The sequence below is a fragment of the Camellia sinensis genome, chromosome 5 (assembly GCF_055761805.1).
Source record: "Camellia sinensis isolate YWXY chromosome 5, ASM5576180v1, whole genome shotgun sequence".
In the NCBI taxonomy this organism is placed as follows: domain Eukaryota; kingdom Viridiplantae; phylum Streptophyta; class Magnoliopsida; order Ericales; family Theaceae; genus Camellia; species Camellia sinensis.
Genome location: NC_138965.1, coordinates 35,870,905 through 35,942,993, shown reverse-complemented (window position 1 = coordinate 35,942,993; position 72,089 = coordinate 35,870,905). Strand labels below are relative to the sequence as shown.

General features: G+C 35.6%; 2 protein-coding genes across 3 annotated transcripts; one reads left to right on the top strand and one right to left on the bottom strand.

Moving 5' to 3' along the window:
* Positions 1-17,027: 17,027 nt before the first annotated feature.
* LOC114277885 (leucine-rich repeat receptor protein kinase HPCA1) lies at positions 17,028-30,005 on the bottom strand. Of its 2 annotated transcripts, none has more exons than XM_028219837.2 (19): positions 29,225-30,005; positions 27,561-27,681; positions 27,392-27,463; positions 26,843-26,917; positions 26,679-26,750; positions 25,794-25,955; positions 25,622-25,696; positions 24,766-24,837; positions 24,604-24,675; positions 24,413-24,481; positions 24,131-24,214; positions 21,988-22,059; positions 21,668-21,802; positions 20,928-21,409; positions 20,676-20,834; positions 20,275-20,411; positions 19,777-19,996; positions 18,338-18,579; positions 17,028-17,743 (listed from the first exon to the last, which is right to left on the bottom strand). In XM_028219837.2, exons 1-19 carry the CDS (start codon positions 29,304-29,306, stop codon positions 17,273-17,275), a joined length of 2,874 nt encoding a protein of 957 aa, XP_028075638.2. In that variant the 5' UTR covers positions 29,307-30,005; the 3' UTR covers positions 17,028-17,272. The 2 variants fall into 2 exon arrangements, with proteins under 2 accessions (XP_028075638.2, XP_082724764.1); XM_082868638.1 differs by having other exon boundaries at positions 26,661-26,750; positions 29,225-29,523.
* Positions 30,006-36,501: 6,496 nt separating this feature from the next.
* LOC114295020 (L10-interacting MYB domain-containing protein-like) lies at positions 36,502-37,654 on the top strand. Its single transcript, XM_082871683.1, has 2 exons — positions 36,502-36,894; positions 36,992-37,654. The coding sequence occupies exons 1-2, from the start codon at positions 36,502-36,504 to the stop codon at positions 37,652-37,654; spliced, it is 1,056 nt and encodes a 351-aa protein (XP_082727809.1).
* The last annotated feature ends 34,435 nt before the right edge of the window (positions 37,655-72,089 follow it).

Genomic DNA, 72,089 nt, shown 5'->3' with positions numbered 1-72,089 from the left:
CTCTATGCGTGTCAGGTGGTGATCGCTTCCAAAATTTGTTTTGGAAAGTTTTAATAAAATTTGATTTTGTTCAAAATTTTACCCTTTTACAACTTGGACCATTTTTGGGACCAAAAGGAAAATTTTCAATACTCGCAACTTTAATTTTATTGATTTCAACATACGTACAGTCTCCAAACTCTTTGATTCAGATCAAAGTTACATCTTAAACTTGAAAAAAAAAATGATCAAAGCAGTAAAACTTGCGTTACAGTTGAGTCAGGTGGCTCTATGCCAAAGATGGTCCAACCTCTGCCTCCTCTTCAAGCCAAGCCAAACACTCCTCAGACAGGGTGTAACTGAAACTAATGGCAGGGGCCTGAATCTCTCTTGTCCTCCAAGCCACGAGATATCGGGGTAGGTGTGAGGCACGAACTAGAAATGAAGTTGTGTATTCCACTCCCTCATCTGGACGTATTTGATCATGCCCAAACTGGCGTCGAAACCGAAAAGGAAAATAAAACACGCAATGTATAATGCCAATTAACTCTGCACCCGATTGTCAGGACATGCTGTAGCTCATCCCAGCCAAATTAAACCAGGGGCAATGCCAAGATATATCAGTTGCGGATCGACTACACATCCAACCACACCATAAACCCTCTGAAGGGAAATCTATTAGCCGTTGGCGAAGGAAGTAAGCCCTGGCCGAGTATTCAGGAGAAGGGCCCACTACGTGCAGTTTATCCATCAACCATACCTGGGGAGGGACAAAAAATAAGAGAGATTAAAGAATAGAGAGGTGTGCGCAGAGAAAAGTAAGAAAGGGTTTTGAGAGAAAAATAGAGAATGAGTGATGTAAGAATTATAAACTAGAAGGGTGGAAAATAATACCTGGAGAAGTAGTGCGCTCCCTACAAAACGGGTAGTCTCTCCCCGACGGAAAGCATCCAAACCCATCAAAGTTTCGGCTAGTGCTAAACCTATGTAGCTCTTGCCCTCCTTCAAGCCTTGGGCCACTTCAATCAACCGGATGTTAGCTCCGCCAAAACTAAGGGCAAGGAGGAATTGTGCGAGAAGGCATAAACAAAGAGCATGTTGCCGGTGGCTTCGCCAAAGAAGGTCACTCCTGTCTCCAATAACAAAAAATAGATGAACTAAATTGGGGATGTCCAGCTCCCTGTCATGAGCCACAGACCGAGCCTCGTGCAACGATAATCCACACATCTGACCCAAAGCCTGCGCATGGCTAAAACAGGGCTGAGGCATGATTTTTTTGTCGCGCCGAGATTCCATCAGTGCTTGAAATTCTTTGAATGTTGGACACAATTCTTGAGATCCAAATTGAAATACATGTGTTACCGGGTTCCAACATTGAACCGCGGCATCTAGGAATGGAAAGCAAAGAGGAGTGCAACTCAAAGCAAAAAGGGCGTTTAGGCCAAAATCGCGAAAATTCACATTTTTCGAGCCATCTAAAGTGGCAATCCAGTCTCGAAGCCTATCGACAAGTAAAATCTCCATTTTGAGAGCAAAATATCAAATACTTGTGATTCTACTAGAAAAACAGCATAAGAGCACTATTTATAGAGTTTGAGAAGTTGTGCATGACAGCTGGACAGCACTGACCGACATCACACTGATGGTCGGCCGTGCATCAGTGAAGCCCGGCCGTGTCTTAATGCTGGTCTAGTTCAGTGCAGCTGCAGCAAAAGCTGGCCTTTATTCGAGTGGACCACCACTGTACTTTTGAGTCTTGTTTTGTTTGTACCAAGTGTTTTTTTAGCTTTTTCAAGTTGTTTTCATTTCATTTTTTTGTTATCAAGTTGTATTTTACATTTTTACCGGTTGTAAGTAGTTATCCGATTTATGAATCAATTCAAAAACAAACATTCACAGTTCTAAGGGTTACAAATGCAAGAGTTACATCGTTCATCACATGCAAACGTTGTTCATCATATTGTGCAAGGAAATCATTCAACAAAAACTTGTCTTTTATAAACTGGCGGGTCCAACCCCGGCCATTGTTTTACAAAGAAAAAACAAAAGAAAAGTCTTCAAAAACAAAAGGGTCTATCCAGAGCTAGTTTTTTTTTTTTTTGCTTTTTTTTATATATTTTTTTTAACTACATAGCGAAATGAAAGCAGGAAAAAAAAAAGGAGCAAAATCATCGTTGTCATCAGTAGTCCATCCTAGCTCTCTTCCTCCTCTACTGTGGAGGAGGTGCATCACTGTCGTTGCTAGGGCTTCTGGACTACAAGTCAATCTATTCTCTCTCATCCTCGGGGGTCATGGAGCTATCAAAAGACTCCTCCAAGGGCGAGCGCTGCCTCACTCGACCTCTCCCTCGATCTGCTCCTCTGCGGTCCCTCCCTCAGCCCCACCTCTGTCTTCTGGCTGCGGAAGGTCCCGTAGGCACTGCTGGCTCCGACTTAAGCTGAAAAGAGGATAGATATCAGTATGAATTAACAAAAGTGTACAGCATAGCAACAACAGCAAACCGCAGATAAAATGTACCTTGATCCCATAGGTGACTAAGGCAGTCTGTCTCCTCCGTACCATGAGGGACAGTCGATCAATCGTACGAAAAAGGTCATTACCGTACGCCTGGGAGATCTGCAAAAGAACAAAATCTAAGAAAAGCAGCCAGCAGTAATAGCAGACAATGAATAGAAATGGCAGAAAACAAGCTAAAGTGCAATATGGACTAGCATAAATGAATTTGTACCTGTTTGACACAAGGAACAAACACTAGCCTACAGTCATTTTCTTCAATGTGCTCCAGTGGGATCTACTCGATCACTCTATCTGGATGCATGTACATGATCTCAGTGGGGATCACAAGAAATCTAGGAATGGAAGCAACAGCAGGGACACCTCCAGTAGGCACAACGACAGGTGCATCACTAGCAGCAGCAACCTCCGGTACAGCTCGAGCCACGCCTGGGGTAAGAGGCGCCATCACCCGAATGTGTAAGAAGGTAGTGAAGTCGCTTGGCTCATGATGAGGAGGTCGATCTCAGGACCGTCCTGTAACTCATCCACTACCCTCATAGCCAGGGGAGGTGGGAGTGGAATGTCGGGAGCAGCAACACCCCACGTTTGGCAGATGAACCTCTCTCCCAGGTAGTACGCCCGGCCAAAGGGGCCCTCGAACAAAATCCTTATTGTAGAGGCATGCCAGGCAACGACATAGGTCATCCTTGACACCTGGGGAATGCCCACCCAAGGGTGCCAGTCAACCTATGAAATTAGTGTAGTGTGAGAAAATCAGTGCAATGCCAAATGGCAGTGTAGTGTCAGATAAGATTGGCAGTGCGGTGTCAGAAATCAGTGCAATGTCAAAAGTCAGTACAATATGAGAATGGCAGTATGGTATAGATGCAATAGCATAAGAGTGACCATGTAGTGTGGGAAACTGTGCAATATGCTTACCTGGTCCGCCGTGATCGTGTCAAAGAAGCGACGGAAGTATGGGAAGGTTCGATCTACAAGGTAGCGTCGCTCGAACCGCAAGTTGTAGTACCGGGAGTGGAGTACTGAGAACTAGATCGGCCTCACTGGGACTGGAGCCAGGAAGTGAAACATGTGTAGACCCAAAGCTACAAACAAAAGGTAGACAGAAGACATGAGAAAATAGATCAGATAAACAAGCGATGCAACAGTGAATAGAATGAAAGGCATATTAGAAAAGTGAGTGTAGGGTATACCTCCCAAACCCTCCAGTAGCCATCGAGTGAATCCGCCTTGCGGTGGGAGACGGAGCTCATGTAACAATATAAGATGGCCAGGCTGACACCACCCCAGTCGTACTCCACCACCCAAGGAAGGTGTACCAGTGCCCCTAGAATGTATAACCCCATGGTATTTTCCCTATTCACAAATAGGGTAGTACCAAGAAGATATATGAGGAAGTCGTGGGTGTTCTGGGCAACCTCGTCTGCAGTAGCTGACTGAGTGCTAGAAAAGTGCTCCAAAATCCAACTATAGCACACTATCCCGTGACTAGTAGTGTCTGGGATCACCCCCAAGAAGCTGGAGCTATGTAGCTCTCCACTAGGTCATATCCGGATCAAAGGGGACTGGGCCGCCGACTCCAACCTGCAAACTGGTCAGTATCGAGAAGTCGTATGGGGTCAGCGTCATCTGCCCGGTCGAAAAGAAATGGAATGAGTAGGTGGTATCCCATCATCTCATTACTAAGGCCCCATAAAGCCAAGACTCGGCCCTCATCTGTATGAGTTCGGAGCAAAAGGGCCCAAAGCCAGTAACATCAACTAAAGTATGGACCTCTACAGGAAGCCGCTCTTACCAACACCGGGGGCCAGATATGGAGCCATAGTCACCTATCCTCCTGGATATCACCTATCAATTGGAAGTTTTATTAGTATATGTATAGCAGAGACGAGTGGTTTGTTCATCAGTTTCAACATTTCAACATGTGTGCAAAGTAAAATAAGGAAAAAGTTGCGTATCGTAGAGGGCTCTCGCAGTGGAGTGTCCTCATCTAGCCCTGGGATGAAGCCCTCAAATCTCAAGATGCCACCTGGGGGTGGCACATGTGTACGCGGCTGGTATGTAGCCGCATAAAAGGGCCTCTCGGCAAAGGGAGGCAATGCAGCAGCCTCCTCCGCCTCCATGTTTGCACCAAGGGCGGCACCTATACCTGCGGCGAGGTTGGGAATAGGTACTTTGTCACTATCCATAGAGAGGAGATGGAAAAGTTAAAAAAAGTGAGTGGATGAGTGATTTTAGGGGTGGAAATCACAAAACCAAAACCCTAGGAGAGAGAAAATAAAGAGGAGATAAAAAAAATCAAAGGAAAAATGGGAAAAAGGTTTGGGAAAATGTGTGAGGATCTAAAAAAACACAAGAGAAAACTCAAAACCTCACCAAACCAAAATCCAATTAGTTCAAAAGGTGGAGGATCAAGAGGGTTTTAAGGAAAAATTTTGCAAAAGTTGTTGGGTAACTTAAGAGGAATGGAAATCTAGAGAGAGAGGAAGGTTAGAGAGAGAGGAGGAGGTGTTTTCGGATGGGGGAATGTGAGGAAAGGAGGGTTGCTCTATGTTTTAAACAGCCACGGGTTGTGGTTGTCCCAAAATTGCCCTTGCCGTTGTTGAAGGCTGGTCGGCTATGTCGAGGCCTAGCTGTGCATCAGCAAGGCCTGGCCGGCACTTGGTGAATTTAGTTTTGTTTTTTCTTTGTGTTGTTTGTTATTATTATTTTATTTTAGTTTATTTTATTATTATTTTACTTCAGGTATTGTTTGAGTTATAATTTGGGTGTATAATAATAATAATGAGTAGAAAAAAAAAACAGAAAACAAAAGAAGAAAAAGTTTAGGAAAAGTGAAAACAAACAAAAGATAACACATTTATTTTTATTTTTCTTTGATTTAATTTGTTTAGGTTTGTTTCTTTTAAACTTTTTTTTTGTAAATTGGTTAAAAACATATGGGTGCGCCCGGTGTTCACACCACCCTTCCTCCATTCGTGCGTGATGCGTTAGGATTGCAAATCAGTTAAAAACATTGGGGTGCACCCAGTGTTCACACCGCCCTTCCTTCTCTTGCGTGTGACGCGTTAGGATTGCAAATTGATTAAAAACATCGGGTGCGCCCGGTGTTCACACCACCATTTCTCCTCTCGCATGTAACGCATTAGGATTGAAAATCTGTTAAAAACATCGGGTGCACCCGATGTTCACACCACCTTTCCTCCTCTCGCGTGCAATGTGTTAGGATCTCGGTTGAAACCTTGGGTGCGCTCGATGGTTACGTCGCCCTTCGCCTTTCCTGCGCGACGTGTAGTTAGGCTTGCATAATTTTCTTACATCATTTCTATATGAAATGTAGTTTGGCTCGTCTTTCCCACGTGAGGCGTGGTTATTTACTTACTTCTTTTCATGGTTGGAATTGTTGTACCTTGTTTCAGTTTGTTTAAATGAGGCATTTTCTTTGCATTGTATTTGAATTCAAGTGTTTCATTGCGTGATCTCATTGCATGATCGTAAGTTATGTTCTTGCATCTTGTGTTTGCATTGTTACCCTGAACTACGCTGGTTTGATTCCTTACAAAGGGATACGTAGGCATCTTGTGAGTGCAACCAATTTAATTTATGTCTTGCTTTCTTGCCCAAGTCTTGCGGCCTTGTCAAATGGGTCGTCTCTAGGCTTTGACATTCATTCACTTCATTTCATGACTGCTCAAGCTCTGTCAAAGAGGGGCAACTATAGACACCCCATTTTGACCACCCACAAGACTTAGGCGTTTGGTTTGATACACTCGATGATGAAAGCTGAATTGTGTGCTTTGAATTTACAGCGATTTGGATTCAGTCAGGCTCTCAAAATAACCTTAAATCTTCAACATTTACCTTGTTTGAACCTGTGAGTCTCATTTTTGGGCCTTTTGCCACCCTGAGCTAATTTTGAACCAAAAAATAAGGGAGGGCATCAAAGCCCAGCCAGGCATCAGTGATGGACGACCGTGGCTATGAATGGCCGATCGGCCCTTGGTGGCGAAAAACACTGTTTCTGGCGGGAGGCCGCCAGTTGTCCATTTTTGAAGATATTTATCACCTTTTTTGTTTAATATTTTCTTTATCATTTCATAAAATTTTGAAAATAGTTTGGTTTTCTTTTGGTAAATATATTATTTATTGCTTGATTTTCCTTTGTCTTTTGGTTTGTTTGTTTGCCAGAAAATTGTAAGAAAAGAGTTCGCAACTTTTGGATCAAAAGAACAAACCAAAACTTGTTAACTAAAGTGGTTAATAACTTGATACCATCAAAATACAGAATAATAAACATTATAATTAGTTTTGCTATTGATTTCAGCCAAAACCCATTCTTTTGATGCATAAAAAGAAGGTTCCACTATAAGTAACTCCCCTTATAATCAAGTTTGCAAAATCAAAACCAATGGGTTCAAAGATTCTAAAATCTTCATTATTCAAAGTTTGAAGATATAATGCACCCAACTAATATACTTCATCTATTATTGGTATCTCATTATTTGTATCTAAAATTATTGATCCAATGAACGATTTGCTTAAAAACTGCAACTTTTACCACTTTACCATTTGATTTAGATTTAACTCCACTCTTCCACATTGCCAATCAACTCTTTACTGATTAAAGTTGGCTAGTTCCTCACTATCGCCAGTCCCTCCCACCCCATTATTTGTGCCGCAAACAAAGATTATAAGATTTATCAAAATCTTCACTTCCCACCACACATTCAGGTGAGTAACATGTTCAACATTGTACTAGTTTCCAACTACAACAACTAGAGCTTTTGCAGTCCTATTCCCCCATGCCATCACAAAACAAAATCCATCAAGTTTAACATTGTTGACACAGTTATCAACCATGGTTAAATCTCCAACCTCTTCACTTCAATTATATTTATCACGGTAGACATAAGATTTTTTTTTTCTAAAAAAAAAAAAAAAAACTCATCCAAATTCTTCTAATAAGCCTTATCATAGTCACCCATAGCCAAAAATTCCGACGCCCTTGATTCTACAAACAAACAAATTCCTTATATGAAATTAAAAACAAAAACAAATGACATAGATCATGTGGAATTTAATCATAATTATCTATACCTGCAACATTGCCTTCAATTTTCTCATGTGAACTTAATTGTTGTAGATTAGCAACTTAGACTATTTAAAAAACTTTCAAAGAATATTGTTGGCCACACAAATGTGTGAGCTAATTCCTTTTTGTTTGGTCCTTAGTTTCATTGTTACAAGGTGGATTTTTACTGCAAGTTTGTAGACCCTTGTCTATTGTCTCATGCCAAAACTTATTGTTGCATTAAACTGTTTATTACTACAACAGTTTATTAACCAATGAACAACTTGCAGTAGTTTACTACTATAGAAATTTATTAACTTACTATAGCATTTTATTAACCTTTTTAACTTTCTACTTCTCCCTTTTTGCTGATGTCAAGTTCAAGTGTCAATGGTAATAGCTCAGATCGGTTGACATACATCAACAAATATTGTCGTAGATGTAATAAAAAGACCACTATTCGAATTTCTGAGACCGATCGAAACAAAAACAAGTTATTCTACTTTTGTGATAATTATGGTAACTTTGTTGGATGGTGCTTGCCTATGAATTTAGAATATAGAGGTCATGAAATTCCAAGAGAAGAAGTGCCAACTATCGGCGAACAAGTTCGATGTATGACCAAACAACTTTGAATTCAAAGCGCAAAGATGCAAAAGTTGATATACATATTGTCCGTGTTGCTTGTAATTGGTGCCTTAACACTTATGAAGATGTAATAATATATATATATATATATACATATATGCAAGTTAGAAGTAGAAGTAGAAGTAGACGTAAATGTACAAGTAGAAGTACATTGAATACTCTTGTATGGTACTGTGATATTTTAGAGGAAGTTATGTTTTGTTGTGTATTGAAACTTAATTATTGTACTTGTTTTGTTGTGAATGGAATGGAAAATGACTTGTTTAAACTTGTACACTTTTTTTATTACTCATTGAATAGACATTGTTGAATACAGGGAAAATATTGAATATACATGATTAAATACAGGGAAAATATTGAATACACATGGTTGAATATAGGGAAACTATTAAATAGACATTATTGAATACAGGAAAAATATTGAATACACATGGTTGAATATAGGGAAACTATTGAATAGACATTATTGAATACAGGAAAATTGTTGAATACACATGGTTGAATAGAGGGAAAATGTTGAATAGACATGGTTGAATACAGGGAAACTATTGAATAGACATTATTGAATACAGGGAAAATGTTGAATATGCATTGTTGAATACAGGGAAAATGTTGAACACACATGGTTGGATACAGGGAAACTATTGAATAGACATTATTGAATACAAGGAAAATGTTGAATATACATTGTTGAATACAGGGAAAATATTGAATACACATGGTTGAATACAGGGAAACTATTGAATACACATTGAATACACATCGAATACACATTGTTCAATACAGAGAAACTGTTAAATACACTTTGTTTAATATTAGCAAATAAATATTTGTTCACAATCACCATACAACAATAGTAAATATTGCTAAGTTCATTACATAACAAATAATAATAATAACACAACTTCATTGATAATTAATAGACAACATGTTTTACAAATCCAAAGTAAGAACATAATAAGTTGCAATCTCAAAAACAAACTATTCAACTTCAACAAACTAGTCAAACATGTCCCTAATATACAAGCTTTCCGGTGTGCATGCATTAGAAGCCGATGGGGTTAGAGATGCAAAACTATAAATCTAAGTTGGAGCACTCATCAAACTTCCTAGTGTGCCTCTTATAAAGTCAGATTGAGTAAGAGATATGCCTCCAATACCATCGACCACATGTGATAATTTAATTAAATGTACATGTTACAAGAACAAAATTTGTGAAAACAAGCAATTGATGTGAATTCCTCTTTCAAACACATACCGGTACATAATACTATTTTGCATGCCAACCATCTAAGGATAATACGGTGTATATGCTATTGTTGTAGCATGAGATTGAGCTTCAATTTCAGCTCCAAATCAAAGCAACTTAACAGCCTGTATTTGTTCAAGCATGAAACAAGATTGAAATTTATGAATTGCTTTCACATACTTGAATATAGTTTGTAAAAAAATATATATATTAATACACAATTTACCTTTGTTTTTGTTTGTTTTTTTGTCGTTGCCTTGAACTGATTCACTATGTGATCTACTTTGGCAACCCTTCGTTTCGTAACTGGACGGCCTCTTCGCCGAGCAACCAAATGACTAATCACCTTCCTACTAGTAGCTCCTTGGGTAGAACCGATGCGAATCGGACTTTTTCTAGAACGTGGTAAATTACTCCTATCACTCGATTCTTCTTTCATGACTCTCTCCTTGATTTCATCCAACCCATGGTCTATAATTTTAGTTTTTCCTTCAGAGTTACCTGCAAATTGTACAATGGCATCCTCTCATAGCAACTTGCATTGAAATAATTCCCAAAGCCAGTATATGTGGTTTTGATGCATGCATACTCTCTATCCAAATCTTTTCTCCAACATAGTAGAATGTATTTAGTTGGCACCTTATTTATGCACCTTTTGACAAGCACAGCGAATGGGGCACACATAATGCCTCTAAACTCAAACAGCCGACACATACATTGAACTTTACATTTAGTTGAATTAAAATAGACAACAAACTCCACATGCTTCATCTTCTCACAAACTACCATCACTTCTTGGACATTATATGTAGAAATGGACCCCTCATCTTTCAGAAACAACGGTTGACAGTAAACTAATCTCTTCAACTCTCCTTGAACTTCTTTGAATTTTGCATTGGTGCAGGCTTGCTGAAATTGCTTCTCAAAATCATAAATAGTTAGGCAATCAAACAATTTGTGTTGAGACTTGAAGTCTGCTTTTTCTCTTTCTCTGCCTTACTTCTCAAAGCATTGTTATATTGTTCAACAAATTACTTCAATGTAGTCTTTGGGTTTACATATCCATCAAAAAATGCATTCATACTTTCACTTCATTATGTAGTTGACATGCTAGCCCAAAAAAAGTCTTTAACATAGACAGGTACCCATCGATGTCGTTCATCATATAGTACCCTCAACCACTCATTATCATAAATATTAAATGTTGCAAGCATCTCTTCCCACTTATTCTCAAATTTAACTCTTGTCAAACAGCCATAAACTGCATTTTACATAGCCAACTTTATGGCTTCATACTAAGCATATCCTTACAACTTCTCCAGAATTTTCTTCATGATATGCCATAAGCACTATCGATGTCGAGCTTGTGGAAAGACAATTTCTATAGTATTTTGCATAGCTCTGCACTGATCAGTTATAATAGCTTTTGGAGGATGATTTGACATGCAACTTAACCACGACTTGAATAGCCAAACAAATGTGTCAGTGTCTTCACTAGATAACAATCCACAACCAAGCAAAATGGACTGTCCATGGTAATTAACTCCTACAAATGAAGCAAATGGCATGTCATATTTGTTCGTTAGATAAGTTGTGTCAAATGAAACAACATCTTCAAATGCTTCATAAGTCGCCCGACTCCTTGCATCAGCCCAAAACAAATTTCTAATGCGAAACTCCTCATCAACATCAATCATATAAAAGAATCTCTCACTATGTGCTTGCATCCTCATAAAATAACTATGAAGTGATTCGGCATCACCTTCCCCAAGCCTCAATCTTCTAGCTCTCTTAATGTCAAAGAGTCGTATCCCTCCGCTTCAACAACCACTGAATGAAAGTTCCTAGATACCCTAATCCTTGCTTGATCATTAATTTCTAATATTCTCTTCAGAGGAGTAAGAATTTTCTTATTCATTACAAAATGACGTGGGTCGGTGGGAATCAAATCATGATTATGCTCAAGGTTAACTGTGGTTAGTTTATATCTCCCATCCTTCTGAACGCTACCTCGTACCCTTGCTTTACAACCAATTTTTGTGGACAAAGATGGCTTTGGAGGGTTGACTTCTGATTTTTTTTCTCTCTCTCCCGCTCGAGAACATTCAATTGCAAAGTTTTTAATTTCCCATCATCTCCAAAATGTTGTGCTCTATGAGCTATACAAAATCCAACATGCTTAGCATATTTGCCATAAAATGTGTACACTTCTTCCCTTAAGCTAAAAGACATACCCTTCTTAGGTTCTTCAACTTATTCACACTCATTTACTGAAGGATCGTCACCAACATTTGAATCAACCTCCATTCTTCCACTTTGCATAATGAAATAATAATTAAATGATTTTCAGAATGATTATATAACACAATGCCCAAACAAACGCAATGAATCAGTTCCCTAACACAATGCCCAAATTGAGGACAAATACTGATTTGAACAAATATTAAAAAATGGAATTGATTTGAACAAATATTATGTGACTATCCCCAAAGTGTATGAACAAATATCAACAAATTGAGATTATGTGATTATCCCCAACCCCAAGTGACCATATTCAAATTTGAGATTATGTGACTTTCCCCAACCCCTTATCACATAATATTTGATCAAATTGATTTTTAGGGAACGTCTAAATTAAGTCACTTAGGGTTGGGAATAGTCATATAGATCCATCATACAGAATTTGAGTAAGTTTTTTTGACATGAGAACATAAAAAATTGAATTAAATGAAGAATATATTGACCTTTAACCCACTTAAAGTATGTGAAGAATTAACAAAGACCCATCAAATGAAGTGCTAAGACTTTGAAGGTCCAAAAACAGTTCCATAGTCATATATGGAACTGATTTTTTAGGGAAATCTTATAGGAAGTTAATCAAACTAAAATGTTACTTCATAAACTGGTATAGGAAGTTATGTTTTGTTTAACTACTACTGCTGATTTCTTACTTGGAGAGCTGGGGGAAAAGGTTTACCTCATAAACTACTGATCCTCAGTACGTGCGAGACAGAGACAGAGATGGAGAGCGAGACACATACACGCAGTCGAAGATTGAGGATAGTGACAGATAGAGATGCAGCCGAAGATTACATCTACCTCACACGCAAGATCATTTGGATTGCGTACATTGAATACCAATGGATCTGTAGATCAGGATAATGCTAGCTTTGGTGGTTTGTTTCGCGATTACAATGGCCGTCGTCGACAGCGGAGAGTTATGGTGGAGGAGGAGGATGGCGGAGAGCTATGGCGGCGACGGTGAGGACAGACGAGGGAAGATGATTTTGGGTTTGGGTTTGGGCTCCCGCTTTATCAATCTTTTGTTTTTTTTTTCCCCTTCTCACAGTTGTGTGCGTATATACACCCTTCTTCCACATCAGCTGCCAAACTCACTGGAGGTCCTGGGAGTCATTTTCCACTAGGGGTCTATAGCGGAAATGGTCCTTTAATTTGAATAATAAAAACATCTCATCCATCCAAATATGGTAGCTATGACATGTTTTCAAGGAATTGAGGTGGCTGTTATGCGGAGTGCACAGTAGCCACTGTTGTGCAGCCAATTGGGCCCTTTTCGGGGTCTATTTTGATAATCCGAACCGTTCACATTTTAGAATACATCAAGTAGAACATATCTGTAAAAAATCAAGTTAATCAAATATCGTTTACCCATTCATTCACTCACATTTGTATCTACAAAAATAAATAACAATTGTAATTTAAAGTATTAAAATGAATACAAATGTGAGTGGATGAATGGGTAAACGATATCCGATTAACTTGATTTTTTACAAGTATGTTCTACTTAATGTATTCTAAAATATGAACGGTTTGGATTATTAAAATGGGCCCCGAAAAGGGCCCAATTGGCTGCACAGCAGTGACTGTTGTGCACCCCCGCACAGCAACCACCTCAATTCCTGTTTTCAATCATTAGATTGAATAAATCCTATCTATTTAAAGTGCCATATAGGATATTTTTAGATATTTTTTTTAAAATGGATAAATTACATTTATACATTTTGAAATTTGAGTTTAATAGATATCACTCTTGACATTTGGGAAATTACACTAACCCCATGTCATTGTAATTATTTAGACGGAATGAAGACATTGAAGTTGTACACTCTCTTTTCTTACATTGCTTTACTTCTATTTTTTTTTTTCTCTCTTTCTTTACTTCACTTTTTTTTTTTTGAAATGTAATTTTCTCAGTTTTTCTATTAGAAGTTGTTGCCTTCTGTATAAGTAAGGGATTTGTGAAATGAGATTATTAACTATAAAGGTGAAAATATAATTTTCAGAATGTTAAGGGATGAAATGTAATTGGACCAATCCTCAGAGAGTATTAATGCAATTTACCCTTTAAAAATTTAGGAGTTGTTTGGGGTGTCCTAAATTAGTGTACTTTTTGAATTTTTATGAAATATGAGTTGAGTATGGGTTGAGTTTGAAGTGATGTGATAGAGAGGTAATATGACCTAAATAAGATGATATAACTTAAATAAGATAGTGACTTTTTAACTTTTTAAATTTTTTTAAATTTTTTTTAAAATGTCAAACTTGACCTTAGTTGCTTGATTATATAGACTAGTTATGACAAGTGGTTATAGCCCGCGCCTAAAGCCACTTGTGACGTTGACATGCTGAAAAATATGACATATCACATTAAAATTTTATTTGGATGCAATTCCTATGTAAAAATGAGTTGGGTGAAACTTTTAAAAAATTTAATTTAAAGCATGTGAGTTTTTTAAAATGTTATAACCCATGCCACTCTCAATTCTAAATAATGTATCAACTTAAATATGAAAAATGTTATTTATTTGTAAGATATTACTCAATTAAAATTAACTGCATAGTAAACAAATATTAAGACTAACAACTGAGTGTATTAGGTAAAAATAATTAAGTACATACAAAAATTATAATAAGCAAGTGAATCTAGGAAGAGAGAGAGAGTAAAGGAGAGAGAGAGTTCAAATGTTGAAATCAGTCATGTGAGAGATTAGGTGTTCTACGCTATGTTTTAAAAATTGAACCCGTGAGCGAATCGAAAAAGGAATTAGGTGGGCAGGTCATCAATTCAACCACGGAGTTGAATCAGAATCAAACTGTGACATCATAATTATATTATAAATATTTTTATAATTTAAAAATAAATAAAGTACATTCATTTAGAATATTTTTATAATTTAAGATATATATTTATCAAAAATTTTATGTTTATATATATTTTTATATAAATATTGTTTTAAAAATATTAATTATGCATGTGTTTGAAAGAAATTACTTGAATAATACAATAAATATTATATATCTCGTATATAATAATAGGAAGCCATGGTGACATAGTGAAAATTCATACTCCAAAGTTTAAGGGGTTGGGTTTAACTCCTTGTAATATCAATTTTTTCAATATTGACTATACAAAAGCAAACTGGTTCAACCCGCTCTAGTTAGGCTGGTTTTCAAACTAATTCGAGTTTGATGGTTAATCCAAACCGGCTCGTCCAATCTGATTTTCAAAATCATTCAATAAAATTATAAGAGACAAATATTTGTCTAAGCAATAAATGAAGTATCTAAGCCCTTTAATTTGAATAATAAAAACATCTCATCATCCAAAATATGCTAGTTATGACATATTTTCAATCATTAGATTGAAAATCCTATCCATTTAAAGTGCTATGTAGGACATTTTTTCAAAAACCTAAGTGTTTTATTATATGTAAAAGCTCTGCTTGATTTTATTCGAACTACGATTTTTTACAATAAATTCTTTAGTCAAACCATTTATACTGTTCTTAAATTTTTTTAAACTGGAACCAAATCAATCTTGTACAAAATCGAACCAAACCATGCAATTTAACCTAATTTGAACTAACCGGTTCTACAAGATTTTTTATACAACCCTAACTAAAATAACATGCTTCTTGGGACTTGGAAAATAGGAATATTAGCAGTTAATTAGGAAAACATTAAAAAAATAGGTTGTTATTGCGATGTTTATAACAATGAGGATGAGAATAGCTAAGTTTTGTTATGCAATGTTTGGAACACAATTGATGGAAATAGAACACATTATACTATAAGAACAAGATATCTATACATAAAATTTATATAAAAAAATATTACAAGAATAATGTAGTAATGACATTACTATAAAAATTAGACATTTTTATGAGTGTTTTGTTTTAAAATAAAAGACCACCATTAAATTCCATAATTATGTATGAAAATTTCATATACATTTTGTGTGTATATCATCACTCATCACTCTATACAATATATACAAGCAAAGCCTAGAAATGAAAGAAACTGATCATTATGATGTGTTTGGAAGGGTTTTGGAATCATAGTTCTACCCCTACATTCTAGTATGATATTTGGTTTGAGTTTTGAAAATTTAATTTCACCCCTCCTTTTAAAAACTCGTTCTTAGCGGGCTTTTAAATTTTGAAATTTGGCTTATCAGTCGTCCCCTGAGACGTCCGGCCGGCCGTCCGGTTGACCTGAATAGTGTGATTTTTTTTTTTTTTTTTGCAATTGGCACTTCTTCTTTTTTTAATACATATTTTTAATAAAACAATATTTTTGAATTTTTTTTAAAAAAAATTTATTAGCTTTTAATAGATTTTTGAGTTGTGTGTATGGTTATGAGTTGTAAATTTTTATATCAGATATCAAATGTCACATCAAAAATTTCACACTCAATTTAAAACTCTTTTCAAAACTCATTCACCAAACAAATTTTCTGCGCCCAAATTATATCAAAATACAACTCCTATTCTCAAATCATATTTAGAAAACTCTATCAAATGCTATTTTTTTTTTTTTAAATGACCTAATGATGAAACTCCCACTAATACGGGAAATGGAGAGAGCAAGATGTAGGTAGTTTTTTTTCTTTTTTTATTTTAATTTTTTATTTTATTTTATTTTATTTTTTTTGAGAGGAAATTAAGAATAAAGACTCCCACTAGTATAAAATTTGAAGAGAACCAGATGTAGAATTTTTTTTTAGAGAGTTTTCTTTCTTTCTTTCTTTCTTTCTTTTTTGGGAGGAAATTAAGAAATCAAGAATAAAGACTCCCACTAGTATATAATTTGAAGAGAACCAGATGTAGAATTTTTTTTAAAAAAAATTTTCTTTTTTTTTTTAAATCAATCAGTGGAAGAATATTACATTTTACACAACCTTATATGAGAATGTACCGGAGTGACTAAGTTAGCCAGTTGAGGCTCTCAAGAAATCCAAAAAAATAAAAAATAGAAACCCTTTGTGAAACTTGCTTAGTGGGAATACAACATAGAGAATAATCTCTCTGCTAGTTACTTTTCTAGTAACTTTTTACTTTCTTAATCTAAAAAAATTGATAGCATTTAGTAATGGCTAAAAAGTTACTTTTTTGTTATGATGAAAGTTTTGTGGGTAATTTCAAACTTTCGCTTTTGATGAAAAATTATCAAATAATTCTGTAGCTTTGTATTAGGATTGCATACAGTATGTATTGCACACTGAAAATTTTCCAATTTAGAAATTGCCAAACAAAGAATCATGTAAAAAGCTAGTCAAACTCATCACTCCTCTTATACCCAACTCTGTAGTCTGCTATACTTGTATCACACTCTCTGTATTCACAAGCCAATACTGTCCAACAAAAGAAACAAAAACAAAGAATTCATTTCAGTTCACAGTTTGATTCTTCACCACATGGTTACATATATCCTACTCAAAATGCATTCACAAATACCTGTCAACCGCCCTATGAATATCAACAATTGTGAGTGTAAATTGTTAACCTCACTGAGGCTCCAACTTTGAAGGTGGAAAGGCCCCGCTATAAACAAAGAGGCTTTCATCACTGTAAGGATGACTGTACCCTCTGCTAATCCCATCAAAGTTTGCTGAAGTGGTTGCTGATTCAGCATTGGGGTTCAAACCAGCAATTCGCATTATGTTTTCGATCTCATTTACCACCTCACCCATTGTAGGCCTCTGGGCTCCTGATTCTTCGACGCACCTCATCGCCAGATCCACGAACTTCTCTAAACCTCCCAATGTAGTGCCCAAAATGGCTGTATCAAGAACGTCATGAAGATTATATCCAACTTTTGTCTTGTCCATTTTCTGTTTCACCTCTCTCACAATGTATTTGCCTTTCTCAATCGGCTGTCTTGCAGTTATCAACTCCAGCATTACCACTCCAAAGCTATAAACGTCACTCTTTTCAGTCAACTGATTGGTCATGTAATATTCAGGATCCATATAGCCCTACACCAATAAAACAATTGACATTTAGTCCATAATCCTAAGCCATATCATGAATCTTCAAAGAACTCAAAATTGTTAGCCCTATGGCTCCATAAATTTGTTGAAAGTGTTTAAAGTTTTTTTTAGCAAGTGCAGAACAATGTATAAGGCATCCAATAAATTTCACCCAAAATAAATAAATAAAATAAAAGACACAAACATTTTTGTGATTTCTTTTCTTCTCTTTTTTCTTTCTTTAAGGTGGGAGAGCATGGGGAGCCAATACATCAACCAGCTACCACCAGACAAAAGGAGAGGGGGAAAAAAAGGATTAAAAAGCAATTGCTGTTAATGGGAAGAAATTACAGAAAGACATACAGATCGAAAATGCTAAGCATAATCGTTTTTCGTGAAACACAATAGGTTCAGTGTTTACTGGATGGAGTTCTGTGACTACTTGAAAACCATCTCACAAGAATTTTTCTCATAATTGAGAACTAAAACAAATGGATGTTAACTATGGTTCCGATGAATTTTCTAAATCTTTATCCTACTCCAAATTTATAGTAAATTATTGTTCTCTCATAAACAGGGTTTGGAGAAAAATTTACCGACCATTGTTCCCTTGACTTGAGTGGTAATATGATCCTTTTCTGAGTCACCTATAGCTTTTGACTTGGAGAGACCAAAATCAGCAACTTTTGCATTCAAGCGTTCATCCAGCAAGATATTGTTTGTTTTGACGTCCCTATGTATGATCGTAGGGTTGGCAAGCTCATGCAGATATTGCAAACCTCTTGCTGATCCAAGGGCTATTCGAAGCCGCCTCATCCAATCCAACCTGATTCCTGACTTCCCTGCACAAGTAATATGTATTTTAGTTATTTATTGTTCCATTGGATGAATCCAATCCCCAAGATTATGGCTCTGAATCATAATGAAGTTTACGAACTCTGGGATCCCTTGTTTTGTTATATTTGTTTTCCTTTCCTTTTGCTAGGGAAGATATGTGAAACATTCAAGTTTCAACCGAGGTTTAAGAAAGATGAGGCTGCAAAAGGATTTTTGTTTCCATTTTCAAATATAGTGAGTCTTGTATCCTACAATGAACTAATGCAATGCATTCACTCACAGAAAAATGATAATGAACATGCTACTTTTGCAACGAAGAATGCCATTATATTCATTAACCACTAATAAGCAAGGACATGGACACATAAATATAACATTGACAAATCGATATAGGTATTTTCAAAAAATGTATGACACGACACACAAGGGATATGACCAAACTATAAATCAAACCAAATCAAACTATTTGGTTAGTCAAATTAAGGAGATTCATATCTCTATTTACCACACTCACCTACATCAATCTAGGTCTGCCCCTTCCCTTACTATTTTCATCTACCGTCACTGTATCACATCTCTTCACTAATGCCTCTGTTGGTCTCCGTTGTATATAACCAAACCATCTCAAACTATTATCTCTCAATTTATCTTCTATTGGTGCTACTCTAACCCATTCATAAATATACTCATTCCTAATTTTGTCTTTTGTAGTCTTGCCACACATCCACTTTAACATCCTTATTTCAGCAACACTCATCTTATATATGAATATTTAATTTAAAGATGATAATTTTTAAAGTCTAAAGTAGAAGAATATATATATATATATATTATGTTGTTTTATTTTATTATTGGATTCCTAATTCCAAGTTATTTTATTCAAACTTGTAATGTGTTTTATATGTTTAAGCGATACACGTGTTTCCCAAGTGTCTAAAGCATGTCTACATCTACAATTCTTTTTTCTTTTTCTTTTTTTTTCTTTTTTTTTTTTAATATTAGGTATGTATGGACGTGTGTCCAACAGGTAATGGAAAGTGTCTGACCAGTGTTCTTGTTGTGTCTTTGTCTAACACGGTGTCCAACACAACAAGCTTAGAAGTGTCCATGCTTCTTAGATTGACCATAAAGTAAGCAATTGCAGTTCAACTAGTATCAGCTTCAATATTGATAGAGAAGATTAGGAAATTAGGTGTAAGTACCTAAAAGACTCTCCCTCAGTGTACCGTTAGGAATATACTCATACACCAACATTTGTTCGTCTTGCTCAAAACAGAAACCCACCAAGCTGACAATGTTCTTATGATGTACCCTCGATAGAAGCTCAATCTCACTTTTGAATTCAATACCACCCTGCATGGATCCGTGTTGAGCCCTTTTGACAGCAACCAATTGCCCGGTGGGAAGAGTTCCTCTATATACCTATAGATAAAATGAAATGGTGAGAATATGAAAGCTATACATCACTAAGAAATGCTTTTCAAAATATATTAAGACAGATGAGAAATGTGTCGACAAGAAAAACTAAAAATGAAGGAAAGATACTCAAACCAAAGAAATATCTACATATATATAGAATTGTTTTTCAGAATTTTCCAAATGACTTTGCAAGTAGATGATAGTTTAGTAATTATTTGATTTATCAATGAAGAGATTTGCAAACAATCAAATCTCCAGCAAGAAGAATATAAGAAATTAACCTTTCCGTAACCACCAGATCCAATGCTGTTGGCTTCTGAAAAATTGTTTGTGTATTTCCTAAGCTCTTCAAATGTGAAATTCCTAGCTCCTTTTAACTGTGGAACATCACCATCGCTTTTACTTGGGTCCCAAGAAGCTACATTGGTATGACATTAGTGCAACATAAGAAACCCAAGAATAAGATATGATTATAGGAAACAAAAATGCTATATGTCACTGTTTTGTTATTTTGTATCACCAACTATTTGGATACTCACGATTGGTTATTGAGAAAATAGTGAAAAAGAATAAGATCTTGCCATGTACACAGTGAGGGGAAAAAACAAAGAAAAGAAGAAAGGATGATATATATCATTGCTCTACATGAAAAGACTTCGTTAAAATTAAATCCTAATTTTACCAAATGGATTGTTCTGTTTATCAGCAATTTCAGCTCTTCTCTTTTGACGGAAAGCATAAATTCCTGCAAGGAGAGACAATAGCAAAAGGACAGAACCACCAACTGCTGCTCCAATAATTATGCCATTACTTGATGACTTGTTGTTAGTTCCTGCAGATCCTTTGGACAAGAGAGGGGATAGAGATTAGACTGAGGCCCAACAGATCTGTAACATATTTTATTCATATCACATTTTTGTGTAAATATTAATACCTTCAAAATTCCCATACATGGCAGCATGGAAAACATAGGGTCCAAATCCAAACTTTTCTTCAGGCTTGAAAGTTTGGTTGGCAAAGAAAAACCCAATCTCATAAATTCCTGTTCGATTGAAATAATCTTGGCCAGATGGAAAAATTGTGACATTTAGCACAAAGTAATTATCTGAATCCGCAGTTAGATTACCCAGAGAAACTGAATCCACAGGGAGTTTAAGTGACTGGAAAGAATCCATCAGAGAATTCGTGAGAGATGTGTAGATACTTGGGTTTCCAAGGTATGAAAAGGAAAGAGCTCTGAAGACTATGGTACCCGTGTACGGATATTCACATACACACTTGGGACTGGCAATTTTATCTGAACTGCAGGTGGTAGACATACAATTATTTGTTTGTGGAGGATATAAGGGATTATACTGTTCAACGGTACAATATTTATTTTGTGATGCTCCCGTGCAATATGGATTTTGTCCAAGTCTGCAGAAGATAGATAGAGAAGAATACCAATGAGGATGAGGTTATAAACACCATCTTGTAGATAGAATTGCCAAAGAAAGGTTTTAAATATCGGCTGTTATGTCTTGGGATTTTAAACTTCCAGCCGTTGTTTATCAATATATCAGCTGATATTGTCTAATATTGACTCATATATGAACCATATTGATGATACCGATACATATGCTGATACCGTTATTTAGAATCATGGCCCAAAAAACAATATCGAGTACTACTTACATTAACTCAAACTTGAGTCCCGCTCTCTCTGTAAAGCCATCTATCGAATTGTTCCACAAATCTATAAGTTGCAGTTGGCTGCTAAAGCTGGAGCCAACATCCAAAGTGTCATTAAGCTTGTTGTTCCTCAATACACTGACACCACATACCAAAGCAAATTGATTATGATTATAATGTTCATGACGTAAAATATATAACAAGAAATCAATTGTGTTTTAAAACTAGGGAGTTAACATTTTGATTACTTTGGTGTCTACACTGTTATATTGATGCAGTATTATAGGCCATTATTTCATATAAGGTTAAACTAATATACTTACACAGTCTGTAATTGAGGAAGGCTGAAGAGAGCGGCGGGAATTTTACCTTGAAGTCCTACATTTTCCATCATCCTGCCAGTACAATGTTAGCTAGTGAATATTTGCAAGCACATAGACCACTCCAAGAATAAAATGAGGAAAAGAAGTGGATCAGTGGTAATGGAAACAATTCTATCCATCTTTGGTTTAATGATAAGCATCTTTCAAAGTTCTTGCAGCCAGATTATGAAAGATTGATTCGTAGTTCCTACTGTCCTACATCAATTTTTTCCCTTAAAAATGAATAGTTAGCTGACATCATCAAAGAAAATATGCAGCTTCCTATATCAAATCATCCTCGTACATGTCAGGATGAAGCCTTATTGTCTCCAGCTCTCAATGGCATTTTTTTTCTTTTTTTCAATACTTTTAAAACTCTACCAGAGGCCCTACAACCATGTCCAATAGCAATCAATAATTGGTCCAAAAATCAAATTCCTACGCTGCCATGCATGCCTTCATTCTGGCTCACTGGGCTGTTTGGTGTGCAGCTTATATGAGCCTGCTTATAGCTTCTATTTTTATTTTGTGAGTCTGCACCAGATTATTTGGTGTAACTTCTTCTAACATCTTATTAGGCAAAAGTAGCTTAAAAATAAGCTGAAAAAAGCTTCTTATCTAGAAGCTTGGGGAGGAGTGCTTGTGGCTTTCGCTTTCTGATCATAAACTTTTAGCTTACAATAAACTGCACCAAATAGGTCTAAGCACTTTGTCAAAACCAGGGCTTGCCAATGGAAAAGGGAATCCTTGCCAACCCCGAAAAGCTTCCATGGTAACTTAGACAAATTGTTCCTCTCTCACAGACCAAGCAAATTCAACTTTTGCATTTGGATGAACAAACACTTGCTCACTTTCTTGCCTTTAATTGCAGTACTTTGGCTAAATCTCATTTTTCCTTCCTCAAAAGCTACATTGGGAATATTAGAGGTATTGAAAATGATGCTAATGGGTTTCTGTACAACAGATTTTTTTTTAATCTGCCTGTACAACAGATTGTAATTCTGTCTCTTTGAGAAAATCATAAATTGTAGAAGAGAAAGAACGTAGCTTTAGGTTGAAAACAATGCAAAACCAATAGTCAAATTCTTCTAAACATGAATATTTATATCTAAGACACCACCCTATGATGCATGTTGTTTGCCAATTACCTAGTTCATCTGTCTGTGGATCTAAATTCAGAGGTTCAAAGAAAAAGATTTAGAAAGGATATATGAAATAATGGAGGACGGATAGACAACATCGAAATTTGAATATGAGTGAGTCAAAGAATTAGAGGATGTTATGCAACTGGGAGTAAGGCAGAAGTTGAAGGCTCTTAGGCCATGTTTGATTCACAAGACTAATAGTGAGGTATTAATAATCCTATCAAAATTAGTGTGGTATTCACTATTCAATTGGATTAATAGGATAAATTATCCATTGGATTAATAATCCCACCCCTACCCCATTACTAATAATCCTACAAATTTGTTGGATTAATTATCCATTGGATTAATAATCCTAAACCAAAATGTTAAAACAAACGTAGGATAATTGGGCCCACGGATTAATAATCCCAATCCCATGCTCTAATCCATCCAATCAAATATGCCCTTAGTGTTTTTTATTCAACACATACATAATAAACTAAAGAGAGAAAAAAAAAAGAAAAAAAAAAGAAGCTCTGTATGATCATGAGGTGAGTCATGCATTACGGCATAGCATGATTGGCTACTTGAATGCATATGCTTTGATAAATGACTGATAGAGGAGAAAAGATAGGTCTTCAAACAAATTGCATCACCCAAAACTAAGAAAAATATAAGAAAATTGGCTGCAATTGTTCAGTTATCTGTAGCAAATCCCAAGAGTACACTGGCAAGGAGTGAAATATTTTTAGTTGAAAATATTCCAAAGACAAAAAGAAGGCCAAAACAGATGATTACGATTGTGCGAAGAGGCATGATCACTATGATGCAACAAAACATAAGGTCCTAGATAAAGCTAACTCGTGGAAAAGAACCCTTGTAGCATTCCTTAAATAGTTCAAAGAAATCTTCTTAAGTTGTGTGTTTGTATGTGACAGCATGCATGCATGTTTTTTGACAGAGAGAGAGAGACGTACAATGTGGTCAATGTTGTCACAGATTGTAAGGTTGAAAACCATGCAGTAAAATCTGACCCGTTAAAAGAATTATTGCTAATAGACCTGCAAGTCACATTTTAGTCAATAGATAAATAAATTGGTATGTATCATGTATGGAATACAATAACAACAACAAGGTGATGGCAAGAAAAGTAAATTTTCTTAGGAAGGAAAAAACAAGGAATTAATAAGATATCCATTAGAAAAGTGCTCGAGAATCATGATGCTTTTTCCTAAGTAAACAACATGGTAACTACTTACATGTAGTTCAGAGTGGCCATGCCTGTAAGATTGGGCAAGGAGCCAGACAGTTGATTGTTTGACAAGAACCTAAAAGTAGAAAAATTGAAAGTCTGTAATACTTAGTTGAAAATCGAATACAAATTAAGTTGTCTACCTAGAAACAAGTATAGATGCTTAAATCAGAAAAAATATTTGTTTTGTCTACTTACAGCTCTCGAACATTTACAAGGTTGTTGAGGTTCGGTGGTACAGGCCCATTTAATAAGTTCCTATCAAGACGTCTGTACCAACAAAAGATACACTCAATTCAAAACTTCCATGGAAATTCACAACTTTATGATTTTAATTGGGTATGACATGGAGATACTCACAGCGCCTCCAAATTCTGCATTGATCCTAGCGTTGAAGGGATGTTGCCACTGAGTTGATTGCTGTCCAAAAGCCTGCTCAAATCATTTCACATGAAAGTACTGAAATTATTTTCTGTATTTAGGGTATTTTGTACGAGTATTGGGCTGCTAGAAAAATTAAACCCAACATTCCCCATTATATATAGAAAAAAATAATGCTCAACAAAGCGAACACACAAGACAATTCTAAGGTGTCATGTTTGTGTTGAACATGCTTCCAACAATTGGGGGACACACATGGTTATCACTTAAACACATTGAAAGTTTGAAGAAAATAATTTGGGATGCAATGATAATTTTTTGAAAAAAATTACTATAATTTATACCTATTAATCTCTCTACTTCATAATTTTTTATTTTAGGAATTCTAAAACCAATAACTTCGACATTGTTTATGAATAAAGCTTTCTAAATTAGATATTAGGACTTCTTATTCTCACCTATAGAAAAATAATTTCTTACTATTTTGATTTAATAAAATATATATGTATTTGTAATGTAAAAAACAAGAAATAGTTATTATTTTTATGTATATACATAAAAATATATTTATTTGTTGAGTGTACCTACCTTCTTGTGTCCAGATATTGTGTGAACATGTTCTTATTGTGTCGTATCCGTATCCATGTTATTTAGTACATAAACAACACAGGAAAATATGTATATATTTACAAGGGAAAAAAAAAAAAACACCTCTTAACATATGTTGTGTCTGTCTTACACTACAAAAGCTTTCGTAGATGCATAACCTCTTGTCCTATCATTCAAGTACATACTACTGACACTTTGGATAAATAACTAGATCAATAGAACTTACAAATGTATCAGACTCATGTTTGAACTGAAAAGTTTAGGTGGGATTTCGCCAGAGAGATTATTCTTTCCAAAATGACTGTACATAATAGAAAGGTCATTAGTATATGGAAATGAACAACATAGAAAGGACTAAACAGATTAAATACACACACATATAGAAATATTAGACATACAAGTGCATCGTTTTGACCAGCATATCCAGACCAGGTGTGGTCCCATTAGAGACAGGGATGGTTCCCTCAAGCTTATTGTCAGCCAGATCCAACCAATAAAGATTTGCTAGATTACCAATTGTAGGAGGTATCTTTCCAGTGAAGCGGTTGGAATTTAGAGCCCTGAAAGAATGAAAGCATTAAAATGTAGGCCAAGACGCAGAACTACACCGTAAAACATAGTAAGTTGTAAGACATTCAGTATATGCGCACTTCAACTCAAAATTTCTGGAACTGAAACTTGCAAAAGCCTACTGGATGATACGAATTCAAAGAATGGAGCTTCTGATGCAAGATTTCAATGACCAAAAATAGATCCCAGATTCAATTTTTCTACTTTTTTAGACGCATGAAAGAGGATTAAGTTGTGGGAGTAGGTTTGAAAGGAGCAAATATTATGATTTCATAGGAAACCAACTTCCACACTCAATCCTCTTCAAGATCAAATTATTGAGGGAGCAGACAATTATTGTGTCAAAAGTATGTGGAAGGTAGTAGTTAATGTCCTATTCATTTTCTGATTATGTCAATAATTCCAGAGGGTGAAACAGTTTATCTGACAATTTGAGCTTGTTTTGAGTTTGTTTAGAGTTCTGTCATTCCATGATTCCATCACAAGGGAAAACGAGCCTCATGCTGCTTAAGGAGTGAAAATTCCCATCTCTATTCATCGCAGGACTAACACCTAAGATGCAACATTCCTTCAACTATGAATTTCTAATCTCCTACCAAAAGCAGCTAAAATGGTAAAACTGTGCTGTCAATTTGACAAGACTTCAAATTAAGTTTCACATTTATAATTTCTCAATTTAAACAGAAGAAAAATACCAAAGTCCAAATGCTTACAACATGACCAGCTGCTGCAGAGATCCTATTTCGTTAGGAATTGGACCAAAGAAATCGCAACCAACCAGGAGTCTGAGATGCAAGAAGAAGCAAGTGGTTGTTAACAACACATATATCCATCTGAGTAATCAGCCACCATACAACAACAATCAAAATTTTCTTACAGGTTTGATAGCTTTGTCAAAGCTCCAATTAATGCAGGAAGAGAACCTGTCAAGCCCCGGTTGTAAGATAGATCCCTATATGCAGAAACTAATAGTCAGAACTCAATTTTAACAATTCTTATGAGAGAACAAATAAATAAATAAATAACAACAACAATTTCAAAAAGCTAATGCTAATAAAGTAGGGACACTAGTGTCCAGGCAGTGTTTTCTACCACGCCAATCAGGCATTTTAAGTGACATGAACTGTAGAACCATTCTAGTGTGTCACTATTAGTATTGTGCATTTGTGATATAAAGTAATTAGGGAACTAACAAGTGTGTGTGAAGACATAAAAGATGAATTCCATTCTGGGAACATAGCTAATATGTACTAGATGTATATAGAAGTCAACAAGGAGCACGGATTGTTGATAAAGAATGGTGATCTTTGAAAAATCCAAATAAGTATAGTAGTCCAGAATGAACAATGGTAACTGAATGATGCTTCATTAAATAAAACTGTATCCATTCGTGGAAGCAAAGGGACAGTGAAAATAGAAGACCTACAGAGTCAGTAATTCAGACAACGATCCAATGTCTCCGGGCAGCTGACCAGTCAAATTCATGCTCGCTAATGTTCTGGCATTAAAACTGATAGTTAACTTCAATTCTGAAAATGCAGAATAAGCAACTCTCCATAAGCATTTAAAAGGAGAAAAACACAATGGGGACTTACATAGCTGTCACACGTGAATTGGTGCACTGAATTCCTTCCCAATTGTTGTCACATGGATCTTGCCCAACCCAACTGGGTGGTGTGTTCTGCCAGGCATCATTGAGAGCGCTTATAGCAGCAACTATATCATAGACAAAATAAAATTCCAGAGTTATATTGCCAAAAAATCTCAAACACAAACTCTCCAAGACATTCCTTGTAGATGAAAATATTGTAAGGGGAGAACCCCAAAATTTTTATTAGGATTCAGGAAAACCATAGCTTGGGACATGATAAACCAACCGCAGCCAGTAATCTATAAGCAGAAGGGACAGCTTTTCTAGAGCTCGCCCTCTTCTCAGATTTCATTTGACCAAATATTTTCTAGTTCAAGGAACTGCCTTGGTACTCGTATTACCACTTCTGAATTTAAATAGCCAGAGACCATTTGATATTAAAGAACTCAGACATCAAAAGATTGTTTTTAAGTGACCCCACTTTTGAATAATCAAGACCATTTCATGTTTCAGTTAAAGAACTCAAACATCCAAAGGTTGTTTGTGGCTCTCAGTGACCCCAAAATAGCATACAAATTGAGAAAAGTAAACTCACCCAGAATGGTATATACCCAATTTACTGCCTCATGTCTCCAGGGCCCCCAAAAAGAGTTAGCCAAGGGATGCCATTACGACTTAGTCTTAGAACAAAAAATAATAACAATCTCGGAAACTCACCCAAAATGATATATACTCAATTCATCGCCTTGCATCCCCACAAGGGACCTCCATCAAAAGAAAAGACTCACCCTAAGGTTGCTTTGGATCATGGATTTATGTAGAGAAAAGAAATAGGGAGGGAAATGTGAATGAATGAATATAAGCTAATGTTTTTCACATTTCCCTCTCGTTTCCTTTATCCTCTACAAATCCCTATCCAAATCCATGATCCAAACATAGCGTAAAGAATGTCATTACAACTGGCTCACCCAAAAGAGTTAGCCAATGAGTTGTCATTTGGGTTCATTGTTCTTATTGATATACATACCCAAGATACCCATGCAAACTTAATGCACACCAATGCTAGTCAGGAGTCAGGGTGATTACAAGAACTTACTGCTAAACAAGATAAAACATGGTAGCATATCTAAGACTTCTAGTTTTGGAAAGAAGTTAATGATTAGTAGGAATGCAACTATGTATTCCAGTTTGCATCCTTGCATAGTGAAAAGTATTCCCAGGCAAATTAGACAGCTTCAGAGAGAAATAGCTTGTCATAACCAAGTAATGGGCATAGATCTAATCTTTTGATTGATGAAGCTTGAAAGGATTAGAGGAAATGACAACATCCACCAGTGAATTTCAGTTAGTTCTCACAGTCAGAAACAATAGAAAACATAATTGCTTCTCCTTTTATGAAGAATCAACTGCACAATAAATGAGAAGGTGTGAAGAGAAAGAAACCAGAAAGAGTTCAAGCATATACTATCCTAACATCAGCTAAAGAACTTTTGTGTTTTCTGGAGAATCCATTAACTAACAAGCAGGGATGTATTCTTGTTTGTATTAACCAAAGCATGGAAAAGCTAAGAACAGAGATTGAAGCCCTCTTTATGCATATATCATTAAACACAAATATAACTAGTGATGCCAACAAACTAAAAGCTTGGACATAAGAATTGAACTTACCATCCTGAGGATTCGTAAACGCCGCCACAAGTAAAATTTGGACAGAAATAACCAGCAGAAAGACCTGAATTCTTGAACCCATTATTCAAGAAAGAAACATATAACTTTTTTGAAACTCACAGAATTAAAAGGAAGCACTTTGAAACCACCCAATTTCTTTTATTCTGTTTCCTTCTGTTCATTATTAGAAGTATTCAAGAGAAGAAATTTTCTTCATATTTACCCATCTACTTGACTATTCAACATTCATATCTGCAGTACATTAATACAACCATGTCTGGCCGCCACCAACTCACCCCAAATATTAAATAATATCATATATACAATTTGAGTTATTCAAATTAACTGCAATACAACAACTACACACTATGAACTAATTTCCATCATCTTTTTTACAATAAAAGATTTTAAAAAAAAACCCTGGTTAGTTAGGGTTAATTGTTGGCACCTAAGTCAACAATATAAACTAATTTTTTTTTTTTTTTTTTTTTTTTTTTAAATATTGAAGGCTTGGCAAGAGAAAACCCACAAGTCTTTATTGGTAGGCTGTTGTTGATATTTGTTTGAGTCTTCCACTAGAAAAAAAGAAAGAAAGATTCAAGGCACCATCAGCAAAATTACGGACATGGGTAAGTTTTATTTTTCACTGCAGATTAGTCAATCAGTAACTTTTTCTAAAGAAATTACTTTCCTAATCATTGATGGTGAAGTATTCAAACAAGTTGCCAATTGAAAATCATGTGAACAATCACACGTGATTTAATACTTTTTTGATTGGGGGTTGTGTCAATGTAACTTGAGCAGGTAATATATATATAAGACTTTTTTTGATTTGGAATTGTGCCAACGTAATTTAGCAGGGCTATTTCCATAAATAAGTTAAAATAGTACAAGAATTTTCAAGCTAAGCCTAGTTTTGAAAGAATTCTCAGAATAAGTTAACTCGCGGTTCATAATCGCGAGTTCAACAAATTTTTTCTCATTTCGCGTGAAAGTTGGTAAATCTTAAATTCGTGGTTACGAAAAGCGATTTTGATTAAGAAATCGCGGTTACAAAACGCGATTTTATCCAAAAAAAAAAATTCTTTTAAACTCGTGGTTCTAAACCACGATTTTATAAAAAAAAAAAATTCTTAAACTCGCTATTTCAATCCACGCTTTTTGACCAAAATCTTTTCTTCTAAACTCGTGATTGTGAACCACGCGTTCGTTTATAACACAAACCACACCACACCACACCACACACTCACAGCCACAGCCACACCATACACTGTCTCTCCCTCTCTGACACATCACTCACACACACATCACACTTACATCAAAATAAAAATAAATAAATTTTAAGAATTAAATAAATATAAATAAATAAATATATTATTGGAAAAATATATTATTTTTTTCAAATAAATTTTTTTCAATTGTTTTTTTAATTAATTTTTTTTCCAATTAAATTTTTTTCTAATTTAATTTAATTGGAAAAAAATTTAATTGAAAAAATATATTATTGGAAAAAAATTTAATTGGAAAATATATTATTGGAAAAAAATTTAATTGGAAAAATATATTATGGGGAAAATATATTATTGGAAAAAAATTTAATTGGGAAAATATTTTATTGGAAAAAAATTTAATTGAAAAAATTTATTTATTTATATTTATTTAATTCTTAAAATTTATTTATTTTTATTTTGATGTAAATATAAATAAATAAATTTTCTCAATTAAATTTTTTTCCAATAATATATTTTCCCAATTAAATTTTTTTCCAATAATATATTTTCTCCATAATATATTTTTCCAATTAAATTTTTTTCCAATTAAATTTTTTTCCAATAATATATTTTTCCAATTAAATTTGTTTCCAATAATATATTTTCCCAATTAAATTTTTTTCCAATAATATATTTTCCCCATAATATATTTTTCCAATTAATTTTTTTTCCAATAAATTTTTTTTCCAATAATATATTTTCCAATTAATTTTTTTTCCAATAATATATTTTCCCAATTAAATTTTTTTCCAATAATATATTTTCCCCATAATATATTTTTCCAATTAAATTTTTTTCCAATTAATTTTTTTTCCAATAATATATTTTCCAATTAAATTTTTTTCCAATAATATATTTTTTCAATTAAATTTTTTTCCAATAATATATTTTCCCAATTAAATTTTTTTCCAATAATATATTTTCCCCATAATATATTTTTCCAATTAAATTTTTTTCCAATTAAATTTTTTTCCAATAATATATTTTCCCCATAATATATTTTTCCAATTAAATTTTTTTCCAATTAATTTTTTTTCCAATAATATATTTTTCCAATTAAATTTTTTTCCAATTAATTTTTTTTCCAATAATATATTTTCCCAATTAAATTTTTTTCCAATAATATATTTTCCCCATAATATATTTTTCCAATTAATTTTTTTTCCAATAATATATTTTTCCAATTAAATTTTTTTCCAATTAATTTTTTTCCAATAATATATTTTCCCAATTAAATTTTTTCCAATAATATATTTTCCCCATAATATATTTTTCCAATAATATATTTTTCCAATTAAATTTTTTTCCAATAATATATTTTTCAATTAAATTTTTTTCCAATTAAATTAAATTGGAAAAAAATTTAATTGGAAAAAAAAATTAATTAAAAAAACAATTGAAAAAAATTTATTTGAAAAAAAAATAATATATTTTTCCAATAATATATTTATTTATTTATATTTATTTAATTCTTAAAATTTATTTATTTTTATTTTGATGTAAGTGTGATGTGTGTGTGTGTGATGTGTCAGAGAGGGAGAGAGAGTGTATGGTGTGGCTGTGGCTGTGAGTGTGTGGTGTGGTGTGGTTCAGAAGAAAAGATTTTGGTCAAAAAGCGTGGATCGAAATAGCGAGTTCAAGAAATTTTTTTCTTTTATAAAATCGTGGTTTAGAACCACGAGTTTAAAAGAATTTTTTTTTTTTTTGGATAAAATCGCGTTTTGTAACCGCGATTTCTTAATCAAAATCGCTTTTCGTAACCACGAATTTAAGATTTACCAACTTTCACGCGAAATGGGAAAAAATTTGTTGAACTCACGATTGTGAACCGCGAGTTAGCTTATTCTGGGAATTCTTTCAAAAGTAGGCTTAGTTTGGGAATTCCTGTACTATTTTAACTTATTTATGGAAATGGCCCAATTTAGCAGGTAATGTATACATATGTGCATAACTCCTCGTTTGATAATTTTCTGTTTTAATTAAAAAATTAAAAAATTATTATAAATGGACATATCATTTTTTATTTTTTTTTATAAAAAATTATTAAAACAATATATTTCCTAAACGAGTACTAAGGCTAAGTTTGGCATCTACTAAATAATAAAAAAAGTTACTATCTTATTTAAGTCACATCATCTTATTTAAATCACATCACCTCTCTAACACATCATATAAAACCCAACCCTAACCCAACCCATATAAGCCAATAAGTCAAAAAGTATATTTTTTTAGAACATCCCAAACCAACCCTAAGTCCGCTGGGTTTATAGTTCCGTACCAAAAGTTGGAAAAGCTTTTGAATCCTTCAGGGAGGCTTCCCTCTCTGATATGGGTATTTTGAGAAGTTGGTAAAAAGTTTATTTTTGACTTTTAATTAAATTTTTTAATTTTTTAAAAAGTGATTTAGGAAGTTGATAAAAAGAGAACTTTTGACTTTTTAGTTTAATATTTATTTATAGTGTCAAATCAAATTAAAATGATCAAAATATCCTTACCCAACATAAATTTTTTTTTTTTATTTTTTTGCCATAGGCCTCAATTTATAATCTCACACTTACTTTTTTTAACACTTTTCAAACTAATTTTGTTACGTTTTTATCACTTACGTTTTTAGATATTTTGACCCGTTTTGGGAAGAATGAAAAACGCTGCGTTCTTGGTCCAAGAAAAAAAACGCCCAAGTGTTCAAAAACGCAGAACCACCATTTGGGAAGATCTGGAAACGCAGCTCTTGCATTTACGAAACTACCCTCACATCTCATAAATTGGTAGGTAGGGCAAAACCGATTCACAGTTGCCTCTCAAAGACCTGCTTCTCATCTTGCATACTACTCTTTCAAGCGGTTCAAACTGTAAGTTCGTCGAACAACCGACGACCTCGCCGTCCCCCGCCGAAGCAACCGCCGGATTCGTCGTCCACGTCCTCGCCTTCGCCGGATCTGCACCATCAGGTACGCCGATAACGATCTTCCATTACTATCTTCTCGCAAGTGTATTACGGACCCAAAATCGAAACTGAACGAGTTCTTCATCTTCTGGAGGACCTACAGATTAGATCTGCAACACCAACATCTTCTGTACTTAGAACACTTGTAGATTAGATCATTGACCAAAAAAAAAAAAATCTGTTGGTAAGTTTAGGCAATGAAGTGTATACATATGAGAGATATGTATCTGTAAAAAAAAAATCAGAACACCTGAAGTGTATACATATATATATAGATCTATATATATATAATATAGTGAGAGATATCATCTGTAGAAATTCATATATAACTCTTTGAGCACAAGAATTTTTTTCTGTGGAAAGATACACATGTTGTGACTTGAATGAGCCTATTTTGCCCCAATTCCGATTTGTGTTTGGGTTCAGAATTGATCATTGTTTTATGCTCCCAATCAGCCTCATCGGCTGCTTCCATGGATTAAATTATGGATTAATATTGTTGGTAAGTTTAGGCAATGAAGTACTCAGCAAATTAGATTACATGATTAGGAGTTTATGCTTTTTGAACATAAAAAGAACAAAATGAAAATGTAAGAATAGGCTCTCATTTGTTGTGTATTGTACATAAGCTCTGTGGTTTCTCCACTGCTGTTATTTAGAAGTCTGATATCTGTTTCTGGAAAATTGGCCAAATTGATCACATAAACTTGACAAATTTGGAAACCGTAGTTTACTAAAAAAATTTTTTGGCCATTTGACTGACGAACTAACAAATAAATATACAGAGAAGTGGAGAAATTTGAAATCGTATCTCCGACTGAGGTACTAAAATTTCATGCTAGCTCTGTTAGTTCTTTGTTTATGTTTTATGTTTTTTTCCTTTTTAATTCAAAATTTCTAGAATTAAGTAAAACTTAGCAACATGTAAGTACATAACCATGTGAACTTAAGTGGGACCAAACCTATTTAGGTTAAAGCAAACCTTAAGAATCCCAACACACATTCCTCTCATATTCCAGTTTAATCCAAATCAAAGATATGGTTAAACTTATATGAAACATTTAGACACAACCACATGTGACTTGGTCCAATTTAATTAATTTTGGAGCCTCATTTCCAACTTTTTAAAATAAGAAGTTTGCAATAGATAAAAAATTGGAAAGCCTAGCTAAGCATACATATATGATTTTAAGAGTCCCACATAGTGCCCTGCCCAATAAATGCCATCAGACATTTATTGAAGTTCTTAGGTATATGAAAGTTGCACTCTTTCATGATGTTGGACACCACTGCTGTTGCTTCATACTGTCAATTTACATTGTGTCACAATTGTTAAATACTTAATGGTGTAAAATAATATAAAGTACTAATCAATTAATCATTCCAATCTTCATATCAACTAATGTCCCAACAAAATTTTAAATTAAAGTTATTCAGTCTGTTTCGGCAATTACATATTTAAAATTTAAAATTTAAAATTTTGTTTTAAATTTTAATAATTCTATACACGTATAGGTTAAGGCAAAATATGTAATGCTTGTTACATTTGTCAAACCCAAGAACAAGTCTGAACAGCGTGCTGCTGAATTTTTTTTGGGAAGCATTAGCAAGTGGATAGGAAACACTCCCAAATTGTTTAAGGCTATTGATAAAATCATAAATTTATATTATTTAATGATAAATAACCATGGGAGGCTAAATGTCTTTTTCTATCACTGATAAATTATCATTACTAATGATATCCACATTATATATTTAGTCGTGTATCGGCATATAAGTCTATAAATTTTTTTGGTTTTTAAATGTTGTTAAGTCAAAGGATTATCAATACTCTACCATACAACGAAGTTCTTTTTTTTTTTTTGGTGGATAATCATACAACGAACTTGGTTCTTATCATAGGGGTCATAAAACTATATAGCATTAATTATAAGAAGTTTAACTACATTTTTTTCTAGTACCAGTTACATGTTTAATGTGGAACACGTTTCACATGATTTTTTCTCTTCCCCTTCCTTTTTCTTTTAACAACTCCAAGGTTCTTTTATTAAAAATACTGTGGACAATGTTTCAAATAGTAATTCTTTTTCTGCCTGTTCCTTTCACTTTCCTTCAATAACTCCAAAAAAGGTGCTTTTATGCTTCCCCTGAAGTTCCATTAGCAATTCCATGATCTATCACAGTGGATTCATGTTCAAGTATTAACCTAAATTCAAAGTGCATTCATGTTCAACTATTTATGCCTTAAGTTTCAAAATGAACTCGTTTCAGTTACTGTCTTTCATTCCGCACAGTAGATTGTATTACTTCACTTTATAACATGAACAAAAAAACCAAATGAATATACAGATGGCGTCCTCCACGTCAAGTGCCACTTCAGCCTGGCCACCAAGGATGTGTGATTGTGGGTTTGGACACTGCGTTGTAAAGATATCAAGATCCGCCAAAAACCCTGGTCGTGCATTCTACGTTTGTCCTAGAAATACGGTGTGTTTGTGTTGCCACTCTCTTATGCACTTAGTCACAAAACTCGTCATTCATTTGTGGTTGTGTCGTATAGTATGCATGCTAACTATCTACTGTAATTTTGTCTAGCAGAGATGTGTGTCGTGGGTTGGTTGGTGTGACGAGTTTCGCAGCACCAGTTTGCGTGCTGACCAGGCACATAATGATGTCGATCAGGGGTTACGAGCGGACGTTGCGCGCATAGATCAGAGCCTACGTATGCTTAGGACTGTCGTTGGTTTTTTGTGTGTCATTGTTTTGGTGTTGTTGTTTCGCATGTGATGTATTGACATGGATATGAACGCCCTAGTTACTTTCTGTATCACATGCATACGTTGCCGTCTGTTAGATGTTTTGGTCCTATTACATAAGATTTCCCCAACGTGTAGTAGAAATGAACATTGTCTTTCGAAAAGTGTTGTACTGTTTGTGCTTATGTGTGTTAATCGTGTTTACACTTTTATTTCACTTCTCGCCAGGCAAACTACATGTACTGTACTTCATTTCTTTGTAATAATTAAATTGTAAATGTTACAAGCAGGACAGGACTACTCATGGCAACAAACCGAACATCTCCCCGTACGCCTTCAAAGTATCGAGGTAACGCTGCAAAGGCAACCCAACCCAAGCCAGTCCACAAATGCCAATTCGACAGCGACAATACGAAGCTGTTTCTTCAACTCATCATTGCTGAAATGGAAGGGGGTAATCGACAACCGTGCGGATTGTCCATGGCAGGGTATAGAAACGTAGCAAACAAATTTCTCGAGAAAACCGGCCTACTACATTCACCCAAACAAATGAAAAACAAGTTTGACAACTTGAAGAAAGATTGGGTCGCCTGGAAGAAGTTGGAGAATGCCAGTCACGGCTTCACAGGGCTTGGGTACGACCATGAGACAGGCTTGATCACTGCACCTGACCATTGGTGGGCGAAAATGCAAGCGGTATGTTTTAACAAAACTTTTATTTTGTTGAGTTTCATAAACTGTTTTGTTATTACATTTCAAGCTGTAGTAAAAATATGTGTTTTCTCCTTCACAGATGAACAGCCGATGTGCTAAATTCAGGACTAAGCCGATGGAGCACGTGGATCTCATGGAGCGGGTGTACTCTGGCGCAGCAGCGACTGGGAAACATGCATGGACTCCATCAGAAATGCAAGATGATGCTGCTGTTGCGACCAATGCCATGGACGTGGATAGCGGGATGGGACCTCTCAGTGCTGACACACCACCACAGCGGGGCCATGACACTGTCGGGGAGAATGTGGTTGACAGTAGCCTATTTGAGGATGCTCCCCCCCAGTCAGCCGTGGACGGATCAGCCAATCCAAAACGGCGCAAGCGGTCAACGCCTGGTACTGTTGCTAGCAGCATGGACAATCTGGCGGAAGTTTTGAGCAAACAAAGTAGGGAGATGAAAATCACGCAGTACGTTGTCACGGGTAAAGGTGACAACACAGTGGGGGACTGTCTCGCACGGCTTATGAGCACGCCTGGATTAGAGCCAGGCGGTAAGTTGTTCTCATTCGCATGCGGTATAATGGATTCACCCGATAATCGGGACATCATCATGGCTCTCCCCCAGAATTACATTGTCAACTGGTTGACAGAGAAGCGTGCCTGCACCCCGGCCAATGTTGGCAGGGATCATAACGGGGGGACACGGCTGTTTGGGAGTGGTGGTGCTGTTGACTTGGACTAGGCCATTGTGGTTAGATTGTCATGTTACTATTTGCTTATCATGAGACTGTAGTATATTATGTGGGTTTGTATCGTGCTCTTTTTTTTTTTTTTTCTTTCGATGGTGAAGTCTGGAGACAGTTTGCATTTCTTTTATTTTTGTGTAGACGTGTATGTATGCTTCTGCAGGACTTTGCAGGCTTATTTTGGTTTGTGGTGCTTTTATTTTGGTATGGACGTGTATCTATGATTCAGCAGGACTTTGCAACCAATATGCGAGTATACACGTCGCAAGGTGGCATTATTTTGGAACCGATGTGCTAAATTACCTACAAATAGTTACATTTCTTTAATTAACATATTAATTTTTTATTATTTTTATTTGTTGTGTAAACTTATATATTGAAGTTATTTAATATAGTCAGAGAAGTACTTATATTTCAAGAATTTGCAAATTTATTTATTTATTGGGTGCTTCGTATTTATTTAATGCAAAAACAAAAAAATACGACGAGAAGTAGTTACATTTCATTACTTGCCTTATTTATTATTTATTAATTTTATTTTTTGTCTAAACTTATATATTCAAATTATTTAATATAGGCAGAAAAGTACTTACATTTCAATGATGTGCAAAATTATTTATTTATTGGGTGCTTCGTATTTATTTAATGCAAAAACATTTTACTAGTTTCATTATTTTATTTATTCATAGTTAAAAAATTATGTACATAAATTTTTCCCAAAACACTTCACATCAGTATATGAAAAAGTGGATGTGTCATACGTCTCTGAAAAGCACATGGAAGTTACATGGTTATATGCAAGCATGCAAATACAAATTGTACAAACCTGCAAAGCATTCACATGGTTTTGTTTCTTTCTACTACTCTTCCTTACATTTCACATGCCCACAGTAGCCTACGTTGATTTGGTCATTGAAGTGGCTTCCGCAGGAGTGTTATATATGATGGAGTTGTGCAACTAATTTCGCCAATTAAAAGTTACAAGTAGTAGTTCTGATTTCATATAATTTGCAACGTCTATGGATGCAGAAGAGGGTACTAGCTCGGGAGTCGTACGCGATGGCCAAATAAATGCTTGGATACGAGAGACGATCGGAGAAATGGAGTCGACCACATCAATGATTTGGATGGAAGTTGCTCGTGTTGCCAACGAGTACGCGTACGTTGACAGGACTCCGTTTCACACTTCCGCATTGACTGGTAGCATGTGGATGCAGGAGATGCTTGGAGGAAGGAATGAAGCATTTCAGCGAAATTTTCGAATGTCACAGGAGGTGTTCTTGATGTTGTGCAAGACATTAGTTGAAGATTTTGGCCTTCCAGTACCACAGCGTCCTCATGGTATAGACGTAGTTGAGAGTGTCGGCATGTTCATATTCGTGTTACGGGGCTTCACGAGTTGGGACATAGAAGACCGTTTTCAACACTCGGGGGAAACAGTCTGGCGTCATGTAATGCGAGTTCTTAAAGCGATGAAGTTGTTCACGAGAGTACACTGCCGACCGACAAGGTCACAACACAGTAGACATCCGTACTTGGAGTCCCGACGAAAATATTTCCCATTCAAAGTGAGAGTATTTATTTTTCGCACATTTAATCATGAGTAGTACCCGATTTCGGAAAGTAAGGCAAACTTATTTTGGGTAGTAGCATTTTTCCATATTTAAGATAACGTGTGAAATTTCAGGACTGTATTGGCGCGCTTGACGGCACACATGTGGAGGCACATCTCCCTCCTCAGGAGGCACCGCCATATTTTGGCCGTAAAGGACGGCACACGCAAAACATACTCGCAGCGTGTGATTTCGATTTGTGTTTTATTTTTATATCTTGCGGATGGGAGGGAAGTATGCATGACAGTAGAGTTTTTAACGAAGTCACACAGGACCCAGCCAAACAATTCCCCATGCCAGAGGAGGGTAGGATGAACAACACAATTTTTTTTTTGTTCGTATTAGTTGTGTGCATTTGGTATTTGTAATTGACCACCGTACTAATGTGAAATTATCGACATGCAAGCAGGAAAATATTACCTTGTTGATGCGGGATACAAGAACCAAAAAGGATTTTTGGCGCCGTATAAGGGATGCCGGTACCATCAAGAAGTGTTTCGCGCAACCGGACGACCAAAAAATGCAAACGAACTTTTCAACACGGTGCACTCCTCCTTACGGAGTGCAATTGAACGTACGTTCGGCGTATGGAAAGCGCGATGGGGATTCATACATAACATGCCGCGATATGATTTCGGGAAAGTGCAGGTGCCATTGGTTGGGGCTTCAATGGCGATACATAATTTTATACGCCGCAACTCGAGCGACGATGAAGCATTCAACAAGGTTGCGAATGCAGAGACTTTTACATTCAACGACATACCAAACATTGACGGTCTTGGTGATGATGATGATGGTGACCCAGAGGGCGACGATGACGTACATATGAACGAAGTAAAGAAATCAATACGGAATGAATTAGTGCGACATCGGCGTGAACTTGGGTTGTAAATCCCGTTCCCACATTACGAGGTGATGGCAAACGAAATGAATGTGTAACAATAATTAACAAAACTGTCATAATAATTGTTAAGAAAGTTGCTCCTCGTATTTTGGTCTTTTGCAAAATTTGTTTGGATAATTCGGTAATTATTTGTATTACAAAAATAATACAGTCAGTAATAAACTTGTAATAATAATTAAAAAAAATTCAAAAAACAAAGAATAATAAATTTGTAATAATTAAAAGTATCTGGTCAAATTTGGAACCCATAGAGTATATAAAAAATAATACATTTATTAGTAATAAACTTGTGATAATAATAAAAAAAATTTTGAAAAATAGAGAATAATAAATTTGTAATAATTACAATTATTTGGTTAAATTTGGAAATTGTAGCATATATAACAAAAATACATAATAAACTTGTAATAATAATAATAAAAATTTAAAGAAATAGAGAATAATAAATTTGTAATAATTAAAAGTAGTTTGTAAAATTTGGTAATTGTAGAATATATAAAAAAACTTATACATTTATTAGTAATAAACTTGTGATAATAATAATAAAAAAATTAGAAAAATAGAGAATAATAAATCTGTAATAATGAAAATTATTTGGTAAAATTTGGAAATTGTAGAATTATAACAAAAACACATTTAGTAACAAACTTGTAATAAAAATAATAAAAATTTAAAGAAATAGCGAAAAATAAATTTGTAATAATTAAAAGTAGTTGGTAAAATGTGGAAATTGTAGAATAATAAAAAAATTATACATTTATTAGTAATAAACTTGTGATAACAATAATAAAAAATTTTAAAAAATAGAGAATAACAAATTTGTAATACTTAAAATGATTTGATAAAATTTGAAAATTGCAGAATATATGTATAAAAAAAATACATTTAGTAATAAACTTGTAATAATAATAATAACAAATGAGATCTTACAGAATAATAAATTTGTAATAATTAAAAGTATTTGGTAAAATTTAGGAATTGTAGAATATATAACAAATAATAAACTTGCAATAATAAAAAAAATCATAAAAAAAAGAATAATACATTTGTAATAATTAAAAGTATTAAATGGTAGAATAATATATAAAAAGGGGGAAAACTTGCAAACGTGTGCACCCAGCAACGTTGCAAACACTGTTCACATAGTGAAGGGCAGAATCGTAATTTCCGGAAAAAGGTAAGGGTATTTTCGTCATTTTGCATTGATTTGACAGTTTTAAAAAATATTAAACAAAAAATCTAAAAATTCAGCTTTTTATCAACTTCCCAAACCACATCCAAAAAAGCCAAAAAACTTGATAAAAAGTCAAAAATCAATTTTTTACCAACTTCCCAAAACAGCACTTCGACGAAAACGTAACTTTTAATTGTGGTTTTCAAAACGGCACTGAAACGCACGACATTTGTTTATTCATTTGTCAACCAAACCCCACCTAAAGTTGGAAAAGCTTCTGAATCCTTCAGGGAAGCTTCCCTCTCCGAAACACACAACATTTGTTTATTCATTTGTCAACCAAACCCCACCCCCCGGCGGGGCTCTCTCTCTCTCTAGAAAGTTTTTTTTTTTTTTTTTTAATTTTTTTTTTAAACATGTTATGAGTGGATTTGGGCATTACTATTATGCATTTGTTTGATAAACAGGGTTGAAATTAGTTAGAAAATGAGGGGAATACTAACTTGTTTAGGAAAATACTTGTTATCCTATATTATTTTTAAGTTATATTATTTATGAGGTTGATTATTATAAGGAAAAAGATTGAGCCTCGAATTTGAGGCTCGAATGTGGCTAAAATCGTTTTTTTTTTTTTTTAAACTGTGTTGGTTTTGTTGTTGCTGTTGTTGTTGTTTTTTTTTTTTTTTTTTTTTTTTATTCGTTGGGTTGTGTTAGTTTAGTTGTTTTTATTTATTTATTGGGCTGCTGTAATTTTATTTATTTATTTATTTATTTTTAAAGGATGGTTATGTGTAGGGGTGAGTTTAGAGTTTAGAATTTAAAGTTTAGGTTTTTATTTCTTCTGAGTCTTTCTTATTTGAAATAAAAATATAGTAAGGACTCGTACAAAATTATATGAAATTAACAAATTTTAACTAGCAGTCTAACTGGTCAGTCAATTTTATCACCCAATCAATCTAACCCAATTTTTTTTTTTTTCTATTTGTTGGGCTATGTTGGTTTTATTTTATTTTATTTGTTGGACTGTGTTGATTTATTTATTTTTTATTAGGATTTAGGTTTTAAGATACACATAAAAAACTTTCCAAAAAAAAAAAAAAAAAAAACCAAAAACAAAACCAAACCAGCATAGAAAAAAAAAAAAAAAAAAAAAAAACCAGACAAAACAACTTTTTGACGCAAATTCGCGCCTCCAATTTCGAGGCCTTTAGCACGGTTCTTATTATAAATGATATAACTCAATACTATAAAAGTCATAATTAAATAAAAAATTGAATCATAACTAAATATCACATAAGGTATAATTAAATAATTCTGTAATCATAACCAAAATTTTGCCATAACCGAAATCACAATATGTTATAATTTATAACACAATATGTCATAGCTACTCACTCAAAGGCCGTAACCAAAGGTACATATGGCGGTGTTTGGGAACTTGGTTTTTTTTTTTTTTTGCTAAAAGACAAATTGGTTACAAAATCACAAAAAATAAATCCAAACAAAATATCACATCAAACCTTATAATCATTTCACTTTTTTTTTCACAAACATCACATTCAATCATAAAAAAACACAACTATCTTCCAAGCACAAAAAAAAAATCTCTAATAATATCTTACAACTAAAAAAATCTAAAAAAAACTCACTTCCCAAACACTCACATATTACGCACCCTAAAAAGAGGGTATACTATAGAATTTTCAAATTTAAATTTGATTCGAAAAGCTTAATTAGCTTTAAAAAGTTCAAGTTTGACTTGCTCCTGTAACAAATTAATCTTATATGAGTTTTTAACAAATCGGTCGAATAACGTAGTTCGTTTAACAGTCTTACTCTTAATTGAAATGCAAAAATCAAAAAACATGTTCATTAAGTGCACGGAAACAGCTCTAGAGGTGGCTTCGGTAGAAAAATAAGGCTCTGTTTGGTTTATTTTTAAAATAAATTTTTTGAAAAAAAAATCAAAATTTTTTTTAAAAAATTGATAAAAAAATTTCAAAAATAAAAAAATATTCATTATTTTTTTTGGAAAATTACATTACAGTGAAATTTTTACAAAATATTTATAAATTAATGAAAAAGTTAATAAATTTAATTATTAATATGCATACATTCATTTGAATTTTTATTTTTTATTTTTTATTTTTTGAAAAAATACTGTGATAAGTAATTTTCTCTTATTTTTCCATTTTGTTTTACCTTTTTCGGGTGAAAAAATAATTTTTAAATTAAAGAAAAAAAAAAACTTCTTAGTGCTTACTCTTATGCAACTAATTTTTATTTTTTTGGAATAATTTCAGAAAATTGATTCTAAAAATAAAACCAGAGAGAACCTATGCAAATTGATAAAATTTATAATTTTTTTATTTATCAATCTGACACTTATTATATTATAAAAGATGATCATATTTCAAATTTCATTAATATGATAAATGTTACATTAATTAATAAAAAAAAATTATTAATTTTTATAACATTTTCTATATAGATTTGTGTGCGCGCGCGCGCACACACGCTTGCATCGATAGGTTAAGTGTCAGTGAGGGAAGAAGAAATCAACAGGAAGAGTTTTATACTATTGTCATTCTATTTATGACACTCGAATTCAAGTCACTCAGGCTCCGTTTGGCAAGAGCTAAACAGGGTTTTTTTTAGCTATTTTAGTTATAAAAGACAAAATACGTTATTTTAGTCACAAAAAATAAAATATCACATCCAACCCATAATCATTACATTATTCTCTCAAAAAAAAGCTAAAAAAGCTAAAAAGCCTTTTCCAAACCAAACTTTTTAGCCCAGGCTAAAATAGCCAAAAAAGTCAAAAAGTCAAAAAACCAATCCACTTCCCAAACGGAGGCTCAATTGATAAGTCGACCTCATATAAAATAGTAATTTAGAAAAGCATGTTTAAGTAGAAGTTAGAGGTTAAGTATCAGTGAGGGATTGAGAAATCATGAAGGGAGAGTGTCATTCATGAGAGTCAAACTTAAGCCACTCAATCGACTAGCTAATCTTATATAAAATAATAGTTTAGAAAAATATGTTTGAATAGAAGCTGGAGGTTAAGGAAGACAGTTAGGACACTTGAACTCGAGTCACTCCATTAACAAGCTAACTCCATGTAAAATAGTTTACAAAAACATATTGAGGACGTAATTGAATTGTGGTAATAAATTTTAAGAAAAATAAACAAACATTACAGCCTTTTTTTTGGGAAAGCAGGGACATTTAAAAACGTAACCACTATCACTTAAAATAGGGACACAAACGAATTTCAAAATAAAATATAATAAATAAATGTAATAATCTTAACATTATTAATTCCAAAAATATTTTGCAGCAAACTTGACGAAAAATGCCTGAAACGCTTAACTTATTACCACTAAATTTATCTTGAATGATACGTGTATTTCAATTTTGATTTGTCAAAATGATGTGTTGTAAATCATAAAACATTATAAATTAACGCAACGGATAAAAATAATTCGGATCATACTTTAATAACACAACCTCGTGGGTAAATCACGTGCTTCCAAAATCTGATCAGTCAACGAACCTCGTGGGTAAATCACGTGCTTCCAAAATCTAATCAGTCAACGAACCCAGCAGTGGAGTGATACTACAAAATGAGTATCACCCACACAAGGTCACAGTGCAAAATGGCTTGATCGTTGTTTTCTGGGAGAGAGTCTAGGAAAAAATGTTATGGGTAAAAACCACATAACGTATATCTGATATAGGTATATCTTTATATTAATCATCTGATATATAACCAATATCTATCTATCTATCTATCTATCCATATCTATTGATATGATAGATATAGATATCATGAATGGTTATCCAAATAAGTTTTGAATTCAAATTCAAACTTACATGGATAAGGTTCAAAATGTTCAGGTTCAAAAGGTTCTAAGGGACATGCCACATGGGCGCTTAATTTCTAACATGTGTGTATTTCAATTTTGATTTGTCAAACGAGTGGTGCTACATTTTTTTAATATATCACCTTTATTTTGATCTTTAATGAGATGGAAGAGAAAAAGTAGAGAGAGATAGAGAGTGGAGTGTAAGTCCTTCCTTCACATGGTCCATTTCATGTTATTAAAAGTGCTCAATTAGAGTTTTTAAGTATTTTTCTTGTCAAATATTTCATCACGTAAAATCTAACTTTAATACCACATTATTAAAAATTATTTAAAAATGATAAATTAGAAAGATATAATATTGTTCAGCTGTTGGCCCAACCATGGTCCATCCATCCTTCCCACTTCTTTAATGCTTTTGTGGGGGTATAAGGGCATGTAAGGTTGTTTCCAATTATTGCCACGGTTTTTTTTCTTTCTTATTTTTTTAAAGAAATTTTAAAAAAACGAAAAAGAAAAAATTTATAAAAAAAATCACTAAAAACACACAAAAGCCAATTATTTTTTACTGAACATTTTATTATTATTATTATTATTATTATTATTATTATTTTTTTTTTTTACTTTTTTTAAATTCTTGCGAAACTTAAAAGCCTAGATATTTACTTAAAAACTTTTAAAAATTCACTAAAAAAAAAAAGTGAACAAAAAAGTCAAACTAAAGACCCACGTAAATAATAATAATAATAATAATAATAATAATAGTGGAGCTAACGTAAATTTAGGAAAAGAGATGTGGCTTTCTCAATTTTTTAAAAGGGTCATTTTTATTTTATATTGTTGTGGTGTGATTAATATGCGGATTCCTCTCAATCATTTAAAAATAATCACAAAATTATTACAAACCATTTCATGGTTTGTAGACTAGGTGTACTGTTAGGAATTTTGTTCAAGATAAAGTGTAAAACACATGTTAGAATACGAGAGAATTATACACTTATTTCTAAGGGAACAAAATACAATTACAATAAAACATATGAGTTTAAAGTGAAATTTATCTCATAAAAAGTGAAGAAATTATGACATTTATGGAATTTATTATTTTAAGTCATAACTAAAATAAAATAATAATAATAAAAAAAAGTCATAACCAAACATTACATAAGGCAGAAGAACCAATGGTATTTTGGATCATAATTAAAAAAATATCATAACAAATATCACAATAAATCATAATTAACCTTATAATGTATATAACTAAGTCATAATTAATAATATAAGAGGTTATAACCAAAAAGTATAAAAATTAGAATAATGACTTAGACCCCCTTTTTTTCTCACCCCTTACCCCCTTTTCACCTGATTGGACACTTTTTCTTTTCTTTTTTTTTTCCTTCTCCTCCAATCACCACCCGCCACGTGTATGTGTGTGTGTGAAGATAGTAGAGTGATGATTGGAAGGGATCTCAATTATCACTCTAAAATTTATATGTAGAACATGTGGTACATATTACTTCCCAAAAAGAATGGGTATCATAAAATGTACAAAAAAATATCTGAGAAAGCATTCTATTTTTATTGACTTTTTTTCATTTTTTGCTTTCGTATTCTTGTTACTTTGAGACTTAGCAGCCTTATGTTCTATTCAGACACAGAGGTTGGGATTACGATGGGGTACACAAATATCATATTTATTTTAACAACAATGTTAGAGGGTCATAATTTTTGTAGCTATAATAGTTTAAAATTGTCAAAACGATGTCGTTTTGGATGCCAAAACGACATCGTTTTGACAATTTTGAGCCATTGTGGCCACAAAAATTGTGGCCCTCAAACATTTTCCTTATTTTAAAAAATTATTATGGGATTAATAGTCTTGTGGGATTATAAAATCCGGACTGGTAATTTCATGGGAGACGTGATATTAAAATCTAATCTTGCAAGATTTGAAATAAAAAGACCATTTTACCATCACCTTACAAAAATAATTAAGTGACATTTTATATAACAAGTGCTTTTATGTAATTTCATAAATTTAATCACAATAAACTAATATCAATACATAGTGTATAAACAAACACAATTTATCTTACATCTCTAATCTAATATCACCACGTTAGTAATCTTCTCACTTAATCTCACCATACTAATAATTCATTCACTCAAATAAACGCTAAAGTGTTGTTTGTTTGGAGGGATTGGAGGGTGGGATAGGATTAGATGGTGGGATAAGATTTATATCTGTTGTTTGGTTTTTTAATTTTGCTTCTGACTAATAGTTTAATAGTCCCTACAAACTATTAGTCCCAAATATGTTGGACTATTGTGTTCCATGGGGGGGGGGATGGGACACAAATGGGAGGGATAAAGGGGATATGGGATTACATGGTGAAAGAAGAAATCAACAAGAAGAGTGTTATTCTATTGTCATTCTATTTATGACACTCGAATTTAAGTCACTCAATTAATAAGTCGACCTTATATAAAATAGTAATTTATAAAAACATGTTTAGTAGAAGTTAGAGGTTAAATATTAGAGAAAAAGATCATGAAAAAATTTTCATAAAAATGTCATAAATTCAAATGTCATAAATTTTTCATGATCATTTTCACGAAAGTTTTTTCAATAAGGGAAAGTGTCATTCATGACACTCAAAGTTAAGCCACTCAATCGACAAGCTGATCTTATATAAAACAATAGTTTAGAAAGGTATGAGTAGAAGTTGGAGGCTCAGGGAGAGAGTCAAGACACTTGAACTCGAGTCACTCCATTAACAAGGTAACTGTATGTAAAATAGTTTACAAAAACATATTGAGGACCGTAATTGAATTGTAGTAATAAACTTTAAGAAAAATAAATAAACATTATATCCTTTTTTGGGGGGAAGGAGGGACAATTAAAAACATTACCACTATCTCTTAAAATAGGGACACAAACGAATTTCAAAATAAAATATAATAAATAAATGTAATAATCTTAACATTATTAATTCCAAAAATATCTTGCAACAAGCTTGACGAAAAATTCCTGAGACACTTAACTTTTACCCCCCATAATTATCTTGAATGATGTGTGTATTTTAATTTTGATTTGTCAAACGAGTGATGTTACATTTTTTAATATATCACCTCCATTTTGATCTTTAATGAGATGGAAGAGAAAAAGTAAGGAGAGATAGAGAGGGGAGTATAGGCCCTTCCTTCACATAGTCCATTCCATGTCATTGGAAGTACTCAATTAGAGAGCTTTTAAGTATTTTTCTTGTCAAATATTTCATCATGTAAAATCTAACTTTAATACCACATTATTAAAAATTATTTAAAAGTGATAAATTAGAAAGATATAATATTGTTTAGCTGTTGACCCAACTGTGGGGATATATTTTCTGAATACCTACACGTGGCATGGTGACGCCGACGTGTAAGCCGAGGTGCCACGTGTCGTGGTAGTTAGGCCGAGATGATCTCGGAGTTGCCGAAGTTATCTCCGAAGATATCGGAATCCGAGATAAGCGAATAAGGGACAAGAGTCCTAAGACGAAGAGGGGACATAACCAAGATAAGGATAAAGCTATTAGGGAGTTTATCTTTATCTCTTAAGGAGTCCAAAATAAACACTGAATTGGAGTTCATAGAAGTCATACTTCTAGTAGGACTTGGATTGAATATATTATAAAAGAGAGGCACCCCTGTGGGTCTAAGGTATGCAATTTATGTTTTGAGTATTAAGTTTAGCACTTGATTATCTTTGAGAGATATACTGACTTGATCGTCGGAGTGCCCCCGGGTGGAAGAACCACCGCCGGAGCTTTTTCTTTCTGTTACAGGTTACTGAAGCCATCTATTCTACCTGTGCTCTCCAGTTGATCACTAGGCGGGCAGTGTGGTCGGAAAATTACCCACACAATTTGGCGCCGTCTGTGGGAACGAAGGAAGAATAGATGGCCAGTAACGGACAGCAGGAAAAAATTGGGGATGACGCTCCCGCCGAGAGTGGCAGACCAATTGACCTTGACATTGAAGGAGACAACCACAATACAGAAGCCCGTGACCAGGGTCACAAAGAGAAAGACGTCATCCAGGAGGGCGACACGTCAAAAAGGACAGACCAAGGAAAGTACTACAATGAAGATAACCTCTAGGTATGGAGGGACAGGTGCCTACGGAGGGATGAGGAAGTGAAAGAATTGGCGAACAAGTTGGCAGACCTTCAGTCAGTCGTCAACTTCATGATGCAGAATAATGTTATGCAGCCACCATACCTGCTGCAAGATACGCCGATGCCAGCAACCAACACCCAGAAGGGCGGAAGAAAAACAATCCCCGAGGTCCCTCAGCATACCAGGAGCAGAAGGCATTCTCACCGGCCTTCCAGGGAAGTCGGACGAGAAGAGCCGAGGCAAAAAGAGTCCCGAAGGACGCACCACATGAAGAATCCAGAGCCCAAAGAACATCGGCATGTTCAAGGGCAAGCACTCTGCTTTGACACAACCCATGGAGAAAGATCCAAACGGGCCCATCACGAGGCCGAAAGCAGTGTACCAAAAAGACTAAAGTCCAAAGACAGCCGAGCTCCAGGGAGGAGCAAAGAAAACCTGAGGGACTACCTCAAAAGGAGGCAGCAGAATGTTGAAGCCGAGGTAAACTCCCCAGTAAAGCCGAAGACAGCCTTCTCGGTGGAACTGGACAAATTCGAACCACCAAAGAGATTCAGTATGCCGAGGTTTCAAATTTATGATGGTAAGTCAGATCCAAACTTTCATGTTGGACTATACCTGAATTCAATGGCGTTATATAGCGGGAACGAGCCGTTGCTCTGCAAAGTATTCCCCTCATCCTTTGGGGAAATTGCATCTGATTGGTTCCATAAATTACCAAAGGGAAGCATAAAGACATGGGAAGGCCTGGCCGAGATGTTTGTGGCCAGGTTCGTGACCAACAAGCTGCAACCCCTGAGGGTTGATGCTTTGATGGCTCTAAGAATCACCAAGGAAGAAGGCCTTAGGGCCTATGCGAAGAGGTACTACGAGGTGTTCAACCGAATACCCGAATGCAACCAAGAGGTAGCGGTCGTGTCTTTCAAGAACGGCCTGAAAGATGACTGCCCACTACGGAAGTCTTTGGCAAAAACATTGCCAAAAAGCATGGAAGAACTCATGGCAAGAATTGAGAAGTACGCCAGAGCCGAAGAAGATACATCGGGAAACAAAGAGGTAAAGCAAGAAAAGGGAAACGGCTCGCCGAAGCGAAGCCGAGGCAACAATGGGCCGACCAAACAAGAAACAGAGTTGAGAAGTAAACAGGCGGTAACGACGGTATTCCGAATCCCAATCCATAAAGTCCTAGATCAAATTCGAAACCAACCTTATTTCAAGGCTCCGGCAAGAGCACCAGGGGAATTCATGGGAAAGAACGTTGGTAGACGTTGTGCCTACCACAATGAAGAAGGGCACCCAACTGAAGGTTGCAGAGCCTTGAAAGCACACTTGGAGGACCTGGTGAAACAAGGCCTTCTGAGGGACCTGGTCGATGAAGCCAGGACAAGGGAAGAACAGGCAAGGTTGCCTCAAGCACCAGCAGCGCCGCCTCCCGCAGCACAGCTACTACAAGCAGGAGGACCGAAGGTGGTTAATGTGATCCACTCAAGGGTCAACGAAAACGAAGTCAGAGGGGAGACCTAGAGGGTAAGACATTTACAGCATGTCTACCAAGTCGGGGAGAAGAGACATCGGCCAGAAGAATGCCAAGGGCCGATGATAGCCTTTACTGAAGCCGACCTGGAATTGGTCCAACATCCGCATAATGATGCCTTGGTAGTATCCCTCCAGGTTGGGGAGTGCCAAGTGAAACGCATCCTAATAGATCAAGGCAGCTCTTGTGACATCATGTATGTCAGATGTTACAAGGAGCTGGGCCTTCACCCTGATGACTTAGAACAATCCAGCGGCCCGATGGTCGGCTTTAATGGAACGCCGACATGGCCACTGGGCACAACAAGCTTGGAAGTACAAGCCGGCACTAAGAAGATCAAGATGGAATTTCTGGTAATTGACACGCCCTCACCATACAACATCATCTTGGGAAGGCCGTGGTTGCATGCAATGGGGGCAGTTCCCTCAACGTTGCATCAACTACTACGGTTCCCAACAGAGCATAGGATTGAAGAAGTCAGAGGAGATCAACTGCAAGCAAAAAATTGCTCCATGACAGCAATGAAGTCCACCTGTAATATACGGGAGCCAAGGAAAGCAGAAGTTGAAGATGAGGATATGGAGGTCCTAGAAGACGTCGGGAAAGAACCAGCCGACAAGAGCGAAGAGGCGCTAAAAAAAGTTTTCGTCCAGGAGGGCGACGAAGAGCGCTTCTTTCTTCTCGGCTCAGGCTTAGCTAGAGAAGAAGAGAGAGAACTGGAAGATTTTTTAAGGGCAAACATAGAGGTGTTCGCCTGGACACCTTACGAAATGCCTGGCATTAACCCCAAGGTCACTTGCCACAGACTGAATGTCGACAGGTCGGCAAAACCTGTGATTCAACGAGCCAGAAGACCGACGTTGATGCACGTCGAAGCAGTAGAAGAAGAGATAGACAGACTCCTGGAGGCCAGGGCCATCCGAGAAGTTCAATACCCAACATGGCTGTCCAACACAATAGTAGTAAAAAAGAAGAATGGCAAATGGAGGGTTTGTGTAGACTTTACCAGCCTCAACAAAGCCTGCCCCAAAGACAGCTTTCCTCTACCCAAGATCGACCAACTGGTAGATGCTACTTCGGGACATGAAAGGATGAGTTTTCTAGATGCATACAGAGGGTACCACCAGATTGCCATATACCCTCCAGACGAGGAGAAGACCGCGTTCATCACCCCTAAAGGCCTGTACTGTTACAAGGTAATGCCTTTTGGGTTGAAAAACGCAGGAGCAACCTATCAGAGGTTAGTGACAAAGATGTTTAAGCACCTGATTGGCAAAACAGTAGAAGTCTACATCGACGACATGGTCGTGAAGACCAAGGAATCAAAGGGTCATCTTGCCGACCTAAAAAAGGTCTTCGACATACTCAAAAGATATCGGCTCCGACTCAACGCCTCGAAGTGCGCCTTTGGAGTTGGATCAGGTAAATTTTTGGGGTATCTAGTAACAAGAAAGGGCATTGAGGCCAGCCCAGACCAAATCAAGGCCATCTTGGAACTACAGAGCCCGACATCGGCAAAAGCAAGTTCAAATGCTTACTGGAAGGGCCGTAGCCCTAAACAGATTCATCAGCAGAAGCTCAGATAAGTGCAGACCCTTCTTCAAACTGGTGAAAAAAGCCACAGACTTCCTATGGACAGAAGAATGTGAAGCCGCCTTAATCGACCTAAAAAAGTACTTGACCACAACTCCGGTTCTTTCCAACCCAGTACCAGGGGAGGAACTGTTTTTGTACTTAGCAGTCTCAGAACACGCAGTCAGTGCAGTGCTAATTCGAGAGGAAAAAGAGGAGCAAAAGGCTGTTTATTATGTAAGTAAAACTTTGGCCGACGCAGAAACAAGATACCTACCACTGGAAAAATTAATGCTGGCCTTAGTAATGGCATCAAAGAAGTTGAACCATTACTTTCAGGCACACAAGATTGTGGTCCTAACAGAGCACCCACTGAAATCCTTGTTGCAACAAGGAGACTTAACAGGAAGGATAGCAAGATGGGCAGTAACCCTAGGCCAGTTTGACCTGGAGTTCAGGCTGAGAACAGCAATAAAGGGCCAAGTTTTGGCCGACTTCGTCGCAGAACTCACACCTGAAACCATCGCACATCGGGCTCCGTCGAGCCAAGATGAGCATTGTCCCAACAAGCAAAAAGAATCCCAACCAAAGACAAAAAAGCAAGAGAAGGAGAAGCTCAGACCCTGCAGCATCTACATCGGCGATTCATTCAAACTATTCGTCGATGGAAGTTCAAACCGCCAGGGAGCAGGGGCAGGAGTACTGCTGATATCTCCAGATGGAGAAATAGTAGAACAGTCCATCCGTTTGCGGTTCAAAGCCTCAAACAATGAGGCAGAATATGAAGCATTAATTGCAAGGCTAAAGCTGGCAGCAGCAGCAGAAGCAGATGAGGTAATTGTTTTTTGTGATTCACAACTCATTGTTAACCAGTCAACAGGAGAATTTGCAGCCAGGGACGAAAGAATGTCGGCATATGCAAAGGAAGTCATCAGATTGGCAGCCCTATTTCAGAACTGCAGATTACTCCAAGTTAGCCGAGATGACAACACCCACGCCGACGCGTTGGCTAACCTGGCCAGTTCAATTCAAACTGGAAAAACAAGGACAATTATAATCGACTACATGTCAGCCCCGAGCATAGATAAACAGAGCACCGAACAAGAAGCAATGTGCGTGGACTTGGGACCAAGCTGGATGGATGCAATCATTGCATTCCTAAAAGAGGGGAAGCTGCCAGATGACCATAAGGAAGCACATAAAATCAGACTGAAGTCGGCCAGATTCAGTCTAACAGCAGAAGGCCATCTCTACAGGAGGTCCTTCACTGGGCCGCTTTTAAGGTGCGTACACCCTTTGCAGGTTGAAGATTTTCTTTACGAAATTCATGAAGGAATTTGTGGAAGCCATGCTGGGGGCAGATCATTAGCCCACAGGGCCATTACCCAGGGGTATTGGTGGCCCTACATGCAAAAGGATGCCGAAGCCTATGTGAAGAAGTGTGAACAATGCCAAAGGTTTGCACCTTTGATACATCAGCCAGCTGCTGACCTAAACCCAGTATCCAGCCCTTGGCCGTTTGCCCAATGGGGCATGGATCTGGTTGGACAACTGCCCCAGGCAACTGGGCAGAGAAAATACTTGCTGGTAGCAACAGACTACTTTACAAAATGGATAGAGGCAGAACCTCTTGCCAAAATCCGAGATGTAGACGTCAAGAATTTTATATGGAGAAACATTATCACCAGATTTGGGATTCCAAGAGCAATAATTGCCGACAACGGAACACAGTTTGATAGCAAACTCATCAAGAACTTTTGTGCAAAATTCAAAATCAAGAATTATTTCTCAACACCAAGTTTTCCTCAAAGCAATGGGCAAGCAGAGGCATCCAACAAAGTAATTCTGGATGGAATAAAGAAGAGGCTGTAGGCAGCAAAAGGAAAGTGGGTAGATGAGTTACCCAACGTACTTTGGGCATATCGGACTACACTGAGAAGATCAACAGGAGAATCCCCCTTTGCCATGGCTTATGGCACAGAAGCGGTCATCCCATTGGAGATCGGTATCCTAGGGATCAGAACCCAGGGAGTAGAGAATGGCACCAATGACGTACTCTTAGCCCGAGATCTGGATTTGGTGGAAGAACGAAGAGAGAAAACTGCAATTCAGCTTGCAGTATACCAGCAACAGCTTGCTAGAGCTTACAACAAAAAGGTCAATCCAAGAGATTTTCAAGTCGGCGACCTAGTCCTGAGAAAAGTCGTCGGGAACAAGAAGGATCCAAGGGAAGGCAAGCTTGGCCCAAACTGGGAAGGACCCTACAGAATTACTTCAGTATTAGGCAATGGAGCTTATCGGCTTGAGGACAATGAGGGCAAAGCATTGCCCAGACCTTGGAATACTTGTAATTTGAAATTTTTCTATCATTAGATGTACATCATTTTTTGGCCGATATCATCAATAAAGTCTTTTCAGAATTCTTTCAACACATATGATTGATAAAGTTATGCATTGATGTTTATTGAAGACATAATTAATGTGAACCCAAGTCAAACTCAGGTTCACATTGGGGGCAAAGAAAAGGCAGAGATTATTCCTTAATTCACTTGTTGAAATTTGTAGCAATTTACAAGTTGGAATTAAGCTGATTCCTTATCTTCACTTGTTGAAATTTGTAGCAATTTACAAGTTGAAGTTAAGCCGAGATTATTCCTTAATTCACTTGTTGAAATTTGTAGCAATTTACAAGTTGGAATTAAGCTGATTCCTTATCTTCACTTGTTGAAATTTGTAGCAATTTACAAGTTGAAGTTAAGCCGAGATTATTCCTTAATTCACTTGTTGAAATTTGTAGCAATTTATAAGTTGGAATTAAGCTGATTACTTATCTTCACTTGTTGAAATTTGTAGCAATTTACAAGTTGAAGTTAAGCCGAGATTATTCCTTAATTCACTTGTTGAAATTTGTAGCAATTTACAAGTGGGAATTAAGCTGATTCCTTATCTTCACCTGTTGAAATTTGTAGCAATTTACAAGTTGAGGTATACAGAAATATGTGGGTTGCTTAACCCTAAGGAAGATGCTTAACACTTGTTGAAATTTGTAGCAATTTACAAGTTTATGTTAAGTCGACATATGATCACCCGTTGAGGTATACAGAAATTTACAGGTTGAAGTAAAGTCTAAGTATATTGTTTAAACACTTGTTGAAATTTGTAACAATTTACAAGTAGGTTAGACCGAGATCACTGTTTAATACTTGTTGAAACTTGAGAAGAAGCTTGCAAAGTTTACATTAAGTAGTATATGTTTTATACTTGTTAAAATTTATGAAAGGTTTGCAGGTCAGTATCTTGCCGAAGTAAAAGTTTTATAGTTATACCCGAGGTATGTAACCCCGAGAAGATTGCACAAAGGAAGCAAAATGAAAAAGCATGCAAAAATTTCTAAGCATAGAACTATGCAGAAGCAATCAACAGAACATCACAAGATTAAAAACATCCATAGAAAGAACAGTTGCAGTTACATATTGAAAAAGCTACGTCGACCATAAGAATGAGTTTTGCATTGTCCAGAAATTAAAAGAGAGTACAAAGTGAAAAGTGCAGAAAAAGAAGGAAAAAGTACAAAAGACATTTTAAATCAAGACTCTTCAGTATTAGCAGCTGCAGGGACTGGGACCTCGGACGATTCTGGTGGAACCTCCTCGGCAACCTTTTCTGCTTCAATCTCAGCATCAATCTCAGCCAGCGTATTGTCCAGATTTCTTTCAGCCAAAAGAAGGTTGGATGATAGTTGCCCGATGGCAATTTCCTTGGGTGCCTCCCCAACCTCATCACCCTCCTCATCCAAGGTTAAATCCATCACTTGTTCAGCAGGAGGAGGGGACTTAGCTTCAGCAGCATCCTTGGGTTTTCTCACCAAGGCCTCATCATCATTCTTCTCTTCATCCTCATCCTTGGCATCAGCCTTAAGCTCTGACTCGTCTTCAACCTGACTTGGAGGAGGAAATGGTAAAGGAATGGCATCGGCATCACGAAAGGGCGAGTCAACAGGGAGATCAAGTTTTTTTTATCAGGGACATCCAACCAAGGGAAAATCCCCTGTTGCATGCCTGCCTGACTTGAAGTGTATAATCCTCTGTGACGTCGGCCATACCCTGGGCATAGGCCTTTTCATCAACCTCTTTGACTTCGGCCTCCTTGGTGGCCAAAGCCTGCTGGAGCTCCTTCTCAGCCTGGGCCTTTTTTACTTCGGCCTCGTTCTTCTCAGCTTCAGCTACTTTTCGGATAGCCTCAGCAGACTCCGCTTTCTCTTCGGCCATCTGCTGGGCCTTAGTAGCCGCCTCGGCCTGATCCTCCAGTTTTTTCATCCTTGATTCAAGAGATTTGATCTCTTTCTTCATGGAAGATGCTTCCCTCTTCATATCAACCAATCTTTGCCGATTTTCAAAAGATTGCATTGAAAATGAATGGGCGTGCTGAATGGCCTAAAGAAAAACAGAAGTATTAGAAAATATTCTCAGTAAGAAACAGAAGGAAAAATCACAAGTGCAAACAGGAACACTTACTTGAACGGAGTGTTGGAGCATAAGAGCGTAATTCTCATACTCACTGAGCTCAGCATTTCGTTCCAAATCCTGCGAAAGGAGAAGAGCAGTGCTGAGGGCGACACCAACGTTGATATCGTCGGCACTTTCACTGGCCATAATAGGCCTATCCTCCAGAGTTAGTTGAGGGGCCCATGGAACGTCGGGCTTCTTGGACGCCGAGGTCGTCGCAGACGATGACCTCGGCCTTTTTGATTGTGTAGACCCTGAGGGTTGGGCCTCAGCAGACCGCTTGGTGGAAGCAGAGGTTGATTTTTTGCTTTCTGCCAGCTGAGAAATAGGCAAAGCATCCTCGACCTCGGCGTCAGTAGCCTTGGCCTTGGGCTGAGCCTTTTTTACTCTCTTCGGCTTTGGTGGGGGCATCGCATGCGTTGGTACAGCATCAGCGTCGGTTGGAAGGTCGGCAAGAAGATCTTGAACGACAGGCCTTGGACGAACCATCTCGGCAGTCTTTACCAGTCTTCGTCGACGTTTACGTTCTGGAATTGGTATTAAGTAGGGGGCCGAAGTGGATGGAAGATCGGCTGGGTCAGAGGTGGATCCTTGATCTGTTCGGGATGAAGACGCGGTTACAGTTGTGGCAGTAGGTGGAGAAAGACTCTTTTTCTTCCTTTTTGGGACGTCGGGGTAAAGTGGATTTATATGTCGGAATGAAGTTCAGCAACAGGGGAGCCTTGCGCTTATGGATTGGATGACCGAGAAGCTTCTTTAAGTCTTTTCCAGGAAAAAAGGATTGACGGAAGTTTTTTGGTGGTTGATGAAGATCTGCAGGACAAGCAAATAGATTTTAGAAACAGACAAAATTTTAAAGACTTAAATAAAAACAACTAAGCGTTGGCACTGGGCTCTTACCCTTGCCCTCTCTAACTGTTCGAGGAAGAGGGTAGAGGTGGACATCTTCGTCTGGGCCAAATTCCCAATTTCCCGAAGCGATAACAAAGTCATCCCCAGCCCCCTTGTTGGAGTCTGGGAGGTCGACTACAATTTTGAACTTGGTAGACCTCGGCTTAAGGTAATAAACAAAGCCCCTTTCCTTCAAGTTGAGGGGGCACATTGTATAACAGTACTGAAGGTCGGCCAGGGTGATCCTAAGATTCTCCTGCCTAGCTAAAGCTATAATACCGTTAATCACCCTATAGGAGTTGATAGTAAGTTGCATGGGGTTCAGCTTGTAGAAATGAAGAACTTCACGAAACAAGGGATTAAGTGGAAGCCGAAGTCCACATTCAGTAAAGGCTACTATAGGAAAGGGCATCGTATGGTCTGTGGGCATGATGGTATCATCATCCCCAGCTAGCTTAAGGTGAATATCGGCTGGGATAGAGAATTCCTGCCTAAAGTATTCGAGTTTTGTTGGGGTATTTACCCTATGCCTCCACATACCCATTACGTCGACTTAAACAAAAGAAGAATGTGTTTCAGAAGATGGGTGTTTAAAGAAGGGTTGCAAGAACCTCGGCAAAGACCTGGGAAAGGACTGACAATGCTTGTTTCCGTTTTCCTTGAAAAATTGAAGATTCTACACACAACTCCCAAGCCAAAGAACTATAAAGATCAAAATCGAAGTCACAGATCTGGAACAGATACGAAAAAAAAAAAAAACAACAAGAAAACGATGACGCTTCAGAATCAAAGAACAGAGGTATGGTTCTCAGAAACGAAAGAAATACAGAAGTGAAAAAATCAAGAACAATGGCAAGAAAAGTGGTGAAATAGTGCAAGTGTTCAAGATGTAGCCACGATTCAAGATACAAACAAATCCAAGGCTTTGAACAAAAGCACTAATGACAATAGGCAGACGAAAGCACATAAAGAGAACTAAGAGTGAAAGGAACAGAATCTTACCAGAACAAATGAAGCCGGGGCAATATTTGCCGAGATCAGATATCGGTTGTGACAGCAAAGAAAGCTTCGCAAGAATGGAAGATTAAAGACAGTTTCAGAAGAGAGATTGAAGCAATGGCAAATTCGAAGAAAAAAGAGCTTTCGGAGAGAGAAAGAGCAAGAAATCAGAATGAAAAAGTGAAGAAAGAAAGAGGCAAAGAAAAGTTTTGTCAAAAACTTGAAACGGCGGCAAAAATAGGACATTTATTACGCCTGGAGCACCGGATACGTCAGACGGCGCAGACGGATGAAAAGACAGCCTTAAGGCGCGTCGCAGGAACGGGCCAATAAAAATACAGCATTTGAAGGGAACGGTTAGAAGTGCATGACAGCTCATGTGCGTGGGAGAGTACGTTCAAAACCTTGTTCTCCGAAGAAAACGCATCGGCTGGAAGTGGATTATCTCGGTTAAACAGTTTTTGAGCCATTACTCAGAAAAGAAATGTCGAAATATCGATATAGGTTCCATCACCTCAGAATGCCGAGGTAATAGAACCTAAGGGGCAGTTGTAGGGATATATTTTCTGAATACCTACACGTGGCATGGTGACGCCGACGTGTCAGCCGAGGTGCCACGTGTCGTGGTAGTTAGGCCGAGATGATCTCGGAGTTGCCGAGGTTATCTCCGAAGATATCGGAATCCGAGATAAGCGAATAAGGGACAAGAGTCCTAAGACGAAGAGGGGACTTAACCAAGATAAGGATAAAGCTCTTAGGGAGTTTATCTTTATCTCTTAAGGAGTCCAAAATAAACACTGAATTGGAGTTCATAGAAGTCATACTTCTAGTAGGACTTGGATTGAATATATTATAAAAGAGAGGCACCCCCGTGGGTCTAAGGTATGCAATTTATGTTTTGAGTATTAAGTTTAGCACTTGATTATCTTTGAGAGATCTACTGACTTGATCGTCGGAGTGCCCCCGGGTGGAAGAACCACCGCCGAAGCTTTTTCTTTCTGTTACAGGTTACTGAAGCCATCTATTCTGCCTGTGCTCTCCAGTTGATCACTAAGCAGACAGTGTGATCAGATTTTCACCCACACACCAACCATGGTCCATCCATCCTTCCCACTTCTTTAATGCTTTTGCGGGGTAGTTTCAATTAAAGAAGGGCATGTAAGGTTGTTTCCAATCATTGGTATGGTTTTTTTTTTTTTTTTTTCCCCTTATTTTTTTAAAAGAAATTTCAAAAAAGAAAAAGAAAAAGAAATTTTTTTAAAAAAAATTCACTAAAAACACACAAATGCCAATTATTTTTTACTGAACATTTTATTATTATTATTATTATTATTATTATTATTCTGATTAATTTTTTTTTAATTTTTTTAATTCTTGCAGAACTTAAAAGCCTAGATATTTACTTAACAAATTAAAAAAATTCACTAAAAAAAAAAGTGAACAAAAAATTCAAACTAAAGACCCACGTAAATAAATAATAATAGTGGAGCTCACGTAAATTTAGGAAACGAGATGTGCCTTTCTCAATTTTTTAAAAGGGTAATTTTTATTTTATATTGTTGTGGTGTGATTAATATGCAGATTCCTCTCAATCATTTAAAAATAGTTTTCGTGGTTTGTAGACTAGGTGTACAGTTAGGAATTTTGTTCAAGATAATAATAAGTGTAAAACACATGTTAGAATATGAGAGAATTATATATTTATTTCTAAAAGAACAAAATACAATTAGAATAAAGTACATGAGCTTAAAGTTAAGTTTATCTCATAAAAAATGACGAAAATGTCTATCATATACAGGTTATAACATTTATAAATTTATTATTTTAAGTCATAACTACAATAAAAAATTAAAAAAAAAAGTCATAACCAAACATTACATAAATCAGAACCAATGATATTTTGGATCATAATTAAAATAATATCATAATAAACATCACAATGAATCATAACTAATATTATAATGTATATAATTAAGTCATAATTAATAATATAATAAGTTATAACTAAAAACTATAAAAATTATATGTAAACCGTATGGTTCATATTTCTTCCCAAAAGGAATGGGTATCATAAAATTACCCCTGCAAAAAATATCTAAGAAAGCATTCTATTTTATTGACTTTTTTTTCATTTTTTGCTTTCGTATTCTTGTTACTTTGAGAGTTAGCAGCCTTATGTTCTTTTCAGACACACAGATTGGGATTAAGATGGGGTTCACAAATATTGTAAATCAAAACACAAAACATGCAGCGGAATAAAGTGTTTAGATCATACCTCGTTTGATCTAAAACCTCGTGGATAAATCACGTGCTTCCATACTCAATCAATCAATCCCAGCAGTGGGGTGATATTACAATGGTGAATATCACCCACACAAACCACAGTGCAAAATGACTTTGATCGTTATTTTTTTGGGAGAGAGTCAGTATCATGGGTAGAAACAAAACATACGTTGTTTTTTTTCTTGGTTACCCATAACCATATATCAGATATATATTATATTTATCTCATTTATCCATTGGTTAAATGAGATAATATCTGATATCTATATCATCTATCCATATCATGATATGATAGATATATATCCTGAGTGGCTCATCCAAATAGGTTTGAATTCAAATTCAAAAAGGTTCTAAGGGTCATGCCACATGGGCGCCCAATTTCTAACATCTCCCACTCGGACATGAGTTGGCATGACACTGCCACGTCTCAATCTCAATCTCCCCAAAAATAAACAATCTCATACTAGCCACTGCACCGTGCGACTGCTGAGAACACCTGCATGTGGGAGCTCTATACTAGAAACTCAAAATGAGCCAGCATAGAGACATCAACCCAAAAAGAATAAAAATAGTGTCTCATATACCCCAGACCCATCTAATTACACCGGTCCAAAAAACATCTCTAATCCCTCAAAAAGAGCATGTTTGACCCTCTTAATTCTTGCAATATATTCACACTCAATTCGCCTCTCATACAGAGCGATGTGAGTTGCCGGCAGTGAATATACAACAGTGGTGTAATACTAGATGATCTTCCCTTTGCACTCATGCCATTTAGTTTAGGATTGACCGCTTTCCCAGTGATGTCCCTTAAGGCCGAATCATGCATGACCGCAGGCAACATACCAAAGTAGCAGAACATCAACCCCTTACCTTATGACATAGTCAAAAGTCACAAAAGGGTACATAAATGAAAGTCATATCAATAATGACTCGTAAGACTCACACGGTGAGGAAGCAGGGATCCATTCTCTCACCTCATTACTCGGTCGCTAAGCACATATAGTATGAATATATGTTACGGTGGAGTAACTCTTCCATAAAGAGTGACGTCATACTCGATACACCGTACATATATTAGTCTAGTCGCTTTCTAGCGCCTAACCCGAATTCTCTATTTGCTCGCCTTCTAGGCGCCAAATGAGATCTCGAATCTGGCTAATCATAACAGGCACAACATGGAAAGTGGGTACTAACATCCATGTTTGGTCCTTAACACGACCTCATCTTGGTTATAACCAAGGCGACATACATAGTGGATGATTTAAGCCTCTCTTGGCTCCGAATAAAAATAAACCACCAGTCTCATCCTTGCTCGCTCCCAAGCGCCAAGGGCGATTGCTCGTGTGAGTGAGCCAATCTTGCCTGCTGACATCATCATTTGCTAATCATTATGACACAAACCATAATAGTAACATCCCATCATCTCAAAATAAGTGATCGATTTAAAAAAAATTGACCACAACTTGCGCAATTATAGATTCCAAACATAAGCCTTATCAGCACCTCTTGCGATAAGTATATACAACGGAATCCACCATATGCGCCTCACATGAAATGATTTAAGATCACCACCTTTTGCGCAATAACCTCTCTAAAGATATTTTTGGTGACCAATTTGCGTTCATTCTTAATGCGCTCAACTAGCGCAGATGCGCCCAACTAGTGCATTGAATCTTACAATGAGCAAATTAATATACTACTAGTAAAGCATTTTATCCACAGTCTAATGAGCAAGGTCAATGTCTAAACAACTCAGTTGATCATTTACCAAAGATAACACTTATCATGCTGAATACGCCCACATAGCGTACTTTAGGCTCCCACAACAAAGAAAAGATCGAGGAATATAGGTCATCTGTTTCTCCCAAAGACAATCTGAGGATTCACTCAATAGCTAAGGCTCTGGCTTTTACCGATAGGTAAGTCAATGGATTTGCAATTTTGCATCTAGAATCATTCTAAGATATTCTCTATGTAAGTCATCGAAGACAGACCGAGAATTTTCCTAAAACAATCCCTAAGGATCGTACATCCGAGCATATAAATTACATCACCCATGTCCATCATATCTAAAATAGAGGACTGCCCACCCTAGGTGGCGACAACCTTATAAATTCCTGGCTCATAATGACTAAGTAAGGAAAAACTTCTTTTGGACCATTGATCATGCCTCAGTGGTCTTCATCGATCATCGTTGCCCTATCATGGCTTGACGAAATCTAAGAACCACTGTTTGGATAACTGCTTTAGGCTGTAAAAGATTTATTGGAACTAGCAACCTTTTTGCGCTCCTAACTTTTCACCATAAAAGCAGAAGGTAAATCCCTACGGATCTACTTATCCAATTCTCTAATGAGAAATCGGGTCACAATGTCCACAAATCAATGTTCCGAACTTATGTCAATTATAGCCTAAGTCAAAATAACCTCACTCCCCAGGAGGAAGTCTTCTCATGGTCTACACTTTCCTCAATGGTGCGACCATTCGGTATCTAGCGAGCCTTATGCCTCAACAATGACTATCCAAATTACGCATAACTTTATAACAGTTTTGCGTCATAATGGAAAGTCAACCAAATTATAAAAATGGTTAATCCTCAAAGACTTTGTCTTAAACTGCGCAACATTGATCCACTTTCTAAAAACAGGAGACTAGAGCCTTTGGCATTATCCTAGGCTCTTTATCATCTTGCGGAGCAATCATGAATGTTTCCCTCTCAATCACCCAGTGATGACGTGGAAAATTTTCACATTTGCTACCACGCAACTAAGAATGTAGAGTATTCTGCTCTAATGGAGTAATCCATTAGTAGACACATCGCTCCCACTGTCCCTAGGATATTGGAAATTTCTTTCCATTCTCAACTAGGCTACATAGAGCGCTATGCTTGGAATTCTCCATCTTATAGAGTTCCGAAAACTCTATTCACGTCACCTTTACTAATAAAACTTTATGTGACTTAGTTACACTACCACAAAGCTGCTTACCTATATGCACATGACCCGGAGGGTTTGCATGACCGCATACAATAATGCGCCACACGACCCTTTGTGTTTACAAGACAGCATACAATAATGCGCTATAGAACCCTAGGTCTTAACTTCGCAATCTTATGAGAAGTAGAATAAAGATAAGCTGCTTAATGGTTACTGATCGCCCATAGATGGCTCTCTGCTAACCCATTACTCAAAATGGAGTGTAAAATCTGATATGGAGGGCACTTAGTTAGGGATATAGGCAACAAACTAGTGCAATTCCCAATTGGGAAACATTTTGCGCCATTATCTACCTAACATTAACAATATTTAATTCTTTATCTCTACTACACCAGTGTGTTGTTGAGTACTAGGAATAATTAATTTTCTAAGCATCCATCTCTCTTCACAGAGTTTTTCTGAAAAATAACTCAAATAGATACTCGCCATCTTGGTCAAAACTAAAAGCACAAAAAACTCTTATCTAATTGATCTCGACCTCATATGTGCAATGTCAAAAATCATCTCAAAACTTTTGACTTATGGGAGATCAAATAGTCTTGACTCAGATGCGTATCGTAATCTATAAATGTGTCGAGATTGAGGCTTAGCTATCATACCCTCACACATATCTAGTCACAAAATATCATAGTGGACAAAATGCGCCAAAACAAATGACCTTCTGCGGCTTTCCTACTTACTTGTGCGCACCCATTGCGAACAAAGTTACACATTCACATGAGAGCAGGATGTCATAAGCGAGTGGGCCCGAGAAGGCCTACTCAAACCATCGTGTCATCATCTCATTAATGTGATTAAGTATAATAAGCCACTGGTTCATGACCAATGTCATAAACTAATTCCAATCATCTTAATGTGTGAGTTCTCAAAGACAAGTTTTAAAGGCTTAGGCCCAACTAGGTAATGACTCACGACAAAGTCATATTCACTAGATCATAAAAGGGATGTCATGGAGATATCAAGTGCGCCTAAGTCGCAAATTTAACTAGTAAGTGCTAATCCCCTGCACCTTCAAGTCAATTTTATTCTCCATACACTTTAATACATCTAGTTGAAAGATGACGATACTCCTGTTGCCATCTCTATTTCTCGCTTCATAGTTACTTGCAATTAATTCTACTATCCACAAGAAGGAGAGAATAAGCTATCAACTATGATAGCTCCTGAAGTAACTTAAGCGCGAATTAGGCTAAAGAGTCTAATTCAACACAATGCTCTTACAAGCGATGCGTTAAATTCTTAGAGTCATAACAACCTTGTCAGCCTTAACCTTTTCATTACTATGCTGCAACGTTTGCGCTTAGTGGTAAATGTTATTCAAAAACGTTAGCCTAGTAAAGGAATCACACAAAGAAGCACCTCATCCATGTTTCACACTCAAGTGTGGAAACAGTAAGTGTCCACACTTAGACAAGTTGGCAATGCTAATAGATTTTGCAGCCACTAAGCGCCAATCTTTTCACTCAGTGTTAATAGATTTTGCAGCTTCTAAGCGCTAATCTTTTAACTTCACGTGATATTTCAACGCACACTATTATAGTGCATGAAATTTCGCTCAATCCACTCCCAATAATTGGGTAGAGAGCAAAACACTGCTCGTACTGGCTACTCGTCTTACACTTAATGACTAATTTATTTAAGCTCGCATTTCTTGGATGACGTGACTCTTGAATGTTACTTCATCCAATGATGTAACATTATTTACAAGTCAAATTACAAAGTCAATCCGCGCAGCTCATTAGTCAAGATCATATACAGATCTATTGAGGGCTTACTAAAATCATAACTCCAAAACTCTCCAACCAAAACTATGTAGCGTGCCGCTAACTATAGCGCACACATTAGTTTTTATTGTGCCAAACAAGGCAACAAAACCACGGCGACTTTGAGTCATGTTTCCTTACTTTGGCTCAATTAAGGTTTGACCTAAAGTCTCCAAGACTTTTGCTCATCTAAAGAATGGGATTAGTTTGTTCACATTTGAACATCTCTACTAAGTCTAGGTCAACCAAATTAACTTCCATAAGCTAAATCAATTTAGAGAGAAATTCGCATTGGGATTAATTTGATTAGCATAATATAATTTTGCCGCAAAAATCTAAATTAAATAGTGACAATATTACACAAGTCGCAAGATCGAAAATCCGCTATGCTCGTAATCATCTCTTGCGCCACAAGTGACAATTATCCAAAATTTAGTTTAATTTATGCGCAAAATATTGGTTTTCGGGAGTTAATCTACAAAGATTTCTCTCAACCGAATAACCTCCCACTGACTATGGCATATACAAAGCATGATAAATTCCATACAATAGCATTTTAATGTAAATCTACAAATAACTCATGCTATATTTATTTAATAATGGAATTCTAATAAATAAATAAATAATCATGCTCTTCTAATTACAACATATTACAAACCCAAAAAAATATGCTGTATTCAATATTTAAATTATGCCATAACAGAAAGTACATCATCCTGAAATTTTCTGAAATTTTCTGGTATTTTCTGGAATTTTAAATAACTAATTAAACACACATAAAATTAGAAATAAAAAATCCAGAAACTAGTAAACAGAAACAATATTCAGATTATGCCATAATTAAAATGTACATTGTTCTGAAATATTCTGAAATTTTTCTGAAATATTCTGGAATTTTAAATGACTAATAAATACACATAAAATTAGAAATAAAAAATCCAGAAACTGATAAAATGAGACAATATTACCAGTAGATATTAAAACATTTCAGAAGTCCACAATAAAAATTTCAACCCCAGAAAATTAATCATGCAACACCAGATGCATTTTAAAGCAAAAAAAATGCATTATTAACATAGGAAAAATATTACATACTTTCGTAAAATTTTCAAAATTTTACAGAATGTAGAAAAATTAATTCTGAGTCTAAGGGTACCAACCATGCTTAAAACAAAGCTATAACGAATAAATTATGGCCAATTAACGCAATTCAGAATTAAAAACAAACAAACAGAGCCTTAGAGCCAAGCCAGGCGGGAAAACGGCTCGGCTCGGCTCAGCGCCGCTCAGCGCAACTCGGCGCGAGTCGGCTCAGGGAGCGGCTCGGCGCGCGGCTCAGCCGCGGCTCGGCGCTCGGCTCCAGCACGCGGCGCGCGTGCGGGCGCGGACGGCGCGCGTGCGTGGACAGCACCGCCGACGCGCGCGTGCAGGCGCGTGCAGGCGCGTGACAGCGCGTGCGGGCGCGTGACAGCGCGTGGAGCGCGTGGCTGCAGCTTGGTGGCGCGTGAATGCCACGCGCCGCCTTCCAGGGTACTGACTGGTCCGATTTTTGTACTTTCGGACTCCTTTTTTCAAAATAAAATCATTTATGCTCTTAAAAATGACATTAATGATCATAAAAATGAAATATTTTGGATCTCACTATCTTTTATAAATATACACATGATAAAAGAAAGCACGAAAATATCCATCAATGGCTCTGATACCAATGTAAATCAAAACACAAAACATGCAGCGGAATAAAGTGTTTAGATCATACCTCGTTTGATCTAAAACCTCGTGGATAAATCACGTGCTTCCATACTCAATCAATCAATCCCAGCAGTGGGGTGATATTACAATGGTGAATATCACCCACACAAACCACAGTGCAAAATGACTTTGATAGTTATTTTTTTGGGAGAGAGTCAGTATCATGGGTAGAAACAAAACATACGTTGTTTTTTTTCTTGGTTACCCATAACCATATATCAGATATATATTATATTTATCTCATTTATCCATTGGTTAAATGAGATAATATCTGATATCTATATCATCTATCCATATCATGATATGATAGATATATATCCTGAGTGGCTCATCCAAATAGGTTTGAATTCAAATTCAAAAAGGTTCTAAGGGTCATGCCACATGGGCGCCCAATTTCTAACAAATATCATATTTATTTTAAAAAATTATTATGGGATCCTATGGGATTATAAAATCCAGACTAGTAATTTCATGAGAGAGGTGATATCAAAATCTAATTTTATGAGATTTGAGGTAAAAAGACCATTTCACCCATTACCTTACAAAAACAATGAAGTGACATTTTATATAACAAGCATTTTTATGTAATTTCATAAATTTAATCACAATAAACTAATATTAATATATAGTGCATAAACAAACACAATTTTCCTTACATTTTTAATCTAATACTACCACGTTAGTAATCCTCTCACTCAATCTCACCATACTAATAATCCACTCACTCAAATAAACGCTGAAGTGTTGTTTGTTTGGAGGGATTAGATGGTGGGATAGGATCAGAGGGTAGGATGGGATTTATATTCGTTGTTTGGTTTTTCAATTTTGCTTCGGACTAATAGTCCCTACAGACTATTAGTCCCAAATATGTTGTACTATTGTGTCCCATTGGGGGAGGGTGGGACACAAATGGGAGGATACGGGGGATATGGGATTGTGTGGTGAAATGATCATTTTGACCCTATACTATTTAATTATGTATTATATTTAGTAAAATTCAATAAAATTTACATGTCCCAATTTAAAAATAAAATTATTTTATTTTATTTTTATTGATGTTTTATGCATTTAATTTTTTAAAATAATTTTTTATAGATATTTTATTGATGTTTTATTTTAAAATTTTGTTTCTATTTTATTTAATTTTAATAGATGTTTTATTTAATTTCATTATTTAATTATTATTATTATTTAAAATAAATTTATTTAAAATTTTAATTAAAAAATAACATATATTTTATTGATATTTTATTTATTTAATTTTTAAAAAATAAATTTATTTAATTGTGTAAAAAATAAAATAAAACAAATTTTTATTTAATATAGCTAAAAATAATTAAAATATTAAATATATGTTTAATATTGCTGTTACTTAGTAAATAATTGAATAAAATAGTCATTGGAGCATTTATCCTTCTCTATAATATCTCAAACAAACATATGATTCATATATTCTCCAACCAAATAGTCATTTCCTAACATTTAATGCCATGACTAAACAAACATGGGATATATATACTATCCAACCAAACAATCCAAGGACTATAAATCCCAAGATTATAATCTGATGTATTCTAATCCCCCTTATCCAGTCTGTCCCAACAAACACACCCTAAGACTTCTATAGAATTAAATGTTAAAGATGATTATTGTAGTGATATATAATATTGAAATAGCTTTTAAATTTTGATAGTTTTTAGTTTTTAGTTTTTTTTTTACCAAATCAAATTAATTCTTGATTTAACCCAATTGCTTTTCTTACTATTGGCTCCTCTCTAGACAAAAATCTAGCTCCTGGACGGAATGGTAAGTTATTCAAATTTAACTTAGAAATTAATCAAACTTAATATATGAGAAAATATCATTTTGTCTCTTAAATTATCATTCAAAAATCAATTTAACTCTTTTTTTTTAATAACATCAATTTTACATTTAAATTATTTTATTTTGGATATTTCAAATTTATCCATGTTGTTAGCGGGGTGTTTATAATTAAAGGAAGTTACTGACATGACATTGAAATTTCATTTGAAATTTTATTTTTCTCCAAAACTATCTTTAAAATATTAATTAGACCTTCAAATTTCATTTTATTCTGAGGTCTAATTGATATTTGGGGAGTAAAATGAAATTTCAAATGAAGTCTGAATACCACATTAACAACTCCTGTTTTATTATAGACGGCAATTGATGGTGGGGGTAAAATTGATGTAAAAATCGAATAGTTTAAGTATAAAATTAATATCATTAAAAGAGCAAAGGTCAAATTCATTTTTGAGTGATAGTTTTGAAAAATGTAAAATCCACTAGATATTGATTTGTGATTATGTTTTAATTTTAAACAACGAATAACAATCTCAATCAAACATTCAAGACAAATCAACACACTGATTTAGCGTGGAAAACCACAATTGGAACATCTCAAATTATGATAAAAAAATCACGGGCCAAAGCCACAAAACAGTCTACTAAAAAGACAAAAAGGAATTATATATGTGTACCCTTAATTACCTAACGAATCTACGCCCGAATTAAACCAACCTCAAGTGCCTCTTCCACCATCATCTTCATCTCAGAATTGTCTTACCCAACGTTGAATCCACAATGCTGATATCGAATCTACGACGATGAGCCACTTCGAAATCCACTAGAGGTTCAAGCCCACGTTGTCCGAAATTCACCGAAGAACAATTCTCTCTTTTGTGAATAAAAGAAAACAAACAAAACCTTGATGATATTGATATGAAATTCACGAATCCATTGATCACTCTTAAATTATCAAGGAAACACTTATAAAGCACCCTCCAATATAAACTACTTTGTTTTTTTCTTCTTTTCTGAAAATCTGGACAACTCAAATCCTAAAACGAGTAAACAACGCATTTTATGATAAACTAGATCGCGAAGACCGCTCAAGCGCACACTTCACTAGTTAAGCGGGGTGAGCAAAAGCAGTGCAAAACATATAGACTAATCGCTCGAGTGCAACTTTTACTACTCTACCAGCAAAACTGGCTTCCCAAAAGTTCAAACGCTTTGCAAAAATACTGGATAATCGTTTTCTTCGCTCAAGCACACAAATGATCGCTCGAGTGGTCAAACAACTTTGAAGTGGCAAACATGAAAGGATCAATATTATAAACTCCTCTGCATACGCATAATTTGGATTGAATTCGCATCTAAATACTCATGTCCTTACTTAAACAAAAGAGCACATAAAATTACAATTGAAACGAATTTTGTCAAACGGGATTGTCAATTACAAAAACTTAACAAGTATGGAATGCAAAATGATATTTTCTCTTAATATACGTTCTAGTTTGGTTTATTTACCTTTTGAGCATATCTTAAAAGAGTCCAATTTGAGTATTTTTGTATTAATTAATTAATTAATCAATTAATTTTTTTGATAGTGTATATAAATTTATCGAGCTAAATTGAAATTGAACTTAAAAAATTAAAATATTTATAAAGTGTTCAAACTTAACTTATTTATATAACAAGTGGACCTCAAACAAAATTTTGAGGAGATAAACATGAATCTATCTCAAGCAGCTTGGCTCATTTGAAGTCTTAGCTAGTTTACAACTTTATGTATTATGATAAAAAAAATAAAAATAAATAAATAATAAAAAAAAGTTGCTCTTTTTAGGTAATGGCAGTTGAAAAATATTTGTTCTCTTCGGGGGGAGGGGGGAAAAGACTCTTTTTTTCCCTTTTTTTTTTTGAATTTTTTTTAAGGTTCATGATATTAGGATTTTATATGATAAATGACACAATATTTTCATAATAGTTGAGATCTTTCAAAATTTTCACAAAGAAAATTAACTCAAAGAAATTTGTACACGACTCAGAGAAATTTTGACCATACTTAGAGAAATTTCAGTCCCGACACAGAGAAATTTCTCTAATATGATCACAAAGAAATTTCATTGAGGGACCTTAACTAATAAAAAAAATATCTTGTACCTCTACTACAATACAAAGTTGGAGAAGGATGTTTCACTAATTCCCTCGTTCCTCTCGAGATGCTCATCAATTCAGCCTTAAGAATTATGGGCAAAAAGTTTATAGATTTTGCTAGATCAAGAAAAGAAATAAGGGTTTGTGGTGGTATTTAGAGAGAGATGAGAGAAATGAGAGAGTAGAGGAAGAGAGAAAGAGAGAGAGAGAGAGAGAGAGAGAGAGAGTGGTGAGCAGAGGTGGTCGCATATCGGATTTGTGTGGTTTGGTTTTGACTCGCCGCATCTATGTGGTTTGGGGAAAAGTCAACTTGCAACCACCTGCAGTGCGGTTTGTGGTTTGTATGGATAGGGTTCGTGGATGTGCGGGCGGTTTGCAATTTGGACTTTTTTCTTTAAAAATTTATTCTTGAGCTCTTTTTTTTTTTCCTCCATTTTGTAAATATTTATTTTG

Bases quoted from the DNA above. Each gene is read 5' to 3' on its own strand.
- LOC114277885 (XM_028219837.2), bottom strand. From the start codon at position 29,306: ATGGGTTCAAGAATTCAGGTCTTTCTGCTGGTTATTTCTGTCCAAATT. The intron at 26,751-26,842 runs GTAAGAAAATTT...CTTGCATCTCAG, and splicing joins TTGACAAAGCTATCAAACCT to ACTCCTGGTTGGTTGCGATT. The intron at 25,956-26,678 runs GTAAGCATTTGG...TCATTCTTTCAG, and splicing joins CTGCAGCAGCTGGTCATGTT to GGCTCTAAATTCCAACCGCT.
- LOC114295020 (XM_082871683.1), top strand. From the start codon at position 36,502: ATGGCAACAAACCGAACATCTCCCCGTACGCCTTCAAAGTATCGAGGT. The intron at 36,895-36,991 runs GTATGTTTTAAC...TCTCCTTCACAG, and splicing joins GGTGGGCGAAAATGCAAGCG to ATGAACAGCCGATGTGCTAA.